This window comes from Talpa occidentalis, unplaced genomic scaffold (assembly GCF_014898055.3).
Source record: "Talpa occidentalis isolate TD23 unplaced genomic scaffold, MPIMG_talOcc4v2.1 talOcc4.9, whole genome shotgun sequence".
Taxonomy (NCBI): Eukaryota; Metazoa; Chordata; class Mammalia; order Eulipotyphla; family Talpidae; genus Talpa; species Talpa occidentalis.
This window is the reverse complement of record NW_023605305.1, coordinates 79,495,850-79,567,775: the sequence shown is the minus strand read 5'-3', so window position 1 is coordinate 79,567,775 and position 71,926 is coordinate 79,495,850. Positions and strand designations below refer to the sequence as shown.

The 71,926-nt window shown below is 44.3% G+C and overlaps 2 protein-coding genes across 8 annotated transcripts; one reads left to right on the top strand and one right to left on the bottom strand.

Moving 5' to 3' along the window:
- Positions 1 to 4,375: 4,375 nt before the first annotated feature.
- Positions 4,376 to 4,642, bottom strand: LOC119235103 (late cornified envelope protein 3C-like). Its single transcript, XM_037498177.1, has one exon. It carries the CDS (start codon positions 4,640 to 4,642, stop codon positions 4,376 to 4,378), a length of 267 nt encoding a protein of 88 aa, XP_037354074.1.
- A 43,944-nt stretch (positions 4,643 to 48,586) lies between these two features.
- On the top strand, positions 48,587 to 65,075 carry KPLCE (KPRP N-terminal and LCE C-terminal like protein). Of its 7 annotated transcripts, none has more exons than XM_037499165.2 (4): positions 48,587 to 48,956; positions 58,279 to 58,322; positions 63,018 to 63,292; positions 64,034 to 65,075. In XM_037499165.2, the coding sequence occupies exon 4, from the start codon at positions 64,055 to 64,057 to the stop codon at positions 64,886 to 64,888; it is 834 nt and encodes a 277-aa protein (XP_037355062.1). In that variant the 5' UTR covers positions 48,587 to 48,956; positions 58,279 to 58,322; positions 63,018 to 63,292; positions 64,034 to 64,054; the 3' UTR covers positions 64,889 to 65,075. The 7 variants fall into 7 exon arrangements, 5 of the variants coding, with proteins under 5 accessions (XP_037355062.1, XP_037355060.1, XP_054547488.1 ...); XM_037499161.2 differs by lacking the exon at positions 48,587 to 48,956 and adding an exon at positions 55,057 to 55,211; XM_037499164.2 differs by lacking the exon at positions 48,587 to 48,956 and adding an exon at positions 55,198 to 55,236.
- The last annotated feature ends 6,851 nt before the right edge of the window (positions 65,076 to 71,926 follow it).

Sequence of the window (71,926 nt, the reverse complement as noted above, 5' to 3'; positions counted from 1 at the left end):
GGGGATCTGATCTGCTGTTGGCATCCAGGGTCTGTTCATGGAGTTCCTGTAAGAACATTGTTCTGGGGGGCCCCACCAAGTGACTGAATGATGGGGTAAGAGGGATAGAGAATCAAAAGGGGCAGAGAAGAATGAGGCCAGAGGACGAAACTGCAAAATATCTAGCCAGCCATCAGATGAAGACAGAGAGAGAAGGAAAATTGAAGGATTTTAGACTGGGCCCAGGGAAGAGACAGGGGAAAGCTCATTCAATGAAGGTTTCTGGAGTATGTGGGCTGGGTAGAAAATGCGACCTGGAGAGCGTGGGTCAGTGGGGAGGAAAGGAAAAGGTGACTCAGGAGTGGAAGAAGCGCGGGGCGGGGAAGACGGCAGCACCTGGGGGACTCACTTTGGTGTCAGAATACATGAGGACTTTCCCTGACAGCTGCTGACCTTCCCTCATCTCGGTCCAGAGATTCCCTTTGAGTGGAAGAAAACCTACTCCCCCCTCCTCTGTTCCAGGGGATGGTGCTCATGAAGCAGGAAGTTTCCCAAGTCTGCTGCTTGGGGGAGTCTGCTCCTTAGATTCTGCTTCTTGCTGGAGCAGAGAAGTTGCTAGGTGTACTACACTGCTTGTACAAGTGGTAGCCATGGCTACCTTGACCCCCTTCCTGAATGCTTATGCTATGATGGATGGGATAGCAAGTTTCCTTATACAAACTGCATAAAACCCTGACATTTTTATTCTTGGGGGCTCAGCATTTTCGGGAGTGATCCCATTGAGCCCACCTGTGTGACAAGTAGATCTCTCTCCACCTCTCTGAGTGCCATCTGATTTCTCTGGGAAATTGCCATAACACTCACATGGGGGATGTATGTCAGTTCCCAAGGTCAAAGACAGAGGCATGAGTTGAAAGTAAACATAGAACTCCAGAAAGCAAAGGGGAGGAAGGAGTTTCCTGGGCAGTGCAGTTGCTTCAGAGAACCCCTGCAGGATCCACTCAAGGAGAGGCTGAGAGGTCAAGACAAGTGCAGACCCAGCAGCCCTCACCCCTCTGCTTCCTCCAGCCTCACGCTCTGTAGCCCTCATGACCCAGGAGGGCTGACCTTCAGACCTCCAAGCTGTGCAGCACTTGGGGGTCTCCTGAGTGCCCTGATTGGAGTGTCAGATCTGTGGGCTCTTTGGAGGCTCAGGTAGCAGCTTCCCCTAGAGCTGGAACCACAGTGGAAAGAGGCTGGAGGCAAATGATCTAAGGGATGCTTGAGGGTGAGGCATTTGGGAGGGGGGGAGGAGACGGAGGCTTCTGCAGTTTGTCCTGGCAGGCTATCTCAGCTTAGTGATACAGGGGGGAATAAAATAAAGCCCTGCATAACACTGATGTATAGCTATCACTATAATCAGATCTTCCTTGACATACGGTGGGGTTAGGTCCCAATAAACCCATTAAAAATGGAAATTATCACAAGTTGATATCTTCCTACCTACCAGACATCATAGTTTAGCCTGACTGACCATAAATGTGTGCATAAAACTTTAATCTACCCTTGGGAAAAATCATGTAATATAAAACCTGTTTCATAACAAATTGTTTTATACTGTACTGAAAATGAGAAACAGAATGCTGTAGTTCAAAATTCAAAGGATGTTTTCCACTGAATGTATGTCACTTGTATCAGCATGAACCTGAACTTTTGTAAGTCAGGGAGCTGGGACTGTCCTTTATGTATAAATGTCTATTTCCTGCCCTCTTGCCCCTTCTCCATCTTTTTGCTGATTCCAACCCTGTGACCCCAAATCCACAGTTTAGGTAACCTGAATGCAGCAGGGAAGCAGAAAGGGCCTTGAGCAGAGATCCTGGTTCAAGATGATTATGGATTAAGCCCCCAACTTTTTTCTCTTCCTCCTGTGATTTACAGTCAGGAAAAAGATGGTGGGATATGGAGAGTGGAGACAGGAAGCGTTATATTCTGAGTGGTAGATCTTCAAACTGCAAGTCCCAGGCCTCTGTAGATGCCCAGATATATTTCTGATAAAAGGGACACAGGAAGACCCCAAGATGTCCAAATACCTGGCTCTTGTCCTCACACTTCTGAAAGTTAGTTGTTTATGCTTTGTCATACATCCAACCGTTGTCCATCCTGCCATTTGTCCATCCATTCTTCCACTCATACAACATGAATCAAGTGCAAATTTCAGAAATGTGCTTACATAAGTGGGCTCCAACCTTGAGGAGCAATACTGTAGCAGACATAATGGATGCTCATAAGTAGTGAAATTACTAAGCCTGCTATAATAGTGTGGAGGAAGTTCCTGGGGCTGAGTTATAGCCTTTGGGCATCAGTTCCTTTTGTCCTGACAGGAGTAAAGTGTCCAGATGTTGTCACTGGTATCACGCGTGGGAGGTGGGTGAGGTCTTTGACCTTCAAACTGGCTCTTGATTACAGGGCAGGAGCAAGATGTCACCTTGGGGTGACTCAGTTAAGGTGACTAAGAATACACGGGACCCCAGAGCCAAGAGTCCCTGGGCAGGAGGCTTCTGGGAAGAAGGAAGAAATAAAGCTGCCAGCTGAGAGAAACTACATCTAAAAGGGGAGCAAACTGAGATAGCAGGAGGCAGAAGAGTGTGCTGGCTCAGAACGTGGTTGTGCAAGGTTTTAGGAGCAACCATCCTCATCAAGACCTAAACATGTTACAACCATGGCCCAAATCTGAGTTTTTTTCAGAATGCTGTGGGGACACGAGTTTATGTTGGGCCTTCAGGAAAAGGTAATGCCAGCTGGAGAGAGAATGATAGTGTCAATATCTCCACAATGATGGTTCAAAAACATGCCTCAGAATACTTTGACACTCCTCTCACAGAGCGATGGAGTCTATGTCTCCTCCTCTTGCCCCTAGGCTGGCTTGTAACTGGGTTGCTTAACCCATAGAAAACGCTAGAAGTTATGGTCTGTGAGGCTGGGGTTCAGTCACAAGAGGCCATGCGTATCCCACCTGATTGTCTTGGGAGAAGCATGTCACAAGGCTCAGGATTACACTGAGACCCTCATGCCAGAGACTCTGGGGTGGGTGGTAGCTGTAGCCAGCGTCAATGGCGCTCACCTAGGTGAGCCTACCTGGATGTCCACCCCAATCAAACCTCCAGGGAACTACAGACCCATTCAACATCTGAGCGCAAAAGCAGGAAAGACTCCCAATCAGAATTACCTAGTTGAGCCATTCTGAAATCCTGACCCACAAAACAGAAAACTCAAAGTTTCACCACTATTGTTACAGTCATAGTGGTAATCAGGAAAGCCTCTAATCTTCTCCCATTACAACATTACTATTTATTTTCCTCCCTAAAAGTGGATGACCTTGTTTACACCCCCCAAAACCAACCAATTTTATGCTTCTAAGTTGGCCCATGCCGGGCTGATCCCCCCTAAAGTGGCACCCGCACACACCAGGTGATGGGCACTCAGGTCACTTTAACAAAATACCAGACAGTGGGGGCATATAAACAAAATAAATTTATTTCGTATAGTTCTGGAGGGTAAGACGTCTAAGATGAAGGCACTGGCAAGTGTCTGGTGAGGGCCCACTTTCTAGATAAATATTTAGCAGCATCTCTGGCCTTGACCCATTAGATAAAAGTGAAATCTAGAATCAGTCACAAATGTCATATTGCAAATATCGCATTGCATATTGCCAATGTTCCAGTGAGGGACATTTCTCTTTGCTGAGAATTGCTTTCTGCCTAGTTTTTGATAATTTGCTACTATGCAGTCTCTGTTTCTTGATGCGATGCCAGAAGCTACTCACTGAAAGAGAATCGTAGCCCCTGGTAGATCCCGGGAGCCACTGTGAGAGGGGCACGCACCCACCTTCATAAGACACTCACCCTGGTTCTGGTGGTGGCAGGACCTGCCCCATGCCCCTCCCCCTGGGCTCACCATTCAGTATAAAACACAGACCGACCCTCCTCGTTCCAGTCAGTGGCCAGTCCAGCATCCTGCATCTTCTGCAGGACGGCACTGGCCCTGGGTGGGGGGGTTCACAGGAGGCACAAGCCAGGCCACCAGCCACCAGGGGAGGGACAGTGAGATTAAACTGAGTACTCATGAAAATTGGAAGAAGTTCTATTTTTCACAGGTGGGGACAGCAGCCCAGCCAGGGTAAAGGGGGACTTTGCGACTGGACATTAGACAGATGGAGCCTCTTGGGAACACAGGGAAACCTCCTAAAGACATCTGGCTCAACCCGGAGAAACCCGGATGGGGTGTGTGGGAACCGCTGTATCAGGCGGGGGCTTTGCCTGGTCCCTGGGATTCTGGTTTCCCCCGAAATGGCTCCTCTCAGTCTCAGGATCCCAGGTCAGCAGCAGCCCCCAGAGTCGTGGCCACAGTCAGAGCCACCCTATTGCTGCCCACTGGCTCTGTCAGAGTTGCTGGAGCTCTGGCGCCTGCACCCATAGGACCTGCGGCCCCTGTGGGACCTGTGGCCTCCGTGGGGGCTCAGGCAGCAGTTGGCCCCTGAGCTGGGGCCATGGCAGACCCCAGAGCTGGGAGTACAGCCTGAGGAGGCCGGAGGAGGCAAACACTGTGCTGGGCTCCTGAGGGGACACTTGGGGGTGGGGCTCTTGGGAGGGGGCTGGCACTGCTGCTGGTTTTGCTGGCAGGACATCGTGGAGGGAGGTGAAAAGACAAAGAAAAACAGAAAAATGTGTCCATGCAGAGACTTCAGGTCAAGTCTCCGCATTCATTGGTTTAACTGTAGCTACTTTTCTCCTAAGATCAATTGCTCTCCTTGAGCCAAGTTTTGGAGAGGGAGATGTAAACGACTTGGAGTTAAACTGGCCTGATAAGCTGTCCTTTCTTGGCTCTCTCCTAAGAGGAATGAAAATTCAACATACATAACACACAACCCCGCAGTGGGCCTGTCACACAGACACAGTGTGAGCAGCGCCCCCTGCAGGCAGCATGTGCACAAGGGCCCATTAGGCCATAATAGTTCTGGGCTTCTCCCTCTGGGCACCTGTGCACTGGGTGAAATCACTGAGGTGTGCGGAGGACATGACTGCTTGTCTGGGAAGACAAGGGAGGGAGACATACTCATATCAGATGCATGGCAGAACCCTGTCTTTGCTGGTGGACTCTTCTTCCCATCTTACTCTTTGAGGCCCCTGCTGCCCATCCTGGGCCTCCTTCTACCATCTCCACCCTTTCCTCCTTCCCTCTCCTTGCTGAAGTACAGACATGTCTGCTCAACCCCACAGCCCAGGCTCTCTCCCCAGCTAGATGTTCACCTGATTCTGTGGAAGCAGGAGAAGTTGGGGACTAAGAACCAGCCTTTTACGCTGAGCTGCATTGCGCGGCCTGGCCCAAGGATGTACCTTGTACTTAGCCTGGGGCAACAGTAGTACATACTCCCAAATTATGAAACACAAATGGGTTTCTGGGTCACTTCCCTAAACCCAGTCCTTGGTGCCATACATTGATGGTTTCATGCCATTTGCCTCCCCTCTCTACGTTCTGGAGGAAATGAGTCACAATCCCCACTTTAGGGCCGTCATTTTGATCATTTAAGTCAGATTGACAGGCTGGCAAATGTCCCATGCAGATAGAAGAGTGACTCATCAACCTTCAGCTCTCCCAGAGCATGCAGCAACTTGGAAACATACGCAGATTTGTCCTTTGTATTCCTGAAGCTCTAGAGTCCTGTAGAAACAGGCAAAGACTGAACCTGGTTTACCTGAGCAAACCTTTGGAAAAGTTCATTATCTGGTTTTGCCAACTGATGTGATAGAAAAGTATAATGCAACATTGTAGATTTTCTTAATGCTTTTTCCAGCCACTGTGTTGTCTTTATTAAATGGGCTATTGAGGGCCTCCCTGGTGGTGCAGGCAGTTGAGCACAGCGCTGTGAAGCTGTCTGCAGCCTCTGTAGCACCGGTTCGATCCCGACGGGCCGGCAAGATGCCCACATGGTGTGGCAGACCTCTCCTGTCTCGCCCACTGCTCCCCTTCAGCGGAGTATTTTCAGTGAGTCTGCCTGTTCTGTTCCCCGCTCTGTCTCTGGTAAGCTTCAGACAAGCCCTCCCTCACATTGACTCCGCGCCTCCTTCCAGGGCTTATTTGGGCGCACGGCCTGCCGCTGGGGGAGTCATTGCGAGAGGAGGGTGCAGGTGTTCCCCGGGGGGACATATGGCCTGTACCCCAGTTCTTGTATAAATAAATAAATCTTTAAAAAAATAAATGGACTATTGAATCAGAAGCAAAGAGAGCAAGCATTGCATATTTAATTTCAATAATTCCATATTTAATGACCAAGATGCATCCATGAAAATTTATGTCAACTAACAAAGGAGTGCACATACAAACACTTTTTCCTTACCCAATTAATCCCTTCCTAATTCAAGTCTCCACTGTCTTCAACCAAGGCCACCTGGATCCTATGAAATTCAGTTAAATCATTTATAAGGAAGGTAGAATGAGGGAGCCTGGAAATAATGCTTTAGCTTTCAATTTAAGGATACTTTTCTGAGTCCTCATCACTCCTTTTTGTAGATAAGCACTGGCCCAAATCCACTGAAAATTTCATGGATTGAATCAAGCTCTAACATGGTTTCAAAGACATATACAATTTTACAAGAATTACGGCTACATCTCCAAAGTTGAAAACAACTGGGCCCAAGGTGAATCTCCCCCTACAGACAACAGGTACAGGCACAGCCTCTTGGGACTCACTGTGCAGTGGCAGGATTTATCCCATCCCCACTGCCTGTTCCCCCACTGCATTCCCACCTCTATAAAGAGGGGACTCAGGCTAGGGGAAATTGTCCCACAGTGGGGCATCCTCTAGGAGGATCATTGGTGAGCTAATGGTGTCTGCAAGAAGAGGCTCGTATTTTAATCTTGCTGAGATTATGGCATTTTATCTGTTCTTTGCATCTATAATTTTTGGGGACAGGCATGGGTAGTTCAGAGAAATGGGCAGCATGGGACTGACCATACTGTTTGATGGGATGACTGGACACCAGGAGGTACAGCCAGGCTGGAGCTGTGGTGCCGTGTTCTGTTCAAGAGGGCTGCCCATGGGTGAAGGCATGCCCGCAACAAGGGGCAGATCATGATGAGGTCCCAGCAGAAGCTATATGGACTTGCCGTCAGGAGAAACTGAAGCCACAGGTCTCCTTGCAGAGAGTCAAGGGCAGCATGGAGAGTTCTACAGCAAGACCAGCTATCAGGGGATGCTTCACTCTCTTCCTACCCCCCAACTCTCTGCCTTTAAATTTAAATGGAGAGAGAAAAGCCTACCCAGAAGGTGGAGGGGAAGAGTCTCACCAGCAAGGTCTGATTAACTCTGGGGATGGGGATTATTTGAGATTAAATTGAACTGAGTTGACTGGGTGAAATATATATTTTAAATATTTTAAGTGTTTTTTAATACTTAAAAGTGAATGGACATGTATGAAATGCACCTTCCAGTGATTGAAAAGGGGCATTCATTTTGGCACAGGAGGGGAGAGGAGAGCATATGGAAAGAAGTAAAAACGTCTCATGTCTGTACTGCATTGAGCTCAGTTTGTTCATCTTTGTACTTTGGGGGCATTTTTTCCAAATATTGATTACTGGAGTTAGTTCTATGAAATAAATTGTGTTGCAAGTTTATCAAAGGGGTTGGGCAAACACCTAGAATTAAGGTGTGGGATCATATAGATTTATGGAATTTCCATACCTTTTCCCATGGAGGCTGCACCAAATTAGATTCCCACCAACGATGAATGAGTGTTTCTTTCTCCACATCCTCACTAACGTTTCTTGTTTCCAATCTCTTTGATACAGGTCATTCTCACAGAGGTGAGGTGATACCTTATTTGATTTGTATTTCCCTTATGGAAAACGATGATGAGCATTTTGTTCTTGTTCCTGTGGACGATTTGTATGTCTTCTTTGAAGAAACATCCACTTAGGTCCTTCTTAAGATTTTTACTCTCCTGTTTATAGCAGCATCATTCACAGCAGCCAAGACATGGAACCAACCTAAGAGACCATCGACAGCCAACTGGATAAAGAAACTGGGATATACTCTCAATGGAATATTACTCAGCTATTTAAAAAGATGAAATGGGTGGAGCTAGAGATGATTATGCTGAGTGAAATAAATCAGAAAATGAAAGACAGTTACCTGAGAGTTTCACTCATCTGCGGACTATAAATAACCAAAGAAAACAAATTGTCAAAACACAACAAAAATAACTTCTTAGACGCTACGAAAAATACGATGGTTACTAAAGGGGGTGGGGAGGGGTGGGGGAAAGTGGTGATAAGACATTGGCACTGAAGTTTGGCGGAAGATGAGTGAAGCATGTGCACATGTTAAGGTGTGAATTATACTCCTAAGGTTATATAGCTATGTATATATGTATATAAATGGTGAATCAAAAAAATTTGGGGAAAGATTAGGAAATGCTCATGAAACATTTATGTTGCCAAATACATACCTTCCCCTGCCCTCTCAATTCCTATAGGCCATCCAAGAATGAAGGAGAGTCTTGTTTTTTAGTTTTTCTGGTCTTTAATTGGGCTTCCATGCTAAATGTGTAACTTTGCTGTATTTTGAAAATGAAAGTGTGTAAAACACCCCTGAACATGTTGGGTGGGGATTGAAAGTGCACAGGGAAGGAAAGGTGTACTCAAAAAGAAGTCTTGTAGTTTTAAATATTAGGGTTGAGGCTCTTAAGACAGTCTCTACATTTTGGAAGGTGAGCCTTCTGGGGAGAACCAGATGTTGTCTTGATACAATATATCAGTTCAGCCCCAGAAAACTGAGGAGAGTCATTGGGGAGAGTCTCCTACCAGGCAATTTACTTGCCTTTTGAACTTTTGGTTCTTTTAATGCTGTGGCTCTGAGTCTTTGCCCAGATCAGCAACGTTCCTGGACCTGGGACAGCAGCCAGAGTTCCCAGCCACTGACCACTCCCCACCACAGAAGTAGGACCTCTAGTGGCCAAAGTAAGATTTGCAGGGCCTAGGTCCACTCAAGCAGCAGGACTAGACAGTGCTGACCCTGAGGACAGGCACTTGGGGAGCTGCTTGGGAGTGGGGCACTTGGAAGGTGTTTAGTACAAATAATGGTTTCACTGGCAGTCTATCTCAGTAGGATGTCTTCAACACCTATTCCAATGTATCAAATAACCACTGTTCCTTTTAAAATTAAATCATATTATGAGTATTGAATGTCTAATATATGGATAAAATAAATATCAGAAAGAAAAATCTTTACCCAGGTTAAGCTCTTTAAGAAAAACTCTTTTCTCTAGAAATACATAGATTTCTCTAGTCTGTCTGTCTGTCTGTCTGTCTGTCTCTCTCTCTCTCTCTCTTTGTCTCTCTCTCTCTCTCCCCTCATCCCTGGCCACACTCCCCTTTACTAGCAGAAACATTCCAGACTCCTCCTGTCCCTGACTTCTCTCTATTCTCCATCGTCTTTCCTTTTGCTTTTTTTTTTTTTGTTTGTTTGTTTCTTTAATCCCACTTCTTTTAAGACTTGTGAGTCCTGCAACAAAGAAGTTACTCTGTTTTCAGACAAACCTCCTTCCTGTGACACCAGAGCTCATGATGCTGGTCACTTTCCTGGGAAATTCCAGGGCTGGGTGCTGAGGTGTGGGTGTCTCAAGAAGGAGCAGGTGCAGCCTCTTACATCAGCAGGGTAGGGAGGCCAACTCCTGGCATTCTCACACTCCCTTGCCTCTGCCTTTCAGCAAACTTTTGAGTGGCTTTTCTGATGCCTGTGGATGAGATAAAGGTTCTTCAGGACACATCCTTTCCTCGGATTGGGTCCCCGCTATAACTTGAGAATTTCTAAGAAACAAATGATTAGGTTAGAGATTTGGGGGTTTAACTCTCAGTGTGTCTTTCCCTATTTTGGAAACATCTAGTCACACCCTCTCTAACTTATTTGGAAGAGGTCAGAGGAAGAGAGGTCATTTGGTAGGAGTGGAGCTGAGAGAAGAGGATCAATTAAGAGAGACTATATAGGAAGTATTTACTCACTGTGTAAGGTGGAATATATGATTTAATCAGGAATGATGTCATTGGTGACAACCTGATGCCAAGGGAAATAAAGTTATCATGAATGAGATCAGAAAATGAAGTAAGCTCTGTTTAGAGGATTTTGAGTTTGAGAACACAGATCACAAGTAGAACTTGGAGGTGGAAATATTTCAGGATATTTGAAGAGATGAGCCTGGTGACCATCTTATTTTCTTTCTCTATTCCTTCCTCCCTCCCTCCTCCCTATCTTTCTTTTTTCTCTTCTTCTTCCTTCTTTCCTTCTTTTGCTTTTCTCACCAACAACCTATGTGGTTTCTTGTATAACAAAGTCAATGGATAACATCCATGATGTTTTTGTTGTCACAGGGTCTTCAATTACTGGAATTGGTGGGAGGATACAAAAATATCTAAAACTCTTAAATCATTGATGTTGAAATTCATGGAGGAAGTAGCCACTTACAGCACGATGTTTCTAGTAGTTCTCAGTTTATGGAACACCTGTGAGTGTCACTGAACATTATGGGATGCATACACTAGGTGTCACATCTCCCCCTTTGAGCATACATATTGTTATATACACGTGCGCACAATACACTACACCCTCTGCTTCTCTGTTAAAAACACCTCTGTCGATAAAGGACCAGGAAAAAGACTAATTAATACAAAGTAAAAATCAAAATCAACAAGCAACTATGAACCAGAGACACACTACGGGGGGGGTGGGGAAGGGGGAGAGAGAGGAAGAACTGGGGTCAAAATAAAGGGGGGGTGCAATTGTATGGGGAATATAACCAAAATGAAAATTCATACTTTGTGCAAAAATGAAAAATGATGTACGAATTATATAAAATAAAATATTAAAAAAAAAACCCTCTGTCAAACAGAATAAGGAAACCATGGATGACCTCACTAAGACTGTTTCTAGATTATTCTAACAATCTCTTTGGAAACAGTCAGAGCTGTTCAGTTCTCAAACCCAAGTGTGTGTAAGTGTGTGTGTGTGTGTGTGTGTGTGTGTGTGTGTTATAAAATTAAAATGTTTTTCAAAAATTCACTGAACTATGAACAACTTAGATGCTGGATGCTTGTGTTATCACTTTTGAAGCCCTAAGCAATGATGAACTGGTAATTGATCACATGACTGTGTCTATTTATCCTTTGCTAAATTAAACTCAGATCTGAGAGAGCAGGGACCATACCATGTCTTGCAGGAAATTCCTAAGATATTGTAGATCAGAAAAAGGAGAGTCCGCGAGGCCATGGTTATAGCCAGGGGCAGGAATTCCTGTGCACATCCTCATGGTTTTGTCCTATGTCTGGGCTTCTGATAGCCAAGTGTCCCTGCCACACTGACATAGTCTGATCTACTTCTGCCACCTGCATGTTTTTCCTTAGTTATTAATGGAGAAATCATGCAAAAATTCAGTGAGAATATAAAAGATGGGAAAACAAGATGAAAAAAATCGATGTTTTGTCATATAAGGACACAATAGCAAACAAGGACAGAAATCATATTTTTTTTTCAAATGTACTTGGGTATTTACCAAAACTGACCGTATTTTGGATCATAGATGAGACCTAACAAAACTGCAAAACACTGAGATCTTTCAGGACATGAGTGTGTATGTGTATTTTAGGCAAGGTGTCAATAACAAGAAGAAAGATGAGTGGGAAGTCCCCAGGTGTTTTTGAAACCAAGCAATAACTTCTCAATAACTCATGACTCATAAAGAAAGCACAATGTAAATTGGCTATTTTGGAGTCAATGATAATCAAAATAAGACCATAGAATAGTGAAAATAAGCAAAGTTTTGCTTAGAGAATGATTTAGAGGTAAAGGTATTCAAAGATATTAAAGAGAAAAATGACATTTTAAGTGAGAAGAATCAATCGTAAAAGAAAGGTTATGCATAAGGAGAAATCGGTGCTTTGAAGACCTACTTGGTAAAAGGTATTCCTAATTGGGAAGTAGGAAAAATTAAATTTAAAGTACAGTAGGGCCTCCCTGGTGGCCTAGGGGTTAAGTCTTAGTGCTATCACCACTATGGTCTGAGTTTGATCCTGGCCAGGGTGCTGACCCACATGGCACAGCAGACCTTTCCTGTCTCTCCCACTACTCCCCTCAGCAGTGTGTTTTAGTAGATCCACCTGTTCTGCTTCCCAGTTTGTTTCTGGTGAATCCTCTCACCCCCTGCACCTCTGGCCTACACCCCAGCTCTTCTAGGGATGCACAAACCTTTATCCATTCATATAATTTTGCAGGTAAATTGTTCCTGCTCCATAAGACACATGCATTCCATCCAATGGTGCCATGTTTTCCTGTGCTCCGTCGTGTTGATCACCCTCAGTACTTCCCTGATTGGTGGAGAAGAAGGACGAGGGAGGAAGAAGGAGGCTACTCAAGGTCCAGGGAGAAAATGAGCAAGAAGGCAGCTGTCTGCAAGATGCATTCTGGAGCCAGACATGCGGAGGTCAGTGCTGTTACTTAGGTCCCGGTAAATGTGGGGATGCTTAACCTAGTCTCTTTTTTTTTCTCCCATAATTTACAGCTATTTTATTTTGAGCACAAATCATTTTTGAAATTTTAAATTTGATTGGAAATGAAAGCTAAATGGTTGCTCTTGCAGCACAGAGGATCTATGTGTTGGGGTACATAGGCTGAGGTCATCCAGCTGTTCTAGTTCGGATTACAGAGGCTGTAGCTGGTGGCTGTAGGGAGAGGGGAGCAGACAGGTGCATGGAAGGCTGAGTCACTCTGTTCTTAGGGCCTCTGGCCAATCAGTATAGACATACCCTGGGTAGATTCTGTCCTGTCTGGTATAAGGAGCATTGTGATGTCTCCCTTATTGGTACCTGAGCCTCCTTTTCTCACATTCTTCTGTTATGAGCCTCGTGGTAGCTGGAGGACTAAGCTGGGGAAAGGAGAGAAGTGAAGAGGGTGTCTGTTTGGATCCTGGGGCTTAGAGGTGTCCTGAATTCATCCCCACCTCTTACCTGTTCTTGGGCTCTGCAAGCAGGGAAGAGGGCAAGGATAGTGACCATCAGCTGTGGGCTGCCGTGGCAAGCCTATTTACTGAGTGAGTCCACAAGGAAGCAAGATGTTAGCAGGGTCTCCTCGTCTAGTGCTTGGGCAACACAGACTCACTTTTTTTTTTAAATTAATATTTTATTTTATATAATTCTTACATCATTTTTCATTTTTGCACAATGTATGCATTATCATTTTGGTTATATTCCCCATACAATTGCACCCCCCCTTATTTTGACCCTAGTCCTTCCTCTCCCCTTCCCTTCCCGCCCTCACCCATAATGTGTCTCTGGTTTATGGTTGCTTGTTGATTTTGATTTTCACTTTGTATTAATTAGTCTTTTTCCTGGTCCCTTATTTAGGTTTTTTAAATTCCTGCTATGAGTGAGACCATCCGGTATTTTTCTTTTTCTTTCTGACTTATTTCGCTGAGCATGATCCCTTCTAGCTCCATCCATGTTGCTGCAAACTGCATGTGCAGACTCACTTTTCACAGCAAAATAGCGGCAGCATGAATAGTAGGAATAACACTCGTACTTCACACAGGCTTCATTTGGGTATAAGCATTGCTCTTAGTCTCTTTGAGGAAGATATTGCTATTATTCCATTTTACAGACGTGGCAGTGGAGGCTCAGAGAACTTCACATACCTAGTAAGTGGCAGGAGTAGGAATTAGACACAGGAAGTTTGGCCAAAGTCCACACTCTTAACTACCAGATGATGCAATGGGCTGGATAGACATGGAGGCGTCTGGACTAACTCATTTGCTGCTCCATTTCAATCCGGTACTTGTTAATCCAGATTTAGAAGTGAGAATGAGTTTTGTGATAGGGAGAGGTTTCAAATAAAGGAATCATCCTAATTTAGAAGAATAAAGTTCTGTAATTAACTAGATTTCTCTATTTAGAAGACAATTTATGACCTTGCATTGTTCCCTAGTTCTTTCAACAACACAAGTCTCTTTTCTAAACAGGCTTTGGTAGTAATTTTCCTCACTCTCACTACACTTCTGGAGATGTTTTTCCTTATCTTAGAAAATGAAGCCTTGAGGACCTCCCCTGGTGGCACAGAGGTGGAGCACTGGGCTGTGAAGCTGCCTATAGCCTCTACAGTGCTGGTTCGATCCCCGGGCCACTGGGTGAGGGTCCCACATGGTGCGGCAGACCTCTCCTGCTGCCCACTGCTCCCCTCAGCAGTGTATTTCATCAGACTGCCTGTTCTGTTCCCAGCTCAGGCTCTGGTGAATTCTCACCCTCCCGTGCTTCTGACTGTACCCAGTGCTTGCATAAATAAATTAAATCTGCATTAAAAAAAAAAATGAAGTCTTGAGAAACTTGCACATACCCACCCCCAGCGGCCCCCTGCCCGTGAAGAGGCTCCCAGAGCAAGGTGCATTGGCTGAGGAAGTGACCAAGACACCTATGAAGGGAAGGAAGAAGCTATTTTTGCAGTGGTGATGAGGAAAAGCAGAAAATTCTCCGTGCAGCTATGCCTGAGTTAACTAAGACCTGGCAGCCCCAGGCTGTAAGATGGCCAAGAGGGAGTGAGTTGAGGGGAAGCAAGACCTTTGGTGCTTTGTTCCTTTTGTCTTTGTTGTTCTCAGTGACCAGGTCAGCAGTAGCCCCAGGGCTGGGGCAGCAGCTGGAGTCCCTTGAGGGCTCACAGTCACAGCTGTTGGGACTCTAGGAGAGGGGATGGGGCCTGTGTCCCCCCCACCTCCAGAGCTAGAGCAACCCCAGGAATTGGGGTCACAGCAGAAGACTGGGGTGGGCTTGGGTCTGGACAATGGGGTAGACACTTGGGAGGACACTTGGTGGGTATTTCAGGGGGCGCTTGGGAGAGGACTGACACTGTTGCTGGTTTTGCTAGCAGGACATCTGAATGGGAAGTTTTCAACCTGAAAGTAAATCGTAAAATTCTTTAACTATGTAAAGCCAAAGGCGATAATTTCATGTCTTTTAAAATTAAATCATGTGGGGATGGTTGATGATACCTAGTGTGTATATATCAGTAAATAAAAGGAAACAACCTGTCTTTCCCCTGAATAAAAATATGTGGCATGAAAAATCATATATATTAAGGAGCTTCTTGCTCTGCTGTTCAGTAAATACTGGTTTCCTTAATTTTCACAAGCTTACAGAGCGTGCCCATGGAGGTGCCTGTTCTCTTATTATAAGAAGTCCCTAACAAAATTGTGAGACCCACACTTCTCCAAGCCCAAGGCAAGATTTCTGGAGACTTAGGTCAGACTGAGTCTTATTTCAGCTCCTTGCAGCACAGAATCAAAGGCAGAGCTGCTCCTCTCAGCCTCTTCCTTTCTCCTTCTATTTTGTTCTTCTCTCCACCCTCCCCCCATTTATTAGCAACTCCTTTTCCCCTCAGAGCCCCAGTGAGCTCCATCTCCCACTCACCCTCGTCACAGCAGGAACAGGGGTGGCCCTGGGGAGTCAGTGGAACTGAGGAGCCCAGTGTGTCTTTCTAGCTACAGGTGGCTCCAGGAGGAGCAAGGGTGGTTTTTGTACAAACAAATGCAGACAGGTGAGATTGTTCCTGGCATTCCCCTGCCTCCTGGAGGACTTGGGAGGACTTGGGAGCCCCCAGACACAATGTGGGGCTGGGGCCTCCTCGGGGCTTTACCAGTCATACCCTCCCTGAGGCTGGAGGCTGGAGAGGGACCTGGGATTCCCCAGGGCCAGACCAGAGATGCTGAGTGCGCTCTGGGAACTGGGAACCTTCAGTTAAAGTCACAGGTTGTTTCTCTTTTTATGTAGTTGTAGCCATGGAACTATTCTATTCTGAATCCCTCCCATGCCCCAGGCTCGTCTGTTAGGCCTGCTTTAGGTCCCTGTCTGCCGGGGACCAGCCTCCGGCAAAATGTCGTGTCAGGGTTCCTGAAAGGATGAGATGGCCTCGGCGAATACAATGATCTGAAACTTAGGGGCTGAGGGGAAGGGGATGAGGTAGAATGAGGAGACACTGACACTTGGTGAGGTGCCAGTATCTTCTGCCGAAAGGCTCAGCAGGTTCTTTATACCTTTTTTGCAAGCATTGAGATTACATTATCAAGTTCATAGAAACAAAGCAGAAACAATTAGTGCATCTCCTTTTCCGTGCTCTCAGCAAAAAGGCAACCTTCAAGGTTAATAAAAAAACTAAGTCTTACACTAAAATTCATTGTTTCAGCTAAACAATAAATAGCCTAACACAATTGATAGCCCCGGGAACATCCCCATCAGCTAAAGCCTAAGCAAAGAAAGAACTTTTCTTATTCTCATGGCCTTCACACCAGGGGCCAGCTGCTACTCAGCTATCAGAACTTCCTTTACCTAGAAACTTCTTAACTCAAATAGCTTCATTTAAGAACTTTCCCAAGAAACTTCAAGGGAAGGCAAAAAAAGGACTTAGAATAATAGTTGTATTGTAATGCTTGTCAGGCATGTTCAATAACTTGTCTCCCATTGTCAAGTGAGCCAAACAGCCCAACAACTAATTTCTAAACAAACAATTTTCCGTGCTATTTACTTACAGTATGCTGATACATATAATTTATTGCCTAATATACTTTCTGATAAATTTTTCTCTCTCTATGTCCATGAACAAAAAAAGCAAAGGGATGCCAGATCTTCAGCCCCACGGTGCGAGGCCCTTTCTCCTAGCTGCTTGTCAGTATCCTATCTGGCTGGGGCAACAAGACCTCCTGCAGCACCTGTCATTCCAGGGCTGGCTGCTCAGGGGTCCTGCATTGGGAAGGATGCTCCCCCCATGCATCTGGGTGTGCTTCTGGGTCTCTGTTTCTCCTCCCTGCCCCACCCCGCAGCCCTGATTTCCTTTAGTTGTAGAGACAGTGGGCACTGTGTTTATTTATTTAGTCAAGACTCTGGACACTTAACCTGGTGAGAAGTACCCAGGTGGTGGAGGGTAGCTCTCTATGACTATAGCCAGGAGTCTAGGATACATTTTAGGTGGAGTACATGACCTTTGAAATATCACTCTGTTTCCTAAGTATCAGAGTTTCTTTCTAAATTGATTTCATTCATTGTTTTGAACATTAACTAAGATAGAAAGAAAAGGTGCCATAGGCTGGGCACATAGAAGATGCCTAATGATGAACTTGGAATAAAAACTGGCATCTGGACCTCTGTACTGTCTTGAGAGGGCACTGACAGCCCTGACGTGCAGGGGGCTTATCCGTAACCTATAGGAAGCGTTGGGGGAGAGGTCGCCATGCTGGGGGCTTCTGAACTGAAAGTGCCATTCTCACTGGGGACAGGGTGGCCATGCTTGAGAGACTGCCTAAGGACTGAGTCCAACTGGTCAGTGACCTGTCAGAGCAGAGTTTGGATTAGTTATATTAAATAATTTGTTGAGACAAGACGTGCCACGCACTGTGCTCAGGACGACAGGACAAAGCTGCTAACAAAACAGATGACTTCACACTCAGTGAGGCCCCAGAGAGGAGAGCATGGCCTCCAAATCCCTTTTAGCTTGCAGGGGTCCCCTATCCAATGAATTACCTCTTTCCAGACAGAGAAACCACCCCCAAGTGTTTTCAGGACAGAGGTGAAGTGCTAAGCATATGGACAAACTCTTAGTGAGATGGATATTCCTTGAGTACAATGGAGGAGCCCGGGGGCATCTGAGAAGGATTTGGGGTTCAGAAGAGAATCATTCACCATCTCTGTCCTGAGAAGCTCACAGTCCTTTGGGGTTTCTGACCTTCTTCTTTGCATAAGACAAGTCCCTAAAGTCCTAAGACTTGGCATTAAATCTGAATCTCACCTCCTGAATCACTGTTTTGCTATGAGTTTGTGGGACGCTTCCATCAGTCCACTGTCTCACGGTGTCATCCTGTTTCCTCACTGTCTGAGTAGAGAGGTTTGTGACAACGATGGAGTAAAAATGGGGTGCATGTGTGTCTATATGAGGGGTGTGTGTTTGTGTACACTCATTTGCACACAGGCATGTGTGTGTACAATGTATGTGCTTCCATCTGTGCACACACACACACAAATACACACTTAGATTGGAGGTTGAACAGAAAGGCACACAGGGCTGTTCCCCTGCTTGTAGAGGTGGGGGTAGAGGAGCTTTTCACTCTAGTCTCACTGTCCAGTTTCCTCTCAGTGTGCCCCATCCCTTTCCCTGAGCTGATGGGGTGTGAAACTGCTGTTTCATGAGTGCTCCCTGCCCCAGCAGCTTTATATTCAGTATTTAAATGAGTTCCTGCTGTATTTACCTCCACTGTTTGGATCCCACCAGGATGTAAGATCCACTGAGTGAAGAAGCCCCCTTTTTGTCCTCCTGGGGTCCAGCAGAAGACCCAGAACACCTGGTTGTTCAAACAAGCAAACATGTTGATGTGTCTATAAAAAATGAACAATGAACGTCAGGGTGAAGCTTATCTCTAAATTCCTTGAGCCTGGAAATTAACACTTTCTGAGCTGGGGCCTCTAAACACCTCATAGACGTCTCCACTGGATGATGGACGAGGACCGGAAGGCTAACCCCTCCTGACACTGGTTCACTCCCTGTCACATGATCATTTCCCATCAATGGACTTCCTTAAGTGACAAAAACTTCCTATTTCCTGCTCACATTGTGCCTTGGTCTTTATTATTCCTTCTTCATTTAAGGTCAATTATCAGTGCTCTATCCCTAACCAGCTCCAAACTCAGGAGAATTTTTCTCATCTTTCCAGCTCCCTCATTTACTCTGGGGATCCCCCCAAATTCCAGTCCACCATGGACTTTTACAGGAGACCCTAGATTCTACCCTTTGTCTCCCACCTGCTCTTCCCTTTGATGCTGAGACCCAGGGCAGTGGAGCTGAGCCTGCCCAGGTCCTGTAGAGATGATTGATGCCACCTTGTCCTCCTGCCCTGAGCACTTGTCACTAAAGGTGCCCCATCCTCACAGGCCCTCCCGTGCCTGCTAGTAGATATATAGACAGTTGGTGAAAGTCACTTTCAATGTTAAAAGAACAGGAGCCCACAGAAGCCTGTTACACTTCTTGCCATTACAAATTTTACAGCCAGGGAGAAGGGTGCCATCTATCCTTTATGTTTGCCTGTTGCCAAAGTATTACCACTATGATCCTGATTTCCTCTTTTCTATTAAGTTTTAATAGATCTCAAGTGCACACAATTGCTCTAGTCCTTTAAAATTTTGTACTATTGTCTACAGAACAATCTCTGTGCATTTAACTTTGGGGGGTGGTGGGAATGCCCTTAAATAATACTTGAGTTTCTTTGTTGCTTATGAGAGTATTCATACGTCTTGTTTCTTCTTGATTATACTTTTCTATGTTGTATCCCATTTTATCTAAACTGTCAATATTGTTAGCTATAATTACTGATAATCGTTTACCTTGATCTTTTATTTCTGTTTTCTTGTAATTATGAAGGTGTAAAACATTTTATTTCATAATATTATTTAATAATATCTTCTTTTTGTTCAAGATTAATCTTACAAGGGTTTTGCTCCTTCTAAACTTGGGGTTCTACCTTGTCTTAAGGATGAGAAGACTTGCCGAGTTTCAACAGCAGCTTTTTTTATATGTACAAATGTGATGGCCAGAGAGCTACCAGATCACCAAGGAGGCTTATGTTCCTCCAAGGAAAATTCAGGGAACAGAGAGAACCCTGCTCCAGCGAGGAGTTCAGGGAGAAAGGTAGAGATGAACTCACTTGGATTTTTATATCCTCATTCTTACTTTTCCAGTTTCCCAGGAGGTGGGGGCCCCCAGTATAAAAAGCTAGTCATCTTTTCCACTTGGTCAGAGAGGAGGGCAGTGTGCAGCCCTGACTTGGCCTGTTGATTTTCTGGAGCTGGGACTGGTTAGTAGGGCTCACTGTGCACCAGCCAGTATTGTCCTTACCGGGGCTCTGACACAGACCTAGTTTACAAGCATTCTCCTCAAAATTATCTACATTGAGGATCACCAGTACTTACCAGCAGACTATGAGCTCGCAGGTCAAATGACAAAATCATACACATTTAAGAAGATTCCATTCAGATCAGTGGCAATAGAAATGACTGACCAAAATGATTTTAAGAAAAGGTATTATAAACACTGGACTTGGGAAGACCTTGAAGGAAAAAGACAAATTCCTCACTGAGATACCAAGGAGGAATTAATTGAATTAAAAAGGAAAAAAAAAAAATGGAAAAGAGCAAGAAAATAACACCAAAAAGTTTAGGAAAAAAAGTGATAGAGAAGATATCTCCATGCCAGCACACATGTAATTTGTATAACTGCAGAGGGAAAGCACAACAAGGTGATGGAGTTACTTCTTAAAACTGTAGACTAGGAATTCTTATTTCAGCTAAGGTGGAGGAAACATCTCTCACTCCTAGTAAATAGATCCACGAGGCCTGGACAGAGTGCATAGAGGGAATGATTTAAAAACCCAAGCAGCAGCTGACAGACAGGAAAGGAGTACGAGAATTCAAGACAAGACTGAATGGTGACTCATTGGCCTTTTTGTCCTCTAGTCTCTTGCCCTGAACTTGAAAATATGTGCTGTGTACAGGGAGTTCCAGGAGAAGCCATCCAGGGTGCCTTAGGGAGCAACCAGGATGAAGTCTAGTGCTCTGAGAGAGTGTGAAGAGCCCCTGTGTTCTGTTATCTCTGGTTTCTCAATGCCCCATATGTCAGGTAATCCCACAGTGTCAGTCAGCTGCTGATAAAGGGGTGGGGTTTCCACCCCAAAAGGGTGGGGTCAACTTTCACTGTTTTATTTTCTCTCTCTGTCCTCCCACCTCTTGGGCGTGGATGGAATGTGGGCCTTCAGTAATTTATTAGTGTGTGACAGCTGGTTATTGGAGATTGAATTTCTGGCAAGAACATAAAGGGGAACCAGATATATTTTCTGCAATCAGATTACGGAGAGGGACAGTGAAGCCTAGGAAAGGGATCCCACAAAATTGTTTATGAGCCCCAGAGTTCTCCCCCAGGATACTGATGCATAGATCTGATCCCAATGAACAAACAAACAGAAAATGAAAACTTCTTAACAGAGAACCTACTTCCAAGGCCGCAGGCTGACCATCAGTTGGCACTCACTCTGCACAGGTATGAAGAACAGCATGAAGGTCTTAAAAACTTAACTGGTATTGGAATCACATCACATAAAAGGCTAATTAGAACTGGTGAAACAAGCCCAAACTAGTCAGCAGCCTAATTAAACAAAAATATCAACATTTTTTTCAGAGGAATTTAACAAAAGCCAGTATCTTGTAATGTTAAAAATGTCCAGGACACAAACCAAAATTATCTCATATATTTTGTATTAGAAGAACCATGAAAATTTCGACTACCTTGGGAAAAGACAGTCAACAAAAGCCCGTGTCCAGATGACACAGATGTTGGAATTATCTGCTACAGATCATAAAGGAGCTTTTATAAAATTGTCCAGAAGAGCACCCCTGGATTTAAAGAGGTATTTTCTGAGGGACTGAGGCAGAATTGGGAAGAGAGAAAAGTTTGTTTCTAAGAAAGAATGGGGTCATAGTTTTGAGAAACGCTCTGCCCAGGGGCTAGGAATTCTCATGTAATTCCTGGAATTTGATGGATTTGATGGCTCATTTCCATATTTAGAAGAGTAAGTCTAGTACTTTATGAGTAAGTCTAATACAGAGTGTCACTTTGCAGGTGTCCCAGGTGTGGGAGGGCCCACCTCTGGCTCCTCCCAGAGCTAGGGCTCACAAGAACCTAATCAGGTGAGAACCTTTAAAACACACCTCAGGACCCACTGCTCATCCCACTTGAAATTCAGGGACTGCCGTCAACATCTGGGCTTGGAATCTAGAAGAGAGCACGGCTGAAAAGGTGAGGAGCTGGCATGGAGAAGGACAGCGAGGGGGGAAAGGGAGAGGAGGAGATATATTTCTTTGGATCTTGTAGGTTAATCAAGTAGGGGCTGAGAATTATAGTGCTTGAAACTGGACAGTGAGTGATTAGTCACCCTAAATTCTTTCTCATGTCTGCCCTCTGGCAACTGAGACAGCTGGCTGGGGAGGGCATATCTAGTCCAGTTCCCTCACAGTGACAGTTGTGGATGCTTGGGGAGGATGGCAGGTGCACAGGGAGAAACGTGACACCAATAGGACCAGGAAATATCACTGGTGTCTCTCCTTTACCCAAGATATAATTCCTCTCCTTCCTCCCTCTCTCCCTTCCTTTCTTCCTCCCTCCTTCCCTCTCAGCATCCTTTTCTCTTTCTTACCTTTCTTTTCTCATTCATTTATTTATTGTTATATTCTTCACATATTCACCAATTATTTCTTGAGCTCCTACCAAATAGCTGGTGCTATTTAGACCCTGGCATATAGACATGTGAGAAAGGGATGATGGTGGAAATTCCTGTTCTTATGGAGCTCCCATTTTAGTGGGGGATCTACATTTATTGGACATTGTACCATATTGTAGAGCTGTAAAAATGAGTAAGGGCCTCCCCGGTGGCGCAGTGGGTTGAGTGCTGCACTGTGAAGCTGTCTGCAGCCTCCGCAGCGCCCGTTTGATTCCCACCCAACCCTGGGAGATTCCCACATGGCAAGGCCGACCTCTCCTGTCTCACCCACTGCTCCCCTTAGCAGTGTATTTCGGTCCTTCTGCCTGTTCTCCCTGCTCTGTCTTTAGTGGATTCTCTCACCCTCCCGCGCCCCTGGCCTGTGCCCCAGTGCTTGTATAAATAAATAAATCTTAAAAAAAATAACAAAAATGAATAAGTCTGAGGCTTTAATTTGAATGTGAGTGTGGGCAAGTGGATGAGTACATGTGCTTATGAATACATCCAGATAGCAGCAGCCTGGAGGTGGATTCTAAATGAGCAATCAATGAGTTAAGATAAGGGACCAGGAAAAAGACTAATTATAATAAAGAAAAAATCAAAATCAACAAGCAACCATAAACCAGAGACACGCTAATGGGGGTGGAAGGAGAGGAGGGATGAGGGCCAAAGTAAGGGCAGTGGGTATTGTATGGGGAATACAACCTAAATGAAAATGCATACATTGTGCAAAAATGAAAAATGATGTAACAATTATATAAAATAAATAAATAATTAAATACATAAAATGAAATATTTCACACATTCATGAAACATCTGTGTTCGGTTTCAGAGTGATTGAATTTCCACAGAGATGTCCTGCCAGAAATCACAGTGGCTGAGTCAACCTACTTTTAAAGGGTCCATGACTGAATGCCCACCAAGTGCCCCCCGAAGAGCCCCCCAAAGCCACCCTGTTCCAGTCTCTTCCTGCTGTAACCCCAGGGCTCCGATGCTAGCAGCTGACTGTGGCACAGAACTTCAGCTGTTGCCTGCTTTGGGGCTGCTTCACACCTGGACTCTGAGCATCCATTGAGGGCCAAGGACCAGAGGCACCCATCCCGTGCTTCTTATCCCTCTGTCCTTTATCTGTCCCCATCCCTTGATGCGTGAGACCCATAAAATGTAACTCCTGGGAGTTGTGCCCCAAATGCTGCCATTGGCACAGTGACTTTGGGGCTGGATTCAAAACTTCTTTTCCTGATAATTAGAGGTCACTTGGAATAGCTGTTTTGCCACAATAAATATTTTCAAAACCCCCTCAGTCCAGTGGTTTTTGATTCATGTTTCTCTCTACTTACCTAGTCCTATCTCTTTCCTCTAAATAAAAGACTGGGTTCTTAACTTTAGTTGAAGAAGATTTCTATCAATCTATCAAACATGAAGGTATTAATTTTTTAAAGTACATGTTTGCATTGTTTTTGATAAACCTAAGGTGTGGACACATCATAGCAACAAATAGATTAGGATTATACTGGTATCCCAGGGAGAATCCTACAAAAGTATTTTCAAATGTTTTTAATTTCAAAAAATAAATTTTAAATAATCATCATTTCAGTGATTCTAACAAAAAGTGAACTTTAATATAAAAAGATAAGAATTTGCACATTATTTCATAAATAACCTTTCAATAAAATTTGATGTTAATCTCTAAGCCTGTGCTCAGTCTTTGTTATTGTGTTATTTAAGGTGATTTATACAAATAAAAAGCTTCTGAAAGCAGCTATCACTAAACAATCAAAAAGATACCCTACTGAATGGGAGAAAACATTTACATGTTATACATCTTACAAGGGGCTGGTACAGATGCAAAGTACTCATACAACCCCAAAAAAGAAAAAAAAAAGAAAAAAAAAACATTCACAATTTAAGCAGAAGGGTTACATAGACACTTCTCCAAAGAAGATACAGCTTATCAATGGTACATGAAAAAATGTTCAACATCATTTATTATGAGGGAAATGCACATCAAAACCACAATGAGATACCACCTCACACCAGTGAATATGGCCATATTCTCGTCAGAAGCAAGTGTTTGTGAGAGTGTGGAGAAAAAGGATCCCTTGTACACTGTAGGTGGGAATATGTAGACTGGTTCAGCTCCTATAGAAAACAATATGGAGTTTTCTCAAAATTTAAAAATAGATCTACCTTACAATCCAGCAATTTCACTCTTAGGTATTTACCGGAAGAATAAAAAACACTAATTCAAAAGGATATATGCAATCCTATGTTTACTGAAGCACTATTTACAATAGTCAAGTTATGAACACAACCTCAGTGTGAGGGATGAGTGGATTAGGAAGAAGTGGTGCATGTACACAGTGGAATACTACTCAGCTATATAAAAACATGAACTCTTGGGCCTCCCTGGTGGCGCAGCAGGTTGAGTGACGCACTGTGAAGCTGTCCGCAGCCTCTGCAGCAAGGGTTCGATCCCAGCCGGCTGGCGAGAATCCCACATGGCGAAGCAGACCTCTCCTGTCTCACCTGCTGCTCCCCTCAGCAGTGTATTTCATCAGTCTGCCTGTTCTGTTCCCCGCTTTATCTCCGGTGAATCCTCGCTCACCCTCCCGCGCATCTGGCCTGTACCCTGATTCTTGTATAAAAATAAATAAATCTTAAAAAACAAAAACAAAAACATGAACTCTTGCCATTTGCAACAACATGAATGGATCTGCAGGGGATCATGATAAGCAAAATAAATTAGAAGAACGACAAGTACCGGATGATTTCATTCAGGTATAAAAAATAGAGAAGGAAAAAACCAAAAGAACAGAAAAAAAACTAATCCAAACAAACCCCAGAAAATCATGGTAGAACTGCGGCTACCATGTGATGAGTGAGAGGAGCAAAGGAGGAAGGGGGTGCAATGGGCTATGGTAGAGAATTGCGGGTGCCATGCTGGTGGGTTCAGTTTGTTAACAGAAACCTGAAGAGTGTGAATCTGTACTCTGAGTCACACACAGAGTTGTAAACCTATGTTACCCCAGTAAAATAATAATACAAAAAAGGAAAGGATTCATGTAAGCAGTTCCCTGACATTCTTGAGTTCAGATGAAGGAAACATTCTGTCATCTCTTATTTGAGGAGAAGTGAATTGAATTAAGCCTCTTAACACTCATGCATGTAGAAGCATTTCCAGGTGGGCAGTGACCAAGAAAGGATGTCTGCTTGGCTCTTTGTTGTCTTTTCCTCCACAGTGTCATGGTGGGAGTGCCCCGCAGAGCCAGCCCACCTATTTATATGCCCTGCCCACCCCCACCCCCCACTAGTGGATGGAACAAGGTATGCAGAAATCTTAGTCCTATTCTTGTTGGAAACTCAGAGTTACCCTGGGAAGGCTGAAGAATCGAGTTGGGTTTCAGTGGGAAGTCCTTGCATTTGAAGACCTCTGGTGGAATGACCCACAAGCAACGTGGATGCCTATCATTACTAATTACTATTTCCTTTCACTTGTCAAACTTTTGCCTCCTTTGTCAAGGTGGGCAGATATCATTTTTTCTTTTATATCATGTTTTGTCTCCAGAGTTGGAGGCGCAGTCTTGCTGAGTGTGTGGGGAGTGAGGTAATGGACTCTCAATCTTGAACTTTCTAGTCCTCCAATATTTCCCTTTGGAGACATATTTTGCTCTTTTAATTCATTCTAACAGAGCCCTTTCTCATTTATCCTTTGTGATCTTTCGAGACAGAGAAAACTGTTGGCATTATTTTCGAATGCTTGAGAATGTAGTTTTATTTTGGAAGTCAAATTGTCTTAATTTTATTATGAATTTGGACAATTTCTTAACACTAGGAACCTCAGATTTTTCAATAATGTAGAGAGTATGAGCAGAACCTACCTTACAGGATTATGATGATAAATTGTATAATATGTGTGTAAGGCACTAAGAGCAATAGCTAGAAGAAAATGAGCAGTCAAAAATATTTGTTTCTTATATTATTTTCTGTTATCTTCCATTTTATAGATGACTATCAATAAATCTGTCATGTATATCTATATCTAATATGTATATATCTCACAAATATCTATCTCGGTATCTCTAGCTACCTCTGAACTCTACCTCTATTTCCATTCCTATCTCTGAATCTATATTTGTCCCTGTATTTCTGTCTCTATCCAATCTGTGTCTGTATATTCTGCTAGTATGCAGCTGTATCTAATCTATATTTATCTCTGTCTCTGTATCTATACCTATTCATTATCTACACTTATCTGTCTATAGATCTGTGTGTCTAATCCTTATCAATTTTGTTTTCAGTAGCCTTTCTGTGTCCCACCGGAAGAGGGCGCTGTGAGGTCAGCCGGTGCTGGATGCTTCTGCTCTCCCAAGGAGTACATTGACCTGTCAAGCAGGAGAAGTATTGACCACATGACCAGGGGAAGATTAACACCTCAAAACCTCACCAGCATCATGAATATTGACCTCAGTTTACCTCTGAGGCTGAGCTGAGAGATGGAGGGAGACCGCAGGGGAGTCACTCACCGGGAGCGGCCCAAGAAGATGGGTTTGGAGAAAGGAGGATCCTCTGATGAATGGGCCCTTCGTGCCCCTTGCTCTGGAGCCTGATGAGCAGGGGGAGCATCCCCCAGTGGGGCTGAACCCTAGGTAGAGTCATCAGAAGTAAGTCCCTGGAGGAGGAAGAGGGTGGCGCACCCTGGGGAGTGCAATAACAGTTTCATGCCCACGGGGAAAGGCAGCTCCTGGACAGAGTTCAGGAGAGCAGGTGGGCCGAGCTAATGCCTGGGTCCTGGTGGGGCTGTGTGGCCAGGAGGACAGAGAGGAGAAGGCCTGAGCTAAGGGGCCCTTGGCGGCCACCTCAGGGCAGTGTCAGCAGCACTGCAGCCCAGACGTGGACAGCCACCTGGCGATGGGAGCTCCGCGAATCTGGGGTCCTCAGGCAGTACCCCCCCATGTTGGGGTCGCAGGAAGTGCTGGGGGTGAACATGGGGAGCCAGTGTGGGTTGCCGTGGGGACACTGTGGAGGACAGTGAGAAACTAGGGGGCTCTTGGGGGGCATTGTTGGGGGCTGTAGGGACACTGGTGGACACTGGTGGGGGGGCACTGTGGGGAGGCGGTGGGGACACCTGGCACTGGCATTGCTCACGGGGACTGGTGAAGTGTCAGCTGAGAGTGAGTTGAGTAAGTCAGATGAATTAAACTCAGGACAACGATCCTTTTGCCCTTTTAAACCCGCTCCCTGTGTGCTGGTAACGAGTTACAGAGACATTGGTTTCCCTGAGGAAACTCTTACCCCAAGTTCGGGTGGCAAGAGAGAGATCCCTGCCCTGGACTCCGCCCAGTCAGTGTCCGTTTGGCCTCTGACCATCTCGTTCCCCTTTCACGTCAGCACCCCGCAAACCTGCCGGCTGGAAGTGCAACAGTGTGCGAACACAACCAAGAAAGGAGAAGCTGTCAGTTCAGCTCCAGCAAGTTATTTGGTGCAACCCAATTTCAGGGGTGTTAAAAATGTTTATCTTGGCATTAATGAACTGAGATGAAGATCCAGTCCATGCTCTCAGCTCCTGTGTAAAGTGCAGGTTAAACAAGAGGGTCTGGTGCACAGAGGCTCCGCCCTCCCCCCAGGCCCAGTCTTCCCTCCCAGGTGCTCCTGCTGCCCGGTGCCCCCCACGTGAGCCCCTACCTCTTTACTGTCCTCTTTCTGCCTGGGCGCTCCACACCCCAGTGATGCTCTTTAGCACCCCCAGGTTGTGCTCAGGCCCAGTTCCATGGCTCCCAAGGATAAAGGTCCCCCTCACCCACCAGGGCGTCAAGGGTCCCCGAGGAGGTGAAGGCAATGAGGGTCAGTGTTGGGAGTTCTTACAAGGTACGTGGGCCCCAGCCCCTGCCCAGGTTCTCTCAGGAACAGGCCTCGGGAATTCTCTCCTAGCACCTCGTCCCTTCCCTGTCTGGAAAATCCTGGCCTGTCCAGGCTGTCCCTGTGTTCATGGACAGATGTGCCTGCAGCAAGGAGCCAGTCGGGATGTGAGCTCTGAGGCCCCACTTCTCTGGCACTAATCTTATTCCATGTTAGAAAATGGGGGTGGGTGGAGGTGGGGTTAAATACTCCAAACATAAAAGTAAAGCAAAATCAGATTACTGAGCAGTTTCTTCAATTTACCCTACAAGCCTGTGGTTAACAAGTCGGCCTCAGGTTGTATGGCTTTCGGAGATCATGGGAGGGGTGTGATTTTAACTTATTCTATTTACAATTGATTGGATCTACTTGCTAAATTAGATTTCTTAGATTAGTATTATCAACCTGTAGACTCTGTAAAGTTAGACAAATTCCTAAAAGAGTTACAAATTTTTATGTTCCAATAGAAAAAATATAACTCAATGGTTTCTTTGCCTTTGAAGACATTAACCAGTTTTGTATCTAACTTGGCAATCTAATTCCAGCATTCTTTCTTTTCCTGCCTGTATATATTTTGGCATTTTCCATTTGCCTTGACCTAGCTTTATCACCCAGGTGGTTTGCTTTAGGTGGAAAGAATGGATAAGGACAGGTAAAGGTTCTCCCCATATTACTCTCTCCTTTCCTGAGGTTTTCTAAATGACTTTTTCATTACAATCACAGATGCTTAGAATCAACAGGAAATTTAGATGAAGAAACTGAGTCATAGATTGGTAAAGTGGCTTACATAAAGAAGAAAGTATTGGCGAGTTTGGGACTTAAACACAGCTCTCCTGGTTTCCAGGATTTCTCAAAACCTCAAATCTTACCTGTTAGAGATGTCAATGCTCATGGAATAAATTAAAAAGATACTGTATCATTCTGCCCAGTACTGAGCTGTCCTTTATATATATGTATATATGTTAAGGCTATTTTCTATTAATCTATGTATCTGCGTATGTATGCATGTATATATCTACCTATCTCTTTATAATCTATCTGCAGTTAAACTTCCTACTAGTAAAGTTACCCACTCAAAATCCCCCCAAATATCTTTATCATAGTTGCCCGAGCTCACCCAGCTCTCTCCAATCTTTACTCCAACTCTGCCTGAAATTGATAGAGGTTAATGAGTTCTCCTTCTAGCTAGCTCACATGGTGTAGCAACCAGAACAATACACACAGGTATTTTCATGTTATCCTGTTTCTGAGTTTTACATTAATATTTTACTTTGTATGTCATCTTTTACCATTGGTCATTGAATTAGTTAATATAAGTGATCCTAAGCTATTTGAGGCTAAAAACACCTTAAAATTGGGGAGATTTAGTGTGTTAACATTTTTTACCCTGGGGATGGAGTAAACACTGACATTTTTTGACTCTTAGAAATGGAATACTTAAATACATAGGACACTAGATTTCCAGGAGCATAATTTTAGAACTTCTATATATACTTCAAAGTTCATATTTAGTTTTCCCTCTTTAAGGAAACTTCCCAGACCTGTTCTTCCAGTAGCAAAAACTTCCCTGTCTAATCTAGATGATTTTGATTTTTGTTGCACTTTGGAATCATCTGGAAGAGCATTTAAGAAATACTGTTGCCGGGCCTCCCCGGTGGCACAGCGGTTGAGCGCTGAGCTACGAAGCTGCCCGCAGGGTACCGGCAAGGGTCCCACATGGTGCACAGACCTCTTCTGCCACACCCGCTGCTCCCCTCAGCAGTGTATTTCATCAGTCTGCCTGCTCTGCTCTCCCCTCTGGCTCTGGTGAATTCTCTCACCCTCCGGTGCTTCTGACTGTACCCCGTGCTTGTATAAATAAATAAATAAATCTTTAAAAAAAAAAAAAGAAATACTGTTGCCTTGGCTGTACTACCAGACATATTAATATTAACATTTTTTTCTCTTTGGTTTCCAATATCATTCCTTTATGAGACCACCATATTGAGAGCACTGTGTGGTCAAAAGGTTCTAGATAATATTGAAATCTTCATTGGAATGGAGTCAGGTACCAAATGAACATACAAGAAATTTTAAAAAATTTAAAAAAATGTCATCATCTAATCAGCAATGTCCATAGTTGACCTCAAAGGATGACAAATGGGTTAGGGGATGTCTGTAGAATGATGGAGGAGAGAGGGAAAAAAAAATGAGTACTGAGTTCAGCAACATAGTGGCAGAGTAAAGATATTGGGTTTGCTTCCACCTATTTACAACTAAATTACACGTAAACAAAGACAATGACTCTTGAATGATGAATGGAATACTATTTTATGTCTTAAGAATGACAGGACAGGGACTCCCTGGTGGCACAGTGGGTTGAGCACAACGCTGTGAAGATGTCCACAGCCTCTGCAGCATGAGTTCAATTCCCGGCTGGCCAGGGAGATACCCACATTGATACCGGAATTGTCAGGCCTAGTCTCCCAGCCAGGAATGGATTCCAGGCTGCAGGGCAGCGCTGAGCCCCAGCCGCTAGACCCCCCCACGGGTTGGTGTCTCACAAAGCCGCAGCAGAAACTTCGCAGACGCTTAGGCAAGCAAGCAAAAAGAGGCAGTTTGTTTATAGAAAGAAAAAGTTTATTGAGGAGAAAAAGAGCAGAAATAAAGTGGGACTCCCAGGCCAGGGAACCAGGCCTGGGAGGGGCAAGGAAGCCAAAGTGGAGTCGTGACTCAGGGAATATATACTTTCTTTCCCTGATTATTCTAAAGCTCCACCAGTCTTTTTGTGATTGGTCAGTTCTTGGCTGTCTCACTTAATTTGCTACTGAGTGGGGGATCTTCACATTCCTTATCTAACAGGTTTGTCTTTCCCCATTTGTTACATCTTTATGGCCTAGTCTTCCGGGAGAGCATCTCCACACTTTATCACCTAAAGAAAACCAGGACCATCCTGGAATGTTTGTTTTTCCCATTTTGTTATCAATGGTCCTGGGATGTTTGTTTTTCCCAGTGGAATTGGTTACATTCCCTTGGTTGTCCTTATCTCTGAAGCCTCCCTTAATTCTTCAGAGGTCCCCTCCTGCACTGTCCCTAAAACTGCCTAATAACTCTAGCTTGCCCTGTGTCTCAACATGATGCTGCAGACCTCTCCTGTCTTTCCTGCTGCTCCCCTCAGCAGTGTTTTCGGTCCGTCTGCCTGTTCTGCTCCCTGCTCCATTTCTGGTGAATACTCTTACTGTCTGGCGCCTCTGGCCTATACCCCAGTTCTTGAATAAATAAATAAATCTTTAAAAAAAAAAAAAAAAGAATGACAGGAACAGTGCCGGGGACCAGCCTCCGGTAAAATGTCGTGTCAGGGGTTCCTGAAAGGATGAGACAACCTCGGCGAAAACGAATGATCTGAAACTTAGGGACTGAGGGGAAGGGAAGGTGTTAGTATCTTCTGCTGAAAGGCTCAGCAGGTTCTTTATTTATACATTTTTTGCAAGCATTGAGATTACATTATCAAGTGCATAGAAACAAAGCAGAAACAATTAGTGCAACTCTTTTTCCGTGCTCTCAGCAAGAAGGCAACCTTCAAGGTTAATAAAAAACTAAGTCTTACACTAAAATTCATTGTCTCAGCTAAACAATAGCCTAAGACAATTGATAGCCCCGGGAACATCCCCATCAGCTAAAGCCTAAGCAAAGAAAGAACTTTTCTTATTCTCATGGCCTTCAAACCAGGGGCCGGCTGCTACTCAGCTATCAGAACTTCCTCTACCTAGAAACTCCTTAACGCAAATAGCTTCATTTAAGAACTTTCCCAAGAAACTTCAAGGGAAGGCAAAAGAAGGACTTAGAATAATAGTTGTATTGTAATGCTTGTCAGGCATGTTCAATAACTTGTCTCCCATTGTCAAGTGGGCCAAATTGTTTAATAATTAGTTTTTAAGAGATAATTTTCCGTGCAGTTTATTTACTGTATACGGATGCATATAATGTAGCGCCTAATGTACTTTTTGGGAAATTTTTCTCCTTTTATGACCAAGAACAAAAAGTGAAGGGATGTTAGATCTTCAGCCCCACAGTGTGAGGCACAAGGAATCTTCGGCCCCACGGTGTGAGGCCCTTTAACTTCCACCCCAAGGTGTGAGGCCCTTTAACTTCGGCCCCATTGTGTGAGGCCCTTTGAGCTTCGCTGCTTGCCAGTAGTTTATCTGGCTGGGGCTACAAGGCCTCCTGCAGCAGAACAGGGCCTCCCTGGAGGCCTATGTGTTAAGTCTCAGTGCTATCACCACTATGGCCTCAGTTTGGCCAGGGAGCTAACCTGTCTCAACCGCTGCTCCCCTCAGCAGTGAATTTCAGTAGATCTGCCTGTTCTGCTCCCCACTCTGTCTCTGGTGAAAACTCTTACCTCTCCCCTTCCCCACAACTCTGAGCCTGCCACACTTCTGGTCTACATCCTATTTCTTCTATGAAAAAAAAAAAAAAGAAAAAGAAAATGACAGCACAGTGGAAAGGGTAGGAAAAATTACCCTTTTAAATTAAACTATTTGTAGTAATACAGGGGCAGCATAAGAATGGCTGCTACTGGAGTCTCCTTGTTATTAACTGAAGGACTCACATCTAACAGGTGACTTTAAAAGTTGGGGACTATACTGGAAAATGAAGTGCACAAAGCTGATATATAGGACAGTGGGGGTGGGAGAGGGATGCACTACCCAAGACCATCACGAAGAAGGCAGGGTGTTGACTCTCAGCTAGTCTGTGACCCCCAAACAAGAGCCTGAACTAGTGGGAGGGTTAGATCAAAGCACCTATGTATTCTTACCAAAGAAGATATTATTTGCAGCCTGCAACTGTGTTATTTGAAACATCTGCCTTATCCCCCATCCAGTGCCAAAGCCCAGGAATCCTGTTATTAACCAGAGTTCAAAGCACCTGGTTCTTAATAGGAGACATACTCTGGACTTGGCTCTGGACTTGAAATGCAAAGAGAAAATCCTGATTGTGACCCTATCTCAACTACAATCTGCTACCTCTAATGTTCAACCATAGCTTAGAGGTTGAAGATGGCACAAGATAGTACAAGACATTTTAGCTGAGGAGTTGACCTAAAGAGGAGGGTTACTGTAGTTCCTTAATGCCCATATCAGCTATGCAGCACACTTTATAGAGTATGAACTCTTGGTGCTTACTGGAGGCAAACTTTCAGAACCCAAACAAAACATGACAGGGAGATAAATAAAGGAGACAAAAAATAAAAACAAAAAATGGGCCTCCCTGGTGGTGCAAGGGGTTAAGCACAGCACTGTGAAGCTGTCTGCAGTCTCTGCAGCATGAGTTCCATCCCCAGCTGGCCAGGGAGCTACCCACATGGTGCAGCAGACCTTGCCTATCTCGCCCACTGCTCCCCTCAGCAGTGCATTTCAGTCAGTCTGCCTGTTCTGTTCTCTACTCTGTCTCTGGTGAATCCTCTCACCTTCCTACCCACCACACCTTTGGCTTGCACCCCAGTTCTTGTATTCATAAATAAATAAATCTTTAAAAAAATTAAAAAAACACAAAGACAAGATAAAAAAGACAAAAACAAAATGAAAATAAGCACTTATGCCTTAATAATCACATTAAACATAAAATGGCTTGAATTCACCAATTAAAAGGCATAGACTGGCTGGGTGGATTCCAAAAACGAAGTCCAACTATATGCTGTTTATCTTACCACCAAAGACAAACACAGACTTAAAGGCTGGAAGATAATCTTACAAAAAATGGTAGTCAAAAAAATGTCAACAACAACTACCCTTTCATCACATAAAGCATATCTCCAGTTAAAAGGTAATGAGAGACAGAGACAGACATTATAATTAAGTTCCTGATGTATATATACATAGCAATTATTAATAGAACTTAATAGAGATATTGACAACAGCACAATAATACCAGGAAATTTTAATATTCTGCTTAGTAATTATGGACAGATCACAGTACATAGAATTAAAAAGGAAACTACAGCCTTAAATGAGGAACTAGACCAAAAGACTTAAAGACATCTACAGAACACTCCACTCAAAAACTGCAGCATATAATTTTTTTTTCAAGTTCACCTGGAACATTTTCAAGGATAGACCATAAGTTGGGACACAAGTCAGTTGTCAATAAAATTATGAAGATTCAAATTATACTAAACACTCTTAAATAGAGTATTCTATAAAAAGCAATATATAGATAATCCCCATTCAGATCCCAATGACAGTATTCAAGGAAATAGAAGAGAAGTTTTAAAGTTTATGTGGAACCATATAAGACCCCAATTAGCTAAAATAATCCTGAGGAAATAAAAGAGAGAAATGAAGGCATCATGTTACCTGACTTAAAACTATACTATAAAGCAACAGCAGTTAAAACAATATGGTATTAGAATAAACACATGGATCAATAGACCAGAATTGAAAATGGCTATGCATCCATCCCTTCCCAGGAGACTAAATGTTACACTCTCACCTCAGCTCTACTCTAAAAATTGGCGGCTTAGGATGGGGGTTATCTGTTTTCAGTGCAGAGGAGAGGTTAAAATAAATTAAGAGATACATTAAACTTTGAAGTAACAAGCACATTACTTGTGGAAGATTGAGGAGAGGGATGAATGACAATATTACCTGGTTGTCCCATGTCTGGTGGAGGAGAGGTGGCACTACAGTAAGGGGGCATGTTTTGAAGCTATGCAGGTTTTGTGGTAGAATAAGTTTGAGGGCACAACAAAACTTTTGAAACTTTCATGGATATTTGACAAGATCAAACTATTAGTTAATGACTTTTTAGGCAAGGGGAGGTCGCTTAAGGTAATCTTATAATCTTAGTCAGATAGAAATTTAAAAGTCATTATTTTAATAACTTTCACCCATCCACTCATCTAATCAATATTCCATGGTGATTGCTAAATCATTCAGGAAAAGAAACAAGGAACAAGGTCTCATTCAGATTCCTCAAACGCTGGTGATACAATGACTATGGGCTTAAGAATTCTTAAAATCCTTATGCCACTATTGTTAAAATAGTGGTACTTTGGACCACAAAAAGGAGCACAGAGAGATATTTTGTCCCTTAAGTCTGGCTTCCTGGGTTTATGAGGTTCTCTTCAGTTTTGCAGGCTTTTCAGACTCATTATCCACACTTCTGTGCTGGTGCATCCTATGCGCGCGCGTGTGCGCGCGTGTGCACACACACACACACACACACACTCATAAAGGCAGCAGTCTTTCTCACTCTTTGCTGCATGGTGCCTGCTGTCTTCATCAGAATGAGGAAAGCTGGAATGACACCACTGAGGGGACTCCAGACCATCTGGTATCCCAACCACCTGATTGGGAAATTGTTGACTCAGGGGAGTCCCTGCTCAAGCCTCTCTGCATGCATATGACTTTCCATGGGTCTTTTGGATTGTGATTATCTAAAGACTTCAACACCCATATTGTTCAACCCTCCTTGGTAATTTGAATAAGGAAGAAGGATCCTTATTTAATGCTTATCAACCAAAGTGTTTCATTACATTGTAGGTGATCAGACTATTTTTTTGATTGATTGGCTACATTCATAAGTCAATTTTTTTTCATTCACTCTGAAAACCCTCAGGGTTAGGGGCTTATCTCTGACACATGACAACTCTCACTGATATGGAAGATAGGACACCTCTTAATTGGATAGAAATTTAAAAGTTATATACCCTTCATAACCTTTAGACAAAAGATATGTGAAGGGAATGTTTCTTTTTCAAAGTTGTATTCCAAGTTTGCCATAAAATTGGACCTCACCTCAGTAAATGCTTAACAAAATAATTAAATGAATTAACTACTAATGGATGAATGCATCTAACCCAAACTTATATCAAATTCCTTGCTGTCCCCCCATCCACTAAGTGAACCATTTGGTTCTCATCATTCTCCTGACCAGAATATTATACCTTCACCAAACCCTGAAGGCATAATATACATTTCCAGGAGTACCGGGTTCCAGCATATAGTGTTTTAAAAATTGATATTGACAATGGTAAAGCATTTCCCACATATCTTCCTATATGCTGAGCCCCATCTAGTGTTCCTGAAAGTTCAGGAAGGAAAGTACTAATTTACAGTTGAAGATCATTGTCGAAATGGTCATTGAGGTCACTCAGATCAACAACAGAGCTATAATTTGATCTTTAATTTCCTGATCTCAACTCAAGAAACTATTTCCTTATAATAAAAACTGCTTTGGAAAATAGGGAACAGATTTAGTCACAATCGTCATCACAACCAAAGGAATCTGAGGAAACTACCTTGGATCCACCTAATGATCCTGGTAGCTGGCGTCTGCAAGCTACCAGGGACATGACAGTCAGGCACCAGGGGCTGACCAGGGTGGGATGGATTGTGCAGGAGTGTTCCCTAGGAAGGAAATGGTCCCAGTTCAATACCCTGGAAAAATCTGCTTGCCATAGATACAGGGCTCCAAGACCACTATTAGGGGTGGGAGGAAAAGGGGATAAAGCACTTCCATAAGAAATCTGCGGTAGCAACCTCTGGATTCCTTAAGAGTCATTCCCTAAACCTTTATTCAGCGACTGGCTCCTTGGGAATTCCCGGTCAGTCCTTAACTGACTCAACCTGAGGTAGGCTGTGACTAACTACAGATCCCAGTTTCAGGGACGGGACGGGTTGTTCTGGGAGCTGCCAAGGCCTCCTGGGAGGCAAGGGAATGCCAGGAATGACCGGCAGGTGTCTGCATCTGCTTAAGCAAGAACCACCCCCTGCTCTTCCTGGAGGCGCCTGGGGCTATAAAGACACACTGGTCTCCAGCACCTCAGTTCCACTGATTCCCCAGGGACCAACCTTGTCCTACTGTGACAAGGGTGCGTAGGAGATGGAGCTCACAGGGGCTCTAAGAGGACAAGGGATAAGCCGATAACTGGGAGGTGGAGAGAAGAGCAGAACAGGAAGAGGATGGAAGCAGCTGATTTTAGTTCTGTGCTGCAAGGGGCTGAAATAAGACTCAGCCTGACCTAAGTCTTTGGAAACCTTGCCTTGGGCTTGGAGAAGTGTGGGTCTCACAATTTTGTTAGGGGCTTATTCTTTTAATAAGAGAACAAGCACTTCTGCAGGCACGCTCTGTAAGCTTGTGAAAATTAAGAAAACCAGTATCAATTGAACAGCAGAGCAAGAAGCTCCTTAATATATATGGTTTCTCATGCCACATATTTTTATTCAGGGGAAAGACAGGTTGTTTCTGTTTATTTATTGATGTATACACACTAGGTATCATCAGTCATCCCCATATGATTTAATTTTAAAGGAAATGAAATTATCATCCTTGGCTTTCCATAACTAAAGAATTTCATGATTTACTTTCAGGTTGAAAACTTCCCAACCAGATGTCCTGCCAGCAAAACCAGCAACAGTGTCAAAACCCTCCCAAGTGCCCCCCAAAATGCCCACCCAAGTGACCTCCCAAGTGTCCACCCTAGTGCCCAGCCCCATGCCCACCCCCAGTCTCCTGCTGTGGCTCCAGCTGTGGTGGCTGCTGCAGCTCTGGGTGTGGGGGCTGCTGTAGCTCTGGGTGTGGGGCCTGCTGCCTGAGTCACCGCAGGCCCATCTCTTCCACCGGCGTCGGCACCAGAGTCCTGATTGGTGTGACTGTGAACCCTCAGGGGGCTTCAGCTGCTGCCCCAGCTCTGGGGGCTGCTGCTGAGCCAGACTTTGAGCCTCCCAGAGAAATCATAGGAGAAACCTCAAGACAAGGACCTCCACTGGGATGATGCTTCTTCTACTCCCTCCTCTCCAAGTCCTCTAGTGTTCTGTTCTGAACATGAAAGTGGCTGGCCTGGAATCTGATCTTCCCCTCCTTTCCTTCAACAACAATGAAGCTCAGTTACCTACTCACGAAGTGTGGTGGTCATCTCCCAGAGAGGCAATTACAGAGAGCAATTTCACAGCAGATGTCCCTGTGGCCAGCCCCTTTTGGTCGTGGGCTGGGGACATGGATTGTCTCAGCCTATGTGGCTGCCAAGGTGCTGAGAGTTCTGGGCCTGGGAGTCCCAGGGCTGAGCACACTGGGTCATGAGCAGCCTGGTCAGTTTACCCATCACACTGCACATATGTAAATTACTTTCATTTTTCCTGCATGCCATGACGGCAACATTTGAAGTCTTTGGAATTCAAGGGGATAGAGGTTTTTTTTTTAAAGATTTATTTATTCATTTATTTATACAAGCACTGGGTACAGCCAGAAGCGCGGGAGGGTGAGAGAATTCACCAGAGCCAGAGCAGGGAGCAGAGCAGGCAGAGTGACGAAGTACACTGCTGAGGGGAGCAGCAGACGGCAGGAGAGGTCTGCGCGCCATGTGGGACCCTCCTCCGGTGGCCGGGGAGCAGCCGGGGATCGAACCGGCACCGCAGAGGCTGCAGGTAGCTTCGCAACCCAACGCTCAACTGCTGCGCCACCAGGAGGCCCAAGGGGATAGAGTTTTTAACTAAACTCTTTTCATTTGATTTAAAATGCTTGGCATGATAACAGGAACTTCTTAGGGACAAACATAAATGATAACTCATTGGCATTAATTGCCTTTCCGTGATGGTAATCTGCCCAATCTTGTCCTCATTCATGCTGCAGACATCCTTAAACAAAAGTTAAGCACAGGTTTAAACAATATAGAATAATGAGCTCCCAAGTTAAAATACACAAATGAGAAGGTATGCTCCTGTCAGGAGGATTTGTGATAGTGTTAAGTAGAAATCATAAAAATTCCATTAACCGATGAAAGGATGAATAAAATGTTACATAAGCATGCAATCTAGCTTTACTCAGCAATAAAAAGGAATGAAGTGCTGCGGGACTACAACATCCAGGAGCCTTGGAAACACCGTGTCCCCTGAATGCAGACAGTTACAAAAGGCCATGTATTGTATCCGTCCATTGACATGAAATGTTTAAAACAGACCAATACAGAGAAAAAGAAAGTAGATTAATGCTAGAGCTGGAGAAAGGGGAATTGGCTATCAGGGTTTCTTTCATGTGATAAAAATGCTCTAAAATTATATTTTGTTGATGTTTTCACAACTCTGTAAATATCTTTTTTTTTTTTTTAAAGACTGAAGTAGTTTATTTATTTTTTAAGGATTTATTTATTTATTTATACAAGCACTGGGTACAGTCAGAAGCGCAGGAGGGTGAGAGAATTCACCTGAGCCAGATTGGGGAGCAGAACAGGCAGAAGGACCGAAGTACACTGCTGAGGGGAGCAGCGGGAGGCAGGAGAGGTCTGCGTGCCATGTGGGACTCTCGCCCGGTGGCCGGGGATCGAAGGGGATCGAACCGGCGCTGCAGAGGCTGTGGGCAGCTTCGCAACCCAGCGCTCAACCGCTGCGCCACCGGGGAGGCCCTGTAAATATCTTTCTTAAAAAATTTTTTTATTTATGCATACAAGAACTGGGGTGTAAGCCAGAATGCCAGGGGTGAGATGATGCACCAGAGACAGTGGGGAGGGCAATAACAGGCAAATCTACTGAAATACACTGCTGAGGGGAGTAGTGGGCAAGACAGGATCAAACTCACAGTGGCTGACAACAACTTGATATCGCTGAAACTTAACCCCTGCACCACCAGGGAGGCCCACTGTAAATATTAAAGGGTGTGTGAATTGTATCTCAGAAAAACTGAAAAAAATCTGTTGTGATTTTGGAATGGAATTACAATTAAATGTACAGGTCAATTGGTATGGAATACCAATTAGTGTCTCAAAGTTTTATTAAAAGATAGCTTGCAAGTCTTTAAATACAGAGGTTAGATTTATTTGAAAATACTTTACGTAGGTATATTCTTAACAATTACATAACTGGAACTTTTATTCTTTTAACTATTAGTTGATTATATATATATATATTTTTTGAGATTTATTTATTTTATTTATACAAGCAATGGATACAGTCAGAAGCACAGGAGAGTGAGAGAATTCACCAGAGCCAGAGCAGGGAGCAGAACAGGCAGACTGATGAAACACACTGCTGAGGGGAACAGTGGGCCCGGTAGGAAAGGTCTACGCACCATGTGGGACCCTCTCCCGGCAGCCGGGGATTGAACCGGCGCTGCAGAGGCTGCGGGCAGCTTCGCAGCCCAGGGCTCAACTGCTGCACCACCAGGCAGGCCCTATGTATTTTTATATAAAGATTTTGTAGTGTGTCTGTGTAATTGCCTGATTTTTCTAACACAATGAAATCATCCAAAGTAAGGAGAACTGTTTTGTTGTTTCCAATCCTTATTTATTTCTTACAAGCCTGTATTAGAAAAAGCAGAATAATGAAAACTTCACCAGATTTCAAAATTTATTAAGAAGTTTTAATAATTTGAATTGTTGGATACTGCCATAAAAATAGATTAATGCATCAGTGAAACAAAACGTAACATGGAAACAGACCTGTATGGTGAGTTAATATATAATGAAGAGGACATTTTTTTTAAAGATTTATGTGTTTATACATACAAGAACTGAGGTACAGGCCAGAGGTGTGGAGGTGAGAGGATTCACCAGAGACAGAGTGGGGAACAGAAAAGGCAGATGGACCAAAAGCACTGCTGAGGGGAGCAGTGGGCAATTCAGGAGAGGTCTGCTGTGCCATGTGGGTATCTCCCTGGCTGGGGATCAAACTAGTGCTCCAGTGTTTGTCAATAGCTCCACAGGGCTGTGCTTAACCCCTTGTGCCATCAGGGAGGCCCCTGCAGAGGGCATTTATAAATGAAAGCCCTTACTATTCACAAGAATAATATCTTTAAAGGTGTTTTTTGATTCAAATAACATTGGTTTTTAACACTATGTGGGTTTTAGGTTTCAGCCCTTTTAAGTAAACTCCTTGTAGGGTAAATAGTTTTCAGGCTTTTCTGCCCTCTGGCCATTGGGATTGACCCTCCTGATGGGGCACCTGCAGTTGTTACATTGTTGTAAGCTGTGTTGCTTACTTCTGTGGGCCATGGCTCAGTGTTGATATATTGGCCAAGAGAAGCAGAAGCAGGAGAAAGAAAAGGAGAGAGAAGGGGAGAAAGAACACCAGAGAGAAGCCCAGACTGAAGACTTGCTGGGGGCTTGGGGGCCTGGAAGCCTGCTGGGGGCTTGGAGGCCTCCTGGCCCCCCGGGAACCCCTGCCTGCCGTGTACCTGGTTGCTGCATTACATGTAAAAGCTCAATAAAAAAGTCTGAGAAAGTCACGGAGGGCTCCACGGCTCTCCTTTACTCAGTCTGCTTGGATCATAGAAAACCTGCACCTTGTCCCTGCCCTGCCACTACACACCTATATTTACTGCATTACATTTACACCAAGTCTAGCTCCCCTCCTTTTCCTCTGTTTCTTCCTCATCTCCCTTCCCTCTGACAATAATGTTAGGTTCTTAGAGTCTGAGTTTGTTTTTTTTTAGTTCCTTTGTTTTTTGTTTTTAATTTTTCACATTTGAATGAAATCATAAGGTGTTTGTTTTTATCTCTCTCTTTAAATTGTTGATAGTTATACACCTAGACGAAAAATCAAAACCCTAAAAGAGTGGAATGAATCATAGGAGACTGTTTTCATAACCTTAGAGTAATGTGGGTTATGAAAAGTAAGATACAAAAGAAAATATTACAAAACAATAAATTAATATTATATTTTATATTACATTGCATATCTTTTTATGTCGTTAATGTTATCCTTTATTTCTAGCACTCATAATACTCAAGAAAGTAAATTCAGATGTAGAAACAACTCATGTAAATAGCTCATACCAATTAATAGAACAAAGAAAAATTATCCTATGAAAACTGGATAAGTTAATGAGCAGAACTGTTACAAAAGAAGACATTCATGTAGCAAATAAATGTAAAATGAGATGTCAACCATATAGGCATTTAGAGAACTGCAAGTTAAATAAATATCTCTATATCATTTTTGTCCTTTAATTTGGCGAGCGTTATTCTTAATATTAAAAACTGTTGTCTTACCAGTTTTATAATATTAAATATTAGCTGAGCTTGGGAAAGAGATATTTATATAGACTACCAATTGTCATAAGTCACTGGTGGTAAATTTTCCATGAGTATTACAACAGAAAATGACATCCTCTGTCTCAACAATTAAAATTTTTGATATCTTACTGGTCAAACACTGCATGCACGCAATGGTACTCATAGAAACAGATCTATGTGCCCTCCACCACCGCCAGGAGATGGCAACACCGCGGAAGCAGAGCAGCCTGATTAAGAGGCTAAGAGTCAAGAGGCACATGATTTGGTCACTGCCACCACCAGTGTCATCACCCGCAGCTTCAGCAAACTTGTAAATTAGCATCTGATTTGCATAATTTGCTTTCCAGTATGAGCAATAAAATGAGCATAAAAATGATCTTCCTGTAATTATAATAACACGCTCGCTCTTTCATTCTTTTGTTAATTCTTCTTAGCCAAGTATGCACTGGAGACCTTTCCCGGGATAATGTATATTGAAAATGTATATGAAAACTGGAGGAAGAAGCAGCATACTAACTGTTTGCAACAAAGACTATGTATGAAAGTAACACAAAACAAACCCTAGAAATATACCTGCAGAGTTGAGGCTGCTAAAGGGATGGGTAGGGGGTGGGCAACAGGGAGAAGAGAAGGGTGCAGTGCATTATGGTGGAGTATAATGGGGGGTTTGGTGGTGGCTGTGTTGGGGCAACATACATATAAAGAGGTGCCCCTGTTCCCACAAATCATAATATGTTGTAAACCAATGTTACCTCAATTAAAAAAAAATCTAAATTTGTCTGAGATTAGGGAATGCCTAAAAGGAGCTGGAGACCCAGGTCATTTAGAGGAACGCCTTTTTATTTATTTATTTATTTATTCATTTATTTATTTTTGGTGAGATCTGCCTACCTTTCTCCTCAGTGTTACTTGGAGCTTCTTGAGCTCCTTGTGTTGAGAAGCTCCTGTATTTATGTCTCTTCTACATACAGCATGAGCTCTGGCATGTCTGCCTTTGTATTAAACCTTGTTTTTGTATTTGTTTGTATGTGTCTGTCTTAGAAAGTCTGGCTTCTAGTAACAGAAATTTGGAAAAAGTGCTCAAAGAATTGGAGGACTGGTTTTATTTCACATGCTGATCATCTGGAGCTGTGTAGTCCAAGGCTTCCTGGCAGCTCTATGAAGTTCTGAATGTTCTAGGCATCTTTTATCATTCTCTTCTGTCATCCTTAGTTCTGCATCCATAATATTGCTAGAGCTAGAGCACCACACCAGGGGGCTGAGCTCTGCCCATGATATCTGGGGCTCAGGCAGAAGAAAGAAAAGGCAGGGTAAAAGGTATCCACAAGCTCAATGAGCCCCTTCACTAAACTTTCTTAAAGACATTATAATGACCCACTGGCATATGAAAAAAATGTTCACAGTCACTCATTATTAGAGAAATGCAAATCAGGACCACAATGAGGTACCATCTCACACCTGTGCCAATGGCCCATATGGAAAATACCAGAAACAACAAATGCTTGTGAGGCTGTGGAGGAAAGGGAAACTGCCTTTATTGCTAGTAGGAATGCAGCCTGGGCCAACCCCTACGGAGAGAACATTAAACATGGATCTGCCATTCAACCCAGTAATTCCACTCCTAGGCATCTATCCAAAAAATTTAAAGACACTAATAGGAAAAGAAATGTGCACTCCCATGTTTACTGCAGCACTATTTACTACAGCTCAACTATGGAAACAATCTTAAGTGCCCCAGAATAGATGAGTGAATCAATAAAATGTGGTAGGCATACAAAGGAAATACTACTCAGTGATCAAAAAAGATAAACTCATGCCATTTGCAGCAACATGGATAGAGCTGGAGGTGACAGTGCTGAGCGAAATAAGTCAGAAGGAGAAAGATAAGCACTGCATGGGGTCACTAATATGTGGAATATAAAGTAACTAAATTAATAGTCAGATAAGACAAGTAGAAAAACTAATCTTGAGAGCTGATTATAGGACTGAGACACCAAGGGGTGGGAGGGGTAAGAACAGAGAGGGAGGAAGCACAATGGTCTACGGTACAGTAGTCTGGGTGAGTTGGTGGTGGGTGCACATTGGTTGTGATACCTCATGGGGTTACCTCAGTTAAAAATTAATTAATTATGAAAGAATAATTAATTCTAAGAAAGCTCCACCTTTAGACACTCTCAGAGTTTGCCTCAGTTATAGATATGGACAGTCAGTGGTTCCTCCCGAGAGGGCCCCCAACAAGGGCACATCCTCTCAGGGCCACACCTTTGGAGACAAGGTGATTGCCAAATCGACTTTTCCACCTCACGCCAGGACACTGGCATCGCCTCAGCTCTGGATCCATGGAGGTGGCATCGTAGGAATGAGTTTCCTCCCTTTTTGTGATGAAGATCACTGGTGTGATTCTGTCAGGTACAATGTGGTGCATGCTGTGTCTGGCTACTCAGTGGTCCAGCCATGTTTTTCCTGGAAAGTCACACTGTGATTGAAACTGCTAGTTGTCCCTCATTCTCTCCTCTCCCTTCACCTTAGAACCTTGTATTATCAGCAACAGTCAAGAGCTGGGTGAAAATGGCCTGCGTTTCCTCCTCCCACTTCATCTACCCAGTACAGGGATGCATGTCCCTGGCAGCCTCTCAGAGCTGGCAGACGCAGAAAACAGTCTGGCAGCCCAAGTGAAGGGCTGAGCAGAGCTGGGTGGGACCTAGAAGCTGTGGGACTCAAAGAAGAGCCAGAACTGGTCCTCTGGGCAGAAACATTTCCCCAGGATAAGGGCCAGGGTCCTCCCTGTCATTCAGGTCAACTCCTTAAAGATGAGTATGTGAATGAGCCAGGGCAAGGGTGTGGACGTGAGCAGGAGGAGAGGCCGCTGACCAGACACCCGTGGAGAAAGACTAGGGACCTGGAGGCCAAGCTTGGAGCATGAAGCAAAGAACACTGTGGTACATTAGGCTTGTTCAAACAATTTCTGGAGTGCAGCCTGGTCCTTCCAGAAAGAAACTTAATAGCTACTGCTGGGCTGAGGTATTTACATTACAGTCCCTTTGAGCGTGTGCTAATGCTTGCCATCTTCTCTGGGTGAGGGGAGATGACAATTATAAAGGGGCCTATAACCAGTCTGCAGCCTGGCTCCCCAGGAAGGGCTGACCTGATGCTCCAAGTTTGTAGAGTGTGGAGAGACCACACAAAAAATTCATTTTGAAGAACAAACGGTAAACAGTGGGTAAGACGTGGCCGAAAGCATGGCATCCTCAGATGGAGGAGTTTGAGGTGAGCCAACTCAAGCCACCATGGGATCAGAAAGATGATCCAGAAATTGGTCACCCGTCATTGTCAATATTGTTAACATCATCGTCTTCACTATCACTAGCCCCTGCAGCATAATTATCCTCAGGGGGAATCTCTCGGTGATGTTATCCTAAAATCCATGCATTCACTCAACAAATTTTTACTGTGGAGCTGACATGGGGCAGACTCTAGTTTTAGCTGATCTTTGCCTAAGTCTCCATTTATAAAAGTGATTGAGTGACAACATAAAGAGGTTAAATGAAGGAATTTATTGCTCATAGTTCCTAAGTGAATGCAGGGCCACAGGGGGATGTGCCGGCATTTGGTCAGGTGATAGCTGCTGGAGGGAGTCGAAATCGTGGGTCACAGCCTTTGCTGTGTTTCTGGTGGTGGAGAGGGACGACAAGGCCAGGAAACAGTTTAGATTTGGCTAGTTTTGATTTGGGGAACAGGGACTGTCTCTATGTACCACCTGGCCCAGGGCAGATTTAGGGCAAGGGAACTATCGGCTGGGCGTATGAGAATAAGATAAAGGAGATGGATGTGGACTCAGGATTGCCTGGCTTAGATATGAAAGGTGGACTCGCCGACAAGTTGTTCTGCCGTTTTCAGGAACAGGCTGACTCTGAGAAGGGCAGTCTCTCCCCAGCCATCAGGTGTTCCTTACGATACAGAAAATTATAAAGTCTGTGGTTATTGCAATAGCCTGGCATGATTACTCAAGCAGTTATAGCAACTCATGTTTTGGGAGAACAAAATGGGGATCTAAGTTAGTCTGGGTGTCAGGAAAGATGTAAAAAGACTTGGGTATAGAAAGTACTTTTCCAAATTTCTCCCCTAGTCAAGAATTATCATTTTTGACTCTCCTTCCTCTAGTCTGTGAGTCCTGAGGCTCTCCTTTGATGAGTATATTTCTTATTCTAATTTTTCATGGACTTGATGTGCTTTTCAGATTCATTTTGTTTTATAATCAATGTGTGTGCATGTGAGTCCCCACTCACAGAGCATTTCAATGTCTGTGTCCTGGCTTCCAGTGCTAGTGATAAAAATCTGATGATTTAATAAAATTGGGAATTTGTTTTTTCTCTTCCTGTTGTCAAATCTGGAGGAAAGCTGGCCAGGACTGTGCTAGCATCAGGATCTCTGGCTCCTTCTCCTCGCTGCCCCTCTGTCCTTGGTACTGGCTGCTTCACGAGACAAATGGCTAGTTGAGGTTCCACTATATCACATTCCTCATCCAAGGAGGAGGAAACAGGAAAGGAACAGGACAGGTTCTTTTTAAAGTGACTTCCCAGGGCTTCCCTGGTGGCACAAGGGGTTAAGCACAGCACTGGGAAGCTATCCACAGCCTCTGCAGCACGAATTTGATCCCCAGCTGGCCAGGGAGATACCCACATGGTGCAGCAGACCTCTCCTGTCTCACCTGCTGCTCCCCTCAGCAGTGTATTTCAGTCAGTCTGCCTATTCTGTTCCCCACCTTGTCTCTGGTGACTCCTCTCACCCCGCGCACCTCTGACCTGTACCCCAGTTCTTGTATACATGAATAAATAAATCTTTGAGGAAAAAAAATTAAAGTGACTTCCCAAGACCTTCAGTGATTCCTACTTTGATTTCATTAGCTATCCTTGTAAACAAAGGGATCTGTGACACACATATAGTTCTTTAGTTGAGCATGTTATTAATCCAGAAATATAGGAATTCTGTCATTATAGAAATAATATTTTAAATTGGAAATTAAAAATTCCCTTTGTGTCTATGTGTGCATATGTATGTATGTATATAAATATATACGTATGTATGCAGCAAATGCTTCTATGCCACAATGCAGAAGAATTTTAAATCCTTTTGAAATATTAATTTATTTCATCTCCACAGCATTATTTTGAAAAAGGTACTATCATCATCTCCATTTTAGAGATGAAACTGAGGAACAGAGTAGTGAAGTAACTAGCTCAAGTCACAGGGAATCAAGCTCAAGCAGTCCAGCAACAAGGTCTGGGCACCTATCCACTGTTTTCTGCTGTCTTTTTTCTCTTCTAGAGGGTGGCATCCTGGGAAAGATGTATCCCTGGGTTTCTGCAGCAGAACTGCAAGCTTCAGCTGTGCTCTAGCACACTTGGCAGAGTCACAAGAGTGACTTCCAACATAAAATTCATAATTGTGCCCACCGTGCCACTTCCATGGGCTCTGACAACAGCCAAGGCTGAGGGGGCCTCCCTGATGACTGAGGGGTTAAGCCTCAGCCTTTTCACCCTGACGGCCTGAGTTTGATCTCCCACCAGGGAGAAACCAGACTCTCCTGCCTCGCCCGCTGCGCCCCTCAGCAGTGTGTTTCAGTAGATCTGCCTGTTCTGCTTCCTACTCTGTCTCTGGCGAGTCTCCTTGCCCCACGCACCTCTGGCCTGCACCCCAGTTCTCTTACTCAGAAACAGAACAAAGCAGCCAAACAGCCAGGGCCGAGGGCTCTGAGGCAGATCTGAGGGGCAGGGCAGGTTTGGCATCAGGCTGGGGTTCTCAGAAAACAATTAGGAAGAGTGACTCACTGCAGCAGGCTGTAGCACTCCTGGAGGCAGACACCTTCTGCCTTGCAGACTTATCAGTAAGGGAAAACTGTGCTGGTGGCGAGCTGGGGTTACTGCTCTCTTCACCCCCGACCTACACCAACCCACCACCAAAATACAAGATACAAGAGTGAGAGGCTCAGATCACCCCTCAGGAGAAAGGACCCTCCAGAGAATCAGATAAAGGCGACGAGCAGTGTGGGAAGAAGGACAGAGGGTAAACCTGGGGAGACACATTCTAAAATTTTCAAAGATCGGTCCAAATTTAGCTCCCTTTGGGCTTTTCCCATTTTCTCAGAACTTTTTGCAGTGTTTCATGGCTGGGGACCCCTCAACTCAGTGCCTGAATGTTGTCATTTAGTGAGCACACAGACTTTAATGCCAATTACCTGATGCTAGTTTTGAGCCTCCCTCTAATGATTAAGAACAGTAGCCCCGTGTTCTCACACTGTAATGCTTTGTCCCTGCCCAGTGATACAGTTGCTTTATATTTTCAGATGACCCAGATCAGACCTGCCAGTCACACACCATGCCACGTGAGACCAGACGTGGAGCATGGGGACCTGAGCACACAGACCCTGGTCCCAGGGCTCAGTCTGTGGGATTTTATCATGAGAAATGCCCACCAGGAAGCCTGACCCAACACTGAGCAGCTGGGGATACCATGTCCTCAGAGCAGCTGGCGAAGGACTGCAGGAGAGGCCGGGCGAGGAGGCAGGAATACCCCAGCACACACTCGGCTTGGCCAACATTTCCTCCTGCTCTCCGGGGCCATGGCTGACCTTAGTTAGAGACTGTGTTTCCTTTAGAAGATGTCCCTGGGACTGGCTTCTCATTCACTCCTGGAACACTCTGGTGACTGTCCTGATGCCACTCTGTATTAAAGCCCATAACCAGGTGAGTGATTTGGGACCAGGTAGGCTGAGAAGAGCTGAGGTATCATGGATGAGTTTGCAGGGGAGGAATGGGTAGAAGAGTCAGACAATCATGGGAAGAGCAATTTTTTTTTTTAAAGATTTTTATGTATTTATTCACACAAGAACCGGGGTACAGGCCAGATTCGAGGGAGAGTGAGAGGATTCACCAGAGACAGAGTGGGGAATAGAACAGGCAGACTGACTGAAATACACTGCTGAGGGGAGCAGTGGGAGAGACAGGAGAGGTCTGTGCACCATGTGGGACACTCGCCGCCCGGCCGGGATCGAACCAGTGCTGCAGAAGTTGTGGACAGCTTTACAGCACTGTACTCAACTGCCTGCGCCACCAGGGGAGGCCCGGAAGGGCAATATTTGAAGAAATATGGCAAATACGTTTTATTTGGAACTGGAGTAAGGTTAACTTTTTGACATAAGAAAGTAAAGGACAAAGTTTGTACACGTTTGTCAAGAGCCTCATCTGGAACTGGCACTTTACTAGAGGGGTGAGCACAGCTGTGCCTGAGCCTGTGTCAGCTTTGCCCTGGGGCTTGCGTTGTTTCTGAAGATTGTCTCTGAAGGTGTCCTTTGATACATGGGCACCCCCTTCCCAAGGGAGTTTGGAAAGGTTGGTATTACTCCCACTTCTGAATTCCTGGGGACACAGAATTCACCTGGGAAGTAGAAGGATACTCCACCCCCCCCCTTTTTTTAGTGCATAAAATTGCAGGATGATTTCTTCAGTCTTTTCTAAGTCAACTCATTATTTTTATGTGGAAAGATGAAAAAGTGCAGTGGGAGTGACATTACTTAAAAGTTTAAAGCATGTGCAAGGACTTTGTATTTTCTCACTCAGCTCATTGAATTTCTGCTGAGACACTCTGCCAACAGAACCAGCAGCAGTGCCAACCTCTTCCAAAGTGCACTCTCAAATGCACCCCAAGCTGCCCACCCCTGGGCCAGCCCAGGGCTTACCTCCAGTCTCTTCCTGCTGTGGCCCAGTTCTGAGGGCTCCTGCAGCTCTGGGGTAGCGTTGCTGCCTGGGCCACCACAGGCCCCTTCTCTTCCACTGGTGTAGGCACCAAAGTGCCGATTGTGAGCCCTTGGGGGACTCTGGATACTGCCCAGGCAGTGGGGGCTGCTGCTTACCTGGACCCTGAGGATCACTAAGAATAAACAAAGGATGAACCAAATAATCATGGACTTGCCCCGGTCTAATGCACTTTTACTCTTCTCTGACCTTTTGTCCTCTGTTTTCTGGGTTCATAAGACTTTATGTAGACTCAAGAGATTTCCAAATTTACTGTGGAACCAGATTTGTTCTATTTCTTTTAATCTCATTCAACAATAAAGCTCAAACTTCATGGTTGAAATTGTTTTTCATTGCGTTTTCTTTAATTCCCTTCTCAGAGCTGGAATCTCTGGAATCTACTCACAATGAGATCTTTAATTTAGGGGTCCTCTTCCATTGTGCTGTGAAGCAAATGCCAAATCGGTTCCATTTTCAAGTCAAAGCTGTTTTGGATGATGGTAGCAAAGGTGTGACAGGGAACCATCTGTCAGGAGAAGGGGTTGGGATAATGGCTGGGGGATCTAGACACAAGCAGGCAGAATGGAACCTGCATGAGCTCCTAGAAATTACCTCCTATATCCTGACACTCAGGGAAGATAATACCACAGGGATGCACATACTTATTTAATCAGCACCTTTTTAAAATTTATTTATTTATGCATACAAGAGCTGGGGTAGAGGCCAGAGATGAAAGGAGGTGGGTGGTGGTGAGAGGATTCACCAGAGACAGAGTGGGGAACAGAACAGGCAGACTGACTGAAATACACTGCTTAGGGGAGCAGCGGGTGAGACAGGAGAGGTCTGCTGCGCCATGTGGTAGCTCCCTGGCTGGCTGGGGATTGAACTTGTGCTGCAGTGGCTGCGGATAACTTCATAGTGCTACACTTAATACCTTGTGCCACCAGGGAGGCCCTATGTAATCAACACCTAAACATTCTATATTTGTTCCTAGCATTTGTGTGTATGGTATATAACACAAAAATCAATATCTTAAAGTTTTGATTTTTTGTTCGAATTTTAGGATATTATCTACAATTCAGTTTCCAGATTTAGAATTGATAATAAAACTGTGAAACAAAAATATGCAAGAGTTGTTTAATAAGTCCGTAATTGGACAGTATCTATTTTTAAAAAAATCAATGACGGGTTAAAATGATGTTTTATTGCCTGTGTTTGCATTTCTTTCTTTATGAGAGTATACATTTTTCCAAATATTTTTTGTTCCTTGGAATTCTCTATTTTGTGAATTTTCTTTTTTTAATAAACTATAGCCCATTTGTTGTTAATTCTTAGTATTTTTTTATTAATCACATAGGAATTTGGAAGACTAAATTAACTCAGATAGCTTAATCCTTTTTGTCATTGATGAATGTTGAAAATTTTGCTTGGTTTTATTAATTTTGTAAAGCATTTTTCCCTTAGAAGAGGATGGTATGTCTCTTCATAATTCAACTCTTCTGTAAATTATTTTGTAGTTTCATTCATATGGAACTTTAATAGTTTTTATTCAGATGATTTTTAGTATTTCATGTTTAGTGACATATATAAAGGAGCATTTCTTATCACACACTTAATCCAGAGTTTTCTTATTAATGTAGAATGTGATCAAATCAGAGAATTTTCTTGCTAATTCAAATCAATGATTTTTTACTTTCTAATTTTGTAGTCATATTATTTGCAAATGATGTCATCCTTTATAACATATATGCATATCTATATTACATAGGTGTATATATAGGTACATAATATATATGCCCATACAATATACAGCATACATCATATATGTATGTATAATAGTATAAATCATATGTACATGTATATTTGTTTTATTTAATTTGTTAGAAATCAGCATAAAACAAATTTACCATGTTGAATGATATATGACAATTTTTCTTCATTTGCAACAAATCATGTTCATTATCACACTGATAATCCTTTTACTTTAAAATTTCTATATTTAAAAAATTGAGATCTAATACTAAATTTTACTAAATTATTCGTCAGTTTATATATGTGTGTATATATATATATATGTATATATTTTGACTGGCATTTGAAGTCTTTAAAAGACAGGTTTTTTGAGTGTGGGGAAAGCATAACTAAAGAAGTGATTGCAGAAAGGCAATTTCACAACTCAAAGACATACATAAGACCCCTTCCAATAGTCAGAACTTCAGCCCCACCACTGCACAGAGAAGGGAGACAAACTTACTTGAACTTGTTGAGATGAGTTAGTTAGAGTTTGATTCTGGTGTTTCTTTCTGGGTCCCGCCTTCCTCATCTGGAGTCCTAGCAGAGGCTTCACTGTGGCCCCTGAGGTCATCCTGCAAAGAGAACCTGCCACCAATTCTACATCTTCCCCAGGGGTCATCTGTTAACATTGAACAACACTAGTTGTTCTGGAACAATGTAATTCAGAACAATCATGTATGCGGGTTGTCACGGGGTGAGTTTTCATATTGTTTTTTTCTTTTTATTAATTATTTTGTTTATGATCCTTAATAGTGAAGGCTTTAGTGAATGCTAAAGGTGTGACTACAAATATAATTCACATATAATTAAGCACATGCCAAGCATTACAATTTTGTGAATTGAAAAAAGAGTGCTATGTATTCATTTTCTTAAAACACAGAACACTTTGTGCACCCATGATGCAAACTGCCTATAGGGACATGTATGGCAAAGGTCACTCTCATTCGTGTGCCCCTTTCAGTATCCTCAACTGCCTTGTCTCTCCCACGAGCCTTAGCAGGTTTCTACACCTAACATGCACTGTATCCTCTATGTCTAAAATGATTGCATTGCAATTAACTCGTTATCTTTAAAAAGTATTGATGTGGACTCTAGTCCCGGAATTTGGACTCAATTGCTACCATGGGGTCCACCTACTAAGAAACACTGATGTAGACCTTTGATTTACCTGCTGTCATGCCCTGGGTCCTCGTTTCTCTTGTGATGAGGTCAGGGTTATTAACTAATTGCTCCAGCATCTCTGTTTCTCTCTGTAATTCAACCATGAGACCCTCTCATGGTCTTAGGGGTAACTCAGGTTTATGTGCCAGTATTTCCCCCAGGACTGGGGCAGCGTTGGCCACAGAGTGAAGGCCCAGTGTGTTTGAAGTCGTTTTTTTGTGATAACTGTTCCCTGTAGCCCGTGATTTTATCTCTGTGTCTATGAGACTCTTATCTGAAATTTGAATGCTGTGAAACTGGGGCATCATATTAATGGAGACAGATGGGGTGAAAGCAAGCCATTCCTAGAGAGATTCATGCCAGGAGACTCTTTGCCCACACCTACCCAGACAAATAGTTGTTGAGTCAGAAGCAGAAGTTACCACAAAGGCAGTTAGTTCCTGGTCCTTGAAGGAAGAAACTCAAGTTTGGAATTTAGTCATCTTCTTTGTCTTTGTTATCAAACTCATTATCAACACCAGCATTAACTTTAGGCATCTATTTTCAGTTGGGCAACTATTTCCCAAAGTAGATATTCAAAAAGTGCCTTGTGAGAAGGTACGTAAATAAGTATATGTTATGAAAATATTTGAAAAGAGTTGACTACCAGGGGTGGCTTTTCATAAGTGGGGTTATTCAAATAAATGTTGTCATCCCAGGAATGTGTGCCCTGGGTTAGAAAGAAAGGCTTTGTTCTTGTGTGATCTCTTGCTTTGTGTTTTGTTGTTGATTTATTAGTAGCAGTATTAGGAGAACTCTATCTGTACACTCATTTTCTTGTGTATTAAGAAAATTCATTTATTAAAATGTTAGTGTATATGCACAAGAAAGAGACATAGTGAGGGAGGGAGGGAGGGAGATAATGAAGAAGAGAAAAGGGAAAATGCTGTAGAGGGAGAGATTTTCTAAGCAAGGTTACACATTTGGACAAATATAGTCATGGCTACCAGGTCTCTCACTGAGGACTCCTTAAGACAAGGCAGGGTTACAATACAATTCTCAATAAGTCAATGTAGTTCCAAACTTAAGGTCATTTTATATGCCCACCTTCACAAATTGACCCAAGTGCCAGTACAAATGTGCTAGCCTTTGAGATTCATTCTGAAGGATTCTTTTTTTTAAGATTTATTTATTTATGCATACAAGAACTGGGGTGCAGGCCAGAGGTGCAGGGGATGAGAGGATTCACCAGACACAGAGTGGGGAGCAGAACAGGCAGACTGACTGAAATACACTGCTGAGGGGAGCAGTGGACAAGACTAGAGAGGTCTGCTGCTCCATGTGGGTAGCTCCCTGGCAGGCCAGGGATCAAACTCGTGCTGCAGAGGCTGTGGATAGCTTCACAGTTCTATGCTTAATCCCTTGTGCCACCAAGGAGACCCATCAATCTGAAGGATTCTTAAAGAAGCATCTCTGTCAAAGATTTTGGTGCAAGGAGTCTATTCCCACACATGGGTACATGCGTTTGACCTAATTAAGAGGAAGGGCAATGTTTGGACTGAGACCTGGAAAGTAGTAAGTTAGTAAAAGTTTAACAGTGGGATTTCTTGAAAAAGGAGACAGGAGTTGTTGTCAATTCCAATGGTGTAAATGTTCCCATGGTTTCAAGCTACCAAATTGATGATGCACTGCAGCGTTAGGAAGACATACACACAACTGAGTATCACTTCATCCCTGGACTTGGGACACAACACCAAGCATGATTGTTGGGGAGAAGAAACTTGACCCAAAGCAAGCAGAGGCCAAAGCAGTAGATTTAGACCCCAAAGACTCTTTCTCATTGATAGACAAGGGGATTTCAAGAGAATTTAGAAAGGTCATTCACAACTTCCCAAGAAAGAAAATTTCAGAGGTCATATCAGGGACCTCTACTGGAGGCTGTGGGTTCCCCCAAACTTAAGCCACAACCTAGTGATTCACAAATGCCAACTATAGAATTGTTTCCCCCAAACCCTGACTCTAGGTGGACAGGTTGGCAGTTCCCATTCCTGCTCCCTGCTCCCCGTCCACTTCCATCTGCATTCCGGTATGGAATGAACAGAGAAACAGGATTGTCAGCCAGAACTGCACATCATTCACCTGTGGAACAGCCACACCCAGAAACCTGGCTCATCTGAGGCCCAGACCTAGAGCCCATATAAAATGTGTGCGGGCTGCTGGCACCTCACCTGCTCAGCCTCCTCAAGGATGAGTCTGTGGCTGTCTGAAACCAGGGTGAGGTTTCCTGTGGAATCCAGAGGTGATACTGAGCAGGAAGCAGATAAGGCTGGAGAATTCCTCTGGGAGAGGGGCAGCATGGAGCATGGAGGGGAGGTGGAGGGTGGGTGGGAAAGGAAGATCAGGACCAAAGTTTGCTCTGGACAAAGCTGCAGCTACCTGGGAAGGGCTGTCACTGTGGTTGGACAGACAGGTGATAAGTGACCTAGACCTGCAATAGTCCAGCAATGACTGACCGGCCAGCGCTGACCGCACTTCTCTGAGAGAAGCTTTTCTCTGACCATGCAGACCCTAAATTTAAAGCATGTGAAGAGACAGCCCTTCTACCAATTTCTGAAAAACATTCCTAGATAGAGTTATGTAGGTAAAATTGTGATGGATTTAACAAGTCTTTGATGTAACATGAGAGACCCTTTCTAGTGTGTCAAATATTGTTTGATTTATTAGTCCAGTTGTCATTTATTAACCACTTACGAGTCAAGAACTGTGGATAACCCTAGAAGTATAAAAGAAGACATATTCAGTGTCCAAATAGGTTTCTCTCGAAGCACAGATTTTATCAATAGATACTCCCCCAACTTTGGGGAAGGAATTCAGAATAGAGAAAAATGTAATGGCTTTAGATACTGAGTTTCTGAATATGTTTCTATTTTATCACTCAGATTTACTGAACTCCCACCAGATGTCCTGCCAGCAGAGGCAACGGCAGTGCCCACCCCCCCAGTGCCCAATGTCCCTCAAGCACCCCCCAAAGTGCCCTCCAGTGTTTTCCAACTGCAGCTCTGTGGGTGGGGGCTGCTACAGCTCTGGTTGGGGTGGGGTGCGGGCTGCTGTCTGAGCCACCGCAGGTCCCATCACCAGAGACACCAGAGCTCTGACTGCTGCGGTCAGCCCGTGGGGGCTACGGCTTCTGGGGCGGTGGCAGTGACTCTGGCTGCTCCAAGTCTGGAGTTGCTGTTGGTCTCAAGCATGAGGGCGGCCCTGAAAGAATGAAGAGACAAGGACCTATTACATCCTGGGTTTTACCTGCTTCTTCTCTTGTCTTCTCATTGGGGCCCCAATTGATGTTGATTCTCAGACCTCTCAAAAATAGAAGTTTGATTCTCAGAGGCCATCATCTCCATGCCTTGGATTTTCATTCTTTTGTCCTCATGTCAATACCTATATTTTTCTGATTGTTGAACAATATCCTAAGGCATGTGCTTTGCAACTTTCAAATCCCAATTTGATTGGTAATTTTTTATCCCACTTTTTTTCTCTTTTAACTAAATCCCAGTCCTTCCTAAATAGGAAGACATAATTACAACTTATTTGGACTAGAGAAAGTGAGTCAATTAAACTTTAATGAATGATTTTTCAGTGTATGTTTATCTTCAAGAAAATCTGAAACTGCAGTATTTTTGTGAACCTAGTAAATTAAAGTTGACTATATTTCCAAGATGAGTCTAATATATACGCACATGTAATTATCAAGGAGTAGAAATGGGGAGCTGTTGGTGCAAATTTCTAGTTAGAAGATGAAAAAATAGGGCCTCCCCGGTGGCGCAGCGGTTGAGCGCTGGGTTGCGAAGCTGCCCGCAGCCTCTGCGGCGCCAGTTCGATCCCCAGCTGCTCCCCGACCACTGGAGGAGGGTCCCACATGGTGCGCAGACCTCTCCTGCTGCCCGCTGCTCCCCTCAGCAGTGTACTTCGGTCCTTCTGCCTGCTCTGCTCCCCGCTCTGGCTCTGGTGAAGATGAAAAAATAATTCCAGGGATCTAATGTACAACATAGTGATTACAGATAAAATATTGCTATCTTGCTATCTACTTGAAAGTTGATAGAGGAATAAATCTTATTTTTTAAAGATTTATTTAAGATGTTCTTATCACAAAAGAGATAATTGGTAGTTATATGACATATTGGGATGTTAACTAACACTAATGTGGGTACGATAGATATGTATACATTGTATACATATATACATGCATGTATGTTTATATACATGTATATGCAATATGTATTTCAAGTTAACAAGTTGCGCAATTTAAACTTAAACAACGTTACTTGTTAATTATATATCTAATGAAGTTGAAAAATTTGTGATGAAAAATAGCCATGTCACTGAAGTGTCTCAGCCAAAAGAACCTGTATACTTAAGTAAAATGTACCTGTAGCTTCACACATACACCTTCTTTAAGACTGTCTTCTCTCTCTCACTCACTCGCTTGCTCTCTCTTGCTCTCTAAGGTAGCAGAGTTGTCTCAGCTCCATCTGGAGTGGATAGTGACAACTAACAGATCTTTGTAGATGTTCTTCTTGGTTGGATAATTTATTTAACATTTATTTATTTACTATTGAAAAATATCTTTTTAAAAAGAAGCTTATTTACAGCGAGACAGCCATCAGAATTGGAATTGACAAAGATCTGCCTTTCTTCTCCCCACGTGTTATCCTGGAGATAGGGAGCCCCTGGACACAGAACTCTGCTGATTTGGGGATCTGGAGGCAGAGCCCTGCATGTGGCAGATTAGATATCACAGACCCATATTAGTCTTGGGGTCACATAGGGTGTGCAAAGTGAACTCACCATGGGGAAAGGCTGGAGAGCTAAGGTGGGTGTCTGTATGGCTCCCTCGGGCCTTTCAAGAATCCCCTCTTGAGATAAACCTGGTTTGTGGTGGTTGTTCTCACCACCATTTGAAATTTCACTTTTATTTCTTTTCATGCGCTCCATGCCTCTCATTCCCCTGGTGTGTGATGCTCTGTATTATATAAGTGTCAGTGTCCAGCCATGAAAGCGGAGACCACACTGGCTACTTGTAACAGAGAACAGTTAAATGCAGGGAATTTGTTGCACATGTCTTGGAGGGGATGAAGAAGTAAAAGGTGAACTGGGATTCTCCAGAGACGTGGAAGCATCTGGGCAGGGTGCATCATACAAACTATTTGTCTCGGACTTGACAAAGAGCTGTTTGCTCAGAAGGGCACAGGAAACAAAGTGGTTTTCCTCCATTCACCTCCCAGGGAGCCCCATATCACAGCACCCAGACCACTGGCTGAAACCCTACTCTCCTGCTTTCTAGGATGATGCCTTAGAACCACAGAAGCATGGAAGACAATGACTGATGTGAGTAAGGGCTTGTGCAGTGGAGCTCAAAGCTCTTTGGGATGCAATTCATCTGAGTCAAAAGAATAGCTCAATTTTTTTCCCTCTGGCTCTTTGTTAAGTGCTGAGTGCAACTGTGGTTACTGGGTATGTTTAATGGGGGAAAACAGCAATACTAGCAACACTCACCAACATTCAGTTAGTTCTTGCTTACTTGGTAGGCTTGTGCTCCACCTTAGTATTTGCTTGAAGTGTTCCTTCAAAAGTTATTTATTAGGTACCTATTATGTTCCAGGAGTGGTTTTAAGAACTAAGGATATACATATGAACAAAATAATAGGGGCTAGGGAGGGGGTGAGGAGGTCTCCATACATGGTTTAGAAATCAGCTCGTACACACATTGACCTGTGACCTGTTTGCTCTGAGTTAACTTCCCAGACCAAGAGGTACCTGAAAGAGTGATGGACACCACTTTTGTCAGAGACTGATCCATCTCAGCAGCTGGGGATTTCCCTAAATCAAGATGCCAGCAGAGGAGGAGCTGAAGGGGAGCTGCCTGGGAGAGGGGGCACTATAAAATTCCCAGAGCTGTTTACCTCTTGGAGTGGAAGCCTGCTCACTAATAATTACCTGTCTTCGCTTAACTCACTACAAAACAGCCAGGTAGAGGCGAGGTGTTAGCATGGTTTCTTTGGAGCATGATACCCGGCTGTTCTCAGCTTTGCTGGAAAATCTAATAAAAAGTGCAAATTGTGGTGATTCAGTTCCTGCCTTTGTTTATTGATTTCTGGCATGTGGCAGGCAGCAAAATACCCTGATATTCCTGGTAACAAAAACACATAAGGCTTCTGCCTCATTGAATGTATTCTAATAAGGGAAGAGAGATGGCAACAAATGAGTAAGAAAATGTATAATATTTGCTCATCCAACAGACATGTTTTGAATGTACCAAGTCCCTGAGTAAGGACTATGGATATGGTGGTGGAAAAAAGAGGTGAAATTTTTACCTGAGAGGGTTTACATTCTGAAGGAAGAAAATGGAGAGCACACACATAAAGTTTGTAGTTAGGTGGTTATTAGTTCTTGGGAGAAAAACAAAACTTGCAAAGCCAGGGTCTTGTGGACAGGCATTAAAACGCTAACAGTGAAGACCTCCTTGAGGTTCTGTTTGAGCAAAGACTTGAAAGAGGTGAGCGATTGAGCCACTGGGCTCGGAAATTCCTATCTAAGCTTCCTGGAGCAAGTTTCTTGCCTTCTCTGTGAGACTCAGTTACAATATAGGGGCTGAACTTCATGCCTGTGAATGTCCTCACTTCCTCTTTATTCTATGGCTCTACAATACAATCTCCTGATAATCTAGAAGGAACTCCCAACTGTCTCAGGAATAAAGGTGCAGGGATCTCTGATGTAAATTTCAGAGCTGAGCCTATAGAACACAGACACACACAGACAGAAGCCCTAAGGGATGGGGCTCTGTACTGTCTTCTGGTCTCAGATACAGAGGAGAGATTTCTCAATGGACACCAAGGTTGTTGTGTCTTCAGTCTCCTGTGTGTGGCTTCTCACTTGCTCCACTTTTTTTCTACACAAAGAACAGATTTTGCCCTCAAATTCCCCCAGTCCCTGATCAAGGAAAGTTTCCAGTGTGAGAGGACACCCAAATCCTGCCCTCAGGGGGCAACATGTCAGCAAAGTACTTCCCCTCTGAGCTCCTAATGTGGATGAGCTCCTTGCTGTGGTTCATGCACTAAAGGACACAACTGATGACAAGCAATTCATGTCAGGGTCCATGGATGCTGATGCTGTGGGACTTTGGAGATGATCTAGTATATAGTTCCTGACCATGCAGATGATAGGTCAGGAGGTGTGCTGACCAGAGGGACTGCAGAGAGTTCTTAAAGACCAGAAGATTTTGGGCCTCCTTGGTGGCACAAGGGGTTAAGCACAGCACTGTGACGCTATCCACAGCCTCTGCAGCATGAATTTGATCCCCGGCCAGCCAGGGAGCTACCCACAAGGTGCAGCAGACCTCTCCTGTCTCGCCCCCTGCTCCCCTCAGCAGTGTATTTCAGTAGATCTGCCTGCTCTGCTCCCCCCCTGTCTCTGGTGAATCCTCTCGGGCCCCACATTTCTGGCCTGTACTCCTGTTCTTGTGTGCATAAATAAATAAACCTTAAAAAAAAAAAAAAAGACCTGAAGATCTCCCTATAAAGCCCAGTAGACCATATGACACAGATGACCTGTCTATGGCAGGGACCAGACCTGTGGCATGTTTTTGCCTTTCCACCTCAGAGTTGTTTTGGTTCTAAACCTGCAATTCTGTGAAACCATGGTTCTTTCTCTCTAATATCTTGTGAGCCTATTGGACCTCTGCTGCATGAATCCACAAGTCTTTGATTTTATAAACTTGTGTCCAAAGAGACAATGAGACCTTAGGGAAGAACCTTGTGACTCACCCTGGCACTTGTTCCAGTCATCTAGCATCTCCATGCCTTGCTGTCACAGCCTATAAAGTGGGCGGGGTACAGCCCACCCACCTGCCTTGGTGGCATGTGGGTGCAGGATCTCTCACCAGAGAGGTAAGTGCTACCTGAAAATGTCAAGCCCCTGAGTGAGAGCTTGGTCCACCAGAGCAGGAAGTCAGCCCAGCAGAGGCTACAGATGGCTTGAGGCATGCAGATTGGCCAATAGTAGGATGGGTACTCGCCACATGGAAGGAGTTGGTTAGGATACCCTGTCATTGTAAACTATCCCTATTCAATTTGTCTACTCATTCATTCTGTCCAGTAAGTGTTCCTCTGGCCCTGTGCTAGATGATACAGTGAATGAGTCCACTCTTACCAATGCCTGGAAATTACAGTCTAGGGGGGAATGACTATATGAACAGGGTGAAGATGGAATTGCACATTTCTTTTATTGAACAAAACCAAACTCTACAACTACAGAATCTCATAACAAAGAGGAGCCTCACCTAAGCATTCTAGAGTGGAAGAGGAAAGACTAGAGACAGCAGAGAATAATGGGATCACAGTGCCAAGCAGAGGCAGAACCAGGGCGTGGGCTTAGTTCTACTTTTGCCTTGAATGATAGCAGCAATCTGTTGTGGTGGAAAAATAGTCAAACTTGAAGTCTCTTGGACCTGGGTTCAAATTCTGGTTCTACCAATTCTAGATAGGCAATCTAGGGCAGGTTTGTTTGTTTACTTATTTATTTGAGACACTATTATGGGTACTAAATTTGACAAGCTGTCTGACCTCAAAAATGATCATCCCTTGCTTCCTCCCTCCATAAAATATCATCCTGGCATCGATGGAGGTGGCATACCCAGGGCAGCAGATAATGGGACAACCTTAAGCTCATCCCTCCCCTCTCACACCGCCCCCTTAGGGAAAGGAACGGTGGGCTTCTGGAGTGTTTCCACACACAGGAATGGCAAGAGGAAGCAGGGAAATTTCTGGACCTGCGGTAGAATCTTCCTTCTTGATTTCTCCAAACTGTTTCAGAGAGAACTTGCAAAATATGCAGTGGAATGGGGAAGAATCTATGAACTATTGAGGGTTTGCATTTTCTTTATTCAGAAGATTGGGGAACCTTAGGTTTTATGGGTCCTGAAGAAATTAAAAATCCACAAGGACTAATGCAGGGGCACCTGTTATCTGAGAGACCACAGGTATCAAGGTTGAACCTGACTAGCTGATCTCAGGGAGAAACTGGAGTCAGATAGCTGTCACATAACTTTCTATAAAGGGCAGTTTGACATGGCACTGCAGGAAGAACATGGACTCTAGACAGGGTTGGATTCAAGTGATACTCTGTTGCCTACCAATGGGATGCCCTTGGAGGGACAGATAGTTAGGCCTCTTGGTCTTAGCTTCCACTTCTGTAAAAATAGGTTAGCATAACGTACCTCGCAGGGTTATTGAAGACACATAGGTGGAGAAGCTGGGACGTGATTCAGCACATTTAGACATAAGTTCTAAACACATAGCGTCCCTGCCTGTCCTCTGGTGTCTATTCCCCTGGGGAAAGGAACAGCAGTGCAGTGACTGTGCTATGTCCAGAAGTAAAAGGCGATGGGTCCTGATGATGAAGGCTACGGATTACCTGCGTTTGAGGTCTAGCTTCTCTTACTTGCTTGATGATAATGGTTAACTTACTACATCATTCAGTTACAGGGGGCCATCTGTAAATGTACATGCTTCAGGAATTGCTTGGCGCTAAAAGAAGCTCAAGTAAATATTAGAGTCTATATTATTGTTACCACACAGTGTTTGACTGGATTTCCCCTTGTGCTGGGTTCTTGGGGATCTAGGTCTGATAGTTAGGCCCAGGAGAGTGATGGGGGTGGGAGCGATTCACAGGGCATGAGAAGCTGAGGAGAACAGCCTGATCATAGAAACTGGGGTCTGGGATCATCAAGCTCCCCTTCAGTTTCCCAAATTAACTTAGGATGACCATGGAACTATCCATAATTCGGGGGCCTTGCTGCAATATTGAGACAAAGACCACTGGGCCAAACTGTGCCCAGTCACCCAGACCAGCAGGAGCCACTATGGAGGAAGAACATGCCACCTGGGCTGGGCAGAGGCAGTGCTCTTTGGCACGGTGTATGAAACTGAAGCTCTAGCCACATCTTAATCAGCTCCTTGAAGACTCGAGTGACCTAGAAACAGCTTCACAGGGATAAGTCTCACAGGTATCTCTTCTAACTTCTAGGAAAATAAGACTGACAGATTTCATGAAGAAGGCAGGAGGAATCATTTATCTTGTGTTAAAGAAAATTTGGAATCAAGCAGAGACATGCCCTGCCTCTGACTGGAGAGCCAGTGTGCTGGGGAGGAATCTCATCAATGCAAGGCCGGCCCTCATCCTCGTGATCTCTGCTTCATTTAGATTCCATTAAATTGCCTCATTGCTCCCCTATAAAAGGTGTCCCCACTGCCAGTTCCTCAGATCACTGACTTCCAGGCTCACTCCATTCAACAAAGCAGGTAAGTCTATGCCTGGGAAGTCCTTGGAGATGTTGGTGTGGAGAACAGCAGGAGGAGGGGATCGGGACAAGACACGGAGGGTGGGCCCTGAGGAGGCGGATGGCAATACTTGGCAGGAAGCACAGAGCCAGAGCAAGAGGGGAAGAACAAGTGTGAACCGAGATGTTTGTCCTGCATGAGAACTGCGTTTATTAGAGAACTGGGTTGCCACCTTCTCCCTATCTGAGTGCACGGATCAGTCCTCTCTTGGGTCCATGAATGAGGTGAGGTGATAATCTAGCTAATTCAAAGAGCAAATGATAGAAATTTAACAACCTAAATATAACCTTGTCAGGTCCCATTGATAGGAATTTGCCATCCCTGTAAGCCTGGCTGGGTAGAGGAAGAAAGAATCCAGTCTTGAGAGAACTGGCAGCAAGGGGAAATCAGTGGGGAATTCTCCCAAAGAGAATTTGCAGTGCAGATACTGGCATGGGTAAGAAGAGAGGCGCCTTGGGGAGTTTGCGGGAAGACTGCCAGCCGTCTTTCAAAATCTTCATGCTCCACTGTGGACACTGAGGGTTGGTGCTGTCAGAGGCACATGTCAGCAAAGGCACAGACTTAGGATGCCTGTCTCTGAGCAAATCCCCATGTCCGGGGGACCTTCTGGAAAAGGCTACCACTCACAGACCATTGTGTCCAAGGGAGATGTTATAGTTTTCCCTGGAAACCTCCTACTTTTGATGGATCTTTTCTTTTCAGGTTGTGCAAAGCCACAGAAAGATGTGTGACCAGCAGAAGCAAGCACAATTCGCTCCATCTTGTGTGACAGGGACAGGATTGGGGGCTGGGCAAAGTACCAAATGTACCTCTGTGAAGTGCCCAGCTCCATGTGAGACTCAAACCATTGTGAAATGTCCAGCTCCATGCCAGACTCAAACCTACGTGAAGTGTCCAGCTCCATGCCCAGCTCCGTGCCAGACTCAGACCTACGTGAAGTGCCCAGCTCCGTGCCCAGCTCCATGCCAGACTCAAACCTATGTGAAGTGCCCAGCTCCATGCCCAGCTCAAACTGTTGTGAAATGCCCAGCTCCGTGCCAGACTCAAACCTACGTGAAATACATAACTCCCTGCCAGACGTACGTGAAGTGCCCAGCTCCATGCCAGACGACTTATGTGAAGTATCCAGTCCCCTACCAGACCCAGACGTACTATGTCCAGTACCCTGCATCTTATCAGACCTACTATGGTCAGGCTGCCGCAGCAAGTGCCTCTTCCACCCAATGCAGTGTCCCTAACCCCTGCTCTGCTCCATGCTCCACCAGCTACTGCTGCCTGGCTCCCCGGACCTTCGGGGTGAGTCCCCTGAGACGCTGGGTCCAACGGCCCCAGGGCTGCAACTCAGGATCATCAGGCTGCTGTGAGAGTTCAGGGTGCTGCAGCTCTGGATGCTGCCTTTCTAGGGGCTGTGGTTCTGGGGGCTGTGGTTCTGGGGGCTGCAGCTCTGGATGCTGTAGCTCCGGAGGCTGTGGCTCTGGGTGCTGCTGTTTGGGAATCATTCCCATGAGGTCCAGGGGTCCTGCATGCTGTGATCGCGAGGATGACTGCTGCTGTTAAATACAGAAGAATTGCTCTACTTCAGAATTCACTGCCCTACGCTACCTTCTGGAACACTTACCCCCACCTATAGCCCTGGTGATGTAGAATCTCATTGCTTCACCTCTGTGCTTTGCTTCTCTATCAAGGCATCCTGCCAGAGTTAGTGCGACCCCCCAAACTTTGGCAAGAATAAAAAAGCGCTAAATGTAACTCACAGTGATTTCCTGTCTGTTTTTTGGTTCATATTTAGGTTTTTCTGGTAGAAGGTCTTCTGTTTTCCCCCTTTACTCTTGTTACTCAATGAAAGGGAAGGTCTATATGGACATGGACAAGCAGACCAAACTGGTGCCATCCCAGCCTGAAATTGCTATGCTTCTAGGAAGCTGTGAATAAATTTCCCTATGCAAGTGAGCAGGATTGGAGGCTGGGGTTTGGGGTGAGGGATTCCTTTCTCCTGCCTCCGATGGTCAGAGGAGAGTGTTGGCCATGGCGAGGTCCCCAAGGCAGCAACCACTGCTGCCTGTAAACCCAGAGTTCAGCATGGATGTCTCAGGGGCTGTGAAGTCAGAGCTGCTGAGGAGCCTGGGGCCTCCCTGTGCCTGTGAGAGGCTTGAAACCGTGCTGGACTTTGTGGGTGATGTTTTCTGATCCAACAGGCTTGTTCCCCAAGAGAAGAGTCTACAACTCCCCTGAAGCAGGTAGCTACATCCCACACGGGCTCTGGGAATTCAGCCCTGATAGTGCAAGAGATCTCTGTGAAGATGGTGAGCCTGGTGGGACAGGATCTATGTCTCCAGCCCAGTCATCGTTCCTCATTTGTAGCTCCTTTTCTAAGGTTTTGCTAACCTGGCAGATTGGGGTGGATGTTTCTGAATAGAGACCATAAAGACACATTAAAAACAGGTAGAGAGATAAGCACTTTTCAAAGCAATCCTTTGAGGTCTGGTGTGTGAGCATAGGAGACGATATGTCTGGGGAATGCAGAAGCCAGTGTAAGAACCAGAGCCTGGCACCTTGCTTATTTCTAAGCAATCTCTGTGAGTCACCCTGGGACACTCAGAACGCCATCTGCATTACCATGTTGCCTTTGGACATCTGAATCAGCTGCGGATCCACAAGCCATACTCTGTCCCTCCGTCCAGACCCCATAACCTTGCAGCCCACTCATTGGACATCCACTCAGAGCTGAGAACAGCCCAGGCAGGACTAGGGCACTTGCAGTGTGGGAAGTCGGAAGACTGCTTATTTTGCAATTAACAAGAGCTTTTAAAATATTTATTACTGGGCCTCCCTGGTGGCACAAGGGGTTAAGATGCAAACTATGAAGCTGTCTGCAGCTACTGCAGCACGAGTTCTATCCCCAGGCATGGAGCTGATCCATGTGGTGCAGCAGACCTCTCCTGACTCACCCACTGCTCCCCTCAGCAGTGTATTTCAGTCAATCTGCCTGTTCTGTTCCCCACTCTGTCTCTGGTGAATCCTCTTACCCCCACCCCATGCATTTCTGGCCTGTACCCCAGTTCTAGTATGTATAAATAAATATATCTTTAAAAAAAACTAAAAGGGAAGCATTTGGATTTCTGAAACCTGTATAAAACCTTTCAGTACCTGATCTGTATACAACTTGTCAATTAAAAAAAATAAAAAATAAATATTTATTACTTAAAAATTAGATCAGTAGCACAAGCTATGTAGAAATTTTAATAGTGCAGACATTTATGGATAAGAATTGAAAGTTACCTTTTGATGTCCACTTCCAAGCCCTTTTTTGGAGATGATGATACTGCGTTTGGATTATATCCATTTAGACCTTGTCTAGGCATTGCTTATACATAGACCACACAGAACTGAAAAATTCCTGGAGCCCCCTGTGGCTTACTATCTGCTGAAAATGGCATCCCCAAAACCCAACCCAGCACTAATGTCAAAAAATATTTTAGGGAATCCATTCTGTAAGCCACAGTGTGCTTCTAAAATTCCCATTTTCTCTGTTTCAACTCTCTCAGATGAGATCACACTGCAGCCCCTCACTAAAGGCATCCACCCAAATGCACTCTAACATGCAGACATGAGGCGTCTTTTATCTCTTTGTCCTTTTGCCCCCGTCCTCCCTTCCTGACCTCACTAAATCTGCCCTGGATGATGTATAACCTGAGTTCCTCTGACGCTTAGTCTTCTCTATTCTTTACCCTGGTCTCCATTCCGCAGTAATTGACCATCTCCTTTTTTCTGCAGCCATTACAACTCTTTCTCTAGTCCATTCTATGGACTTTGTATAGGGAGGAGGAAAGGGAATATAAAGTTTAAAAAGCAAGCACATCCTCATTGCTAGGGAGTGTGAGTAGCAGGAATAACAGGGAGCAAATATGTGCATTAAGAAATCCCAACCGATTACATATTTTAAAAGTTTTGTTTTTTTTAATTATATAAAATTTCAATACGTACAGGATGACCTGCTTCATCAGCTGTGGTTAGTGCATATAACTGTATCTTGTCTTTTTTAACATCCGTCCACTAACATTTTCATAACCTGGCTAGTCAATGATTTATTTAGCCATCCGCTTATTACACTTCAGATATTTGATTCCTCTCTGTTTCTCTTTTTATCTCTTTCTTTCCTTTTCTGTCTCCTTCTCACTCTGTCTAGTTATTATACACATTGTTGCTAAGATCTTTTTAAAATGCTTTATTTTACTTTTTTCATTTTAAATACCACAGTTTTACATCCTTGTTAATGTTTTGGCAGTCTAGTATTTCCCCCTCAGATGCAATTGAAGTCATTTTTGAGATGTTGTGTTTGGAGAGCAGAGTCCTTGGGCTCACTCTGGGGAAAGTTTCACCTAAGCTCCCCTTTCAGGAGCACCGGTGAGTTTCCCAAGCTAGTTTCTCCAGGAGAGAGAGGCGTTAGTTATATCTAAAAGGGCAGGCTTATTACGAAAGGAGAGAGGAATAAATGACACTGCATAGACACCAGCGGGCAGGAAGGGCCGCCCCTTTGCTAAGAGAGAGGCCTGCATGGTCGCAGGCGGGCGGCCCTGAGGAGCGCCGCCTCTGCTCAGGGAGGTCAGTACAAGAAGCCCCAGCATGGTCACAATGTTGGGGGGAAAGGATGTCCTGCATGAACTCCACAAACACAGGTTTTATGGACTCCAACCCACCCCAGACGAAAGAGATCCAAAGCACTAAGGCCTGCAAAACCCATCATGCCATCCCCACCGAAGGGAGGACTGCTGGGCACTGAGGGTGAAGTTAAGCAGCCAGGCTTGATATAGAATCAGAGACTTGTGGGCCTTGGGGGGTTGGTTTTTTGCGGGCCTTCGGCGTGCTATTGGGGTTCCAGCTCAGCGGAACTGTTAGGACACATTCACCAATTTATCTCTCTCTCTTTCTCCCTGGGTTATTCCTCTCTTCATTTCCCCTTTTTGTAAATAATCCTTTTATTAATATTTTGTGTGTGCTTGCAGTGGAGTCTCTCTATAGGTCCCATTCAAGTGTTGCTGAGGGCCCACAGTCAGGGCAACCCCAATGTGAAATGGTTGGCCTGACTGTGGGCCCTCAGCCACGCTTGAACCCCATTTCACATTGGGGTTGCCCTGTAATAACAGGTCACAGCGCGGGTGGGCAGAAGGACTGCTGCCCTGTGCCACTGCAGAGATTGCACTGAGATAGTCTTCTTCTCTTTGGGAGGGGCTCCTTCCTTTGTGGAGTGGCTGGGTTTTTTTGTTTTCTTTTGTTTTGTTTTTTATTTTGAATAATTATAGAATTTGAAAAGGACCTGGGATTCTACAATGGCCCTCCATCTCATATCCCCACCTCTGTCTGTGTCCCATGGCACTCAAGAACAGCAGTCTGACACTTGCTTGGGTCTGTGCCTGGGGTGCCTAAAGATTTTGCATTTCTATAGCTGGTTTAATGACAATGTTAATCACTTCTACCCTATCCTTCAGCTCCCTGCATTATGCAAGCCAGGTTTCTGGTCTTGTGGTACCTTCTTGCCTTTTTTACTGTTAACCTCCATCATAGTCACTGTAGCTCTCCCACTGCCAGAGCACCCATAGTCCTCCACCACAGTCCATCCTGCTCTCACCCCCTCCCTGTTGTGTCCCTTCCCCCTTTGGATGTTTTAAAGTTTAATACTGAAATATAACACCCTTACAGAAAAGCACACAGATCATAAGTTTATTACTGAAGCCACTATCCAGATCACAGAAAGTGAATGTCATATTGAAACAAGTAAATTAAAGTTCGGGCTCCCTGTGAAGCAGGGGCTGAGTTTGGAGGCACAAGGTGGAGCAGAACAGAACTGTCTTTCTCTAACTCCAGAACCTTCAGAAGGATCCTGCTTGTGTTTTAGGTGTTTGCATAGAAAATTTGATGTGAAGAGAGCAGCAGCTGATGGGTCTGGATTTTCAAAACATAAGAAGTGAGTATCCAGGAACGCCTTCAAGTGAACCCCAAGACACAGTGGCAGAGACCCCTCCTTACACAAGTGACTGGGGATTGACCAGACCAGGACTTGAAAAGCCCTAAGGAACCTGACGGGTCTGGGAGGTCTAGAAGTAACTTTTAGGTTTGGGAATTTTACTTATTTATCTACTGAACAGTTACTTAGCATTGATTTTGTTCCAGGTACCTTCTCTACCATGTTGGAGTTTACGAGTGAGATGGAGAAAAAGCAACCAAATAATACAGACACCAGATGTAAAGATGCACCTATGACAGAGATGAAGGAGGGAAGCCGGGGGCCCTGACAGTCTGTACTATGCAAATTGTATCTGGTTACAGAGAGCAGGAAAGACTTCCCTGAGAAAGTGCGACTAGATCCCAAGGTTGAGTGGGAGTTAATTACAGCATCTAGGGAAGACTGGCTTCCCCAGGCAGACAGAGGCAGAGGCAAGGGCAGGGCTCTGTGGGAGGAGGAGGGAGCCTGACAAGAATTAGAGCTGATGGGAGAGTGAAAGGATGACGCAAAAGGAGGAGGGGGTCTTGGGGCCCTGTTAAGCATGGCATCAGTGGAGATGACCAGGGGAGCAAAGGAAACCAGGACAAGGTTTCCAGTAGGCAGGTGATGCCCCAAGATTTGTGATATTAAAGATTATTTTTTCTGTGCTGAAAATAATTCATATTTTCAGAACAATTGTCCAGCAGAATTAGTTGACCTGGTTCTCTCTTAGCCCTGCCATGTGTAACTGCTCCCCTCACCAGGTCTAGTTGGCACAGCCCTCAGATGACAGACAGCTGGGCCTTCTTCTGAGTACGGTGGCCTCCAGTGCTTGCGTTAGGTGATCTGTGACTCCCTGCACGGGGACCTTGACATTGTGCATGCTGATGAGCTTATCTCAAATGGATGGCTTAAAAAAGTTAGAATATTCACTTTCAGGATATTCTTAGGTCAGTTAAAAATTCTACCCTATCCTACTTTTTTATAACTTAAAAAAAATCTGTGTCACATTGCTTATGTAGAATAACCCAGATTTCCTGATTCCTGCTTTCTCTTCAGTATTGGAAGGGGCCTTAATGTAAATGATTTAAAGAAAAGCTAGTCTAGCACATGAAGTCAGCCCCGGGGAGACTAGAAGGAGGCTTTGCAAGGTCTCCTGGAATGTACCATGAGTCTATGTCACCACAATTTTTCTGGGATAGAAAAATCTGAGGAGAACCTATATCCTAGTATAGGATGGTTTTTATGTCTTCTCTTTCAGGAAAATACCTATGTCAAAATTACTGACAAGTAAATTCAGTAGATACAGATAGATTTCATACCATTTCCCCAAATAAATAAATAAATATATAGTCTCATGCATCTAAATATCTATCTTATAACACATGTCTATTGTATATGAATATATAGCCAATATTAGGGAAAATGGCCCAAATCCATTCTTGACACTTATAGGGAACTGCAGAGGGCATTGATTTTTAATGATTGAGGACCTACTATGTGCTGGACCTACTGTGTCCTGGGTACTCTGCTGACTACTTTACATGTGATGCTTCTGTAATCTAAGCAGTAAGATGACAACTCTAACTACCAGGCAGGCATGAAAAGAGTAACAGCCTGTGCTGCAGTGAGATTGGGAATTTCTAATAGACACATCCCTTCACTGACCCTCTAACTTCGGACAAGTTATATCATCACTTCACTCAGAGTGAGTGTGCCTCATAAAGCTGCTGCTTACAATGGTGCCCAGAACATGTAAAGTCCACAATACATTAAGCCATTTTCATGTCCCTGGTTAGAGGCTCGTTGGCAGTAAATCTGTAAGGCAACTTAGAGACTAAGTGAGTAATAATCACATCAGATGAAAAATATTAAGGAATTCTCATGGTTTGATATTTTATAGTTCTAGAATAAAATGCAAGGAAAAGGTTTTCTTTATGAATAAAATTATGAAAATGTGCAACCTGATTACGGATGATTTGTCTCCCAGTTTCTCCCTCTTGGTTCTTCTCCCCATTTTGCCATGTTCTTCCCATAACACTGAATAAACCACTTCACCTCTTCGGGTCTCAGCTCCTCCTCTATAAAATGAAGGAGTAGATGAGATAATTTCTAGGTCCCCTTCTATTTCTCACCATTTGTACTTCCAATTCTTTGAGTTTTCCTTGAAGTTCAGAGACAGTCTCTTTCCAAGAAAATGGAAATGGAAATTAGGCAATGATTTTGATGGATATCCGTTGCATTCCTTAAGGGGCACAGGGAGTGGGGTACCCAGATAATAGCTCCTGTCCTGGACCCCATGCTTGGCAAGAAGGGGGAATCTAGGCCAGGTCCCCAGGCTGGGGAAAATGTCACAATCAGCTGTTCATTCCTTGTCATTGGTGTCAGCATCTCCACCTTGTTGATGGCTGTTGATGACCTGATTAGTAAGTTGTTGTGCAAGACAGGTGGGTGTTGGAGTGGGCTGGACCGCCGGGAGAAAGGGAGGGAGCAAAATAGTATGGATAGCTCCACAGGGCTGCGAGAGGCAGACAAGATAGGCAGAATGTGATTCATAGTCTCAGAGATCCTCGTGGCCAGTCCTCGTGTTCTACACATGGACAGGCTGCTGTGAA

What these genes read in the sequence shown, in the direction of transcription:
- LOC119235103 (XM_037498177.1), bottom strand. Translation starts at nt 4,642, where the DNA reads ATGTCCTGCCAGCAAAACCAGCAGCAGTGCCAGCCCCCTCCCAAGAGC.
- KPLCE (XM_037499163.2), top strand. Translation starts at nt 64,055, where the DNA reads ATGTGTGACCAGCAGAAGCAAGCACAATTCGCTCCATCTTGTGTGACA.